This window comes from Pinus tabuliformis, chromosome 4_1 (assembly GCF_031772625.1).
Source record: "Pinus tabuliformis cultivar Carrire ecotype Pingquan chromosome 4_1, CPIR1, whole genome shotgun sequence".
NCBI classification, from domain to species: Eukaryota; Viridiplantae; Streptophyta; class Pinopsida; order Pinales; family Pinaceae; genus Pinus; species Pinus tabuliformis.
In genome coordinates, this window is record NC_142303.1 from 798756311 (window position 1) to 798828399 (window position 72089).

A 72089-nucleotide genomic window follows, 5' to 3' on the forward strand; every position below is an offset into this window, starting at 1 on the left:
ATGCCACAGCATGGTCTTCTTTCCAGAGACCACTAGATTTTCTGCTCCACTTTTAGGAACCATAGAACTGTTGCACCCATCAATAACAGTGCTACCTTGCAGCTTGTACAGAGTTCCAATCCGAACTCCCCTAATCAATACCAGTGCTCCTCGAACCATCTTGCAGGTATCCTTCTCGAACACTGTTTTGACACCTACATCATCCAACTTGCTAACATAAATCAGATTTCTAGCTAATGTAGAAATATGTAGAGCACCCAAAAGTGTTCTAACCCTTCCACCTTGCAGCTTCAACTTTACTTTTCCACGACCAATGATTCTAGCCTTCCTGTCTTTTCTGCTCCACTTTTAGGAACCATAGAATTGTTGCACCCATCAATAACAGTGCTACCTTGCAGCTTGTACAGAGTTCCAATCCAAACTCCCTGCATCAATACCAGTGCTCCCCGAACCATCTTGTAGGTGTCCTTCTCGAACACTATTTTTACACCTGCATCATCCAGCTTGCTAACATAAATCAGATTTCTGGCTAATGTAGGAATATGTAGAGCACTCAAAAGTGTTCTAACCCTTCCACCTTGCAGCTTCAACTTTACTTTTCCACGACCAATGATTCTAGCCTTCCTGTCATCCCCGAAGAAGACATCACCACCATCATATTTCTCATACTCGTAGAACCACTTTCTATTGGGAGTGAAGTGAAAGGATATACCTGAGTCAATCAACCATGCCTCATGATCTACATGTGTACTTGAAGAATCCAAGTACACATCCCCACCTTCATCTGAGGTGGTTTTTTCCTCTACAGAAGGAGCATCATCAGATCCCTTTCCTTTGTCAAGAGCTTTAGATTTATAGTCCCTTTTGTAGTTCCGTTCCTTTCTACATTTCCAGCACACCACCTTTATAGGTTTTTCTGGAGATTTAAATCTCCCTCTAGATTTAGATCTCCCACTCGATGACTTTTTTTTGTTTCTGTTCCGGGTCTGCCCTCATACAGACAAGGCATCAGCATTTTGGCTCTCCATATTTTTCCATCTCATCTCCTCCATCAACAAGGATGAGACTATTTCATCAAAATGCAAGGCAGTTGCATTGCTACCTATTGCAATAACCAGACTATCCCACGAATCTGGTAGAGAACACAACAAATTGATGCACTTATCTTCATCTGAAACTTTAATATCAACAGATGCTAACTGACTTACCACAATATTAAATGCATTCAGATGCTCTGTCATTGAGTCTCCATCTTTCATCCTTAGGTTATACAACTTTTTCCGTGGGAACATTTTATTCACTAGAGACTTAGATTGGTACAAAGTCCCTAACTTGTCCCACAAAGCCTTCGCCGTAGCCTCCCCTGATACATTCAACAATATCGAATATGAGACACACAATTGTATTGTGCTCTTTGCCTTCCGATCCAACTTCTTCCATTCTTCATCGGACACTCCGTTGGTTTAGTACCTGGATCTACCGCGATCCACTAATCTTTATCCACCAATAGATCCTCCATCTTGAGTTTCCACAACTCAAAACTTTGACCATTAAATTTCTCGATCTCAATCTTTCCACTACTCGCCATCTTCTTTCACCACCAGAATTGATCTCACAGATCTCCCACTGAACAAGGTCTACCATAGGCCCGAGCGAAACCCCTAAGCAACAAAGGCGTCCCCTTGAAGCTAAAACAGCTCTGATACCAAATGTAGGTTTTAATCCTGTACAGAAATTACCTGCATACGAATTCTAAAACACACAAAATAAACAATGCGAGAGCATAACACATAAAACATATACACAGAGATTTTCTCCTGGATCCCAAAACTAGGACTACCAGCTTGACTTTTCATTATGTTCCTTTCAATGTTATAATACATATTTATACATGCCGAAGCATCCAATACCATGGACTGAAAACCATCGCGTCCAAAACCATGGACCGAAAACCATCGCGTCCAAAAACATGCGAAAATCATGCACAAAACCATAGGTGGGTCCGCCCAACCTAAGATAGGGTCCAAAACCAAAATTTTCCGCGGCGCTGCCCTGGACCCCATAAAGTGGGGTTACGAGTACACCTCAAACCCCCTGTGACCCCCCCCCCCCCTCTACGCAATCGGTGCAATGAAGGGGGGCTCCGCCCCCCTCTAACCCCCTGGTTAACTACATGGGCTAGTCGTGGAAAGAATATAACACAACCCAACAGAATTATCTACTTACGTGCACCATATATTATCCTTAGATAAGAATCTATTCAGATCTACTTGAGTACTTAATGAACGTAACAAACTGTATTAGGTTCTTCATGTAAATACTTAACTTGTATTGCGTTCAGTTAATAAGACTTATCCAGTAGTTTCGTGCATCAATACATCATTATTTCATAAAGACATCATTTCATCACAACATACATTGTAAGCATGAATAACAGAAGTAAACATATAAAACACATGAATTTCTCCAACAATCTTCTTTATTGATCTTCAATATAAGTTTACAGACTCAAAAATTCCCTACGCACTCAGTTGCAGGGGTTCGCACACTCATATGCGGACACTACTCTAGGCCTCTGTGCACTCAACTGCAAAGCCTTTTCCCCCTCTAAGACTTACTTCTTTGCGCTAACTCCTTAAGACTCCTTTCGTCGTAGCCATAGACAAAGGAATTGATCATCCTTAGACTCTCTAAGACACACCTATTTATATAATCCCATGGTCCGCAGACCATGGTTAGATCTCAAAAACTGACTAATCTTTACATAAACGAAGGTAAGAAACCTTTTTTACTCCTAACTAACTATGTGCTCCGCATCCACAATTCGCGGAGACTTTACATATTTTCATCAAAATTTACAACAAAACTTGGGTTTTTAACCCAAAACTGACTCAGGGGACCCCATCCCAATAGCCCCCCAACACAAAGGTCATGACTCACCCTTGAGTCACTCAGCTGGCGTGGTGATATTGCTACAAATATCCCCCAGCTCCACCTGTGGTGGCCTAGGTGCAGGCGATATAGACAACCTCGCAAATATGGCTGCAATTTCTTCTATATCTGGCCAAATTCCTCCTTCTCCACTTCTTGGCGTATCAGTCATTTACTGTTAAAATGACAACCACATGGGTTTTCCTCTAGAACCCCAATCCTTGTTATTGCCACAATTTATTACACAAAGCCCTTATACTCTATCGGGATTGTAATTCCAAAGGAATTACACAAAAAGACTATCAGCGCTTTAAATGGCCCTTCCATCTCCCTTCCTCCGATGCGATTATATATATATATATATATATATATATATATATATATATATATATATATATATATTATCGAAGATTGTAATCGACGATCCCACTATTCCAAGGGCTGAACTCCTCCGCTCTGAACTTGCGATGCGATACACTTGCGAACTCGATAACTTATCCGCCTTGCTCTATATTATTTCGGTTCCGGACTGTCGAGGTTTCCGACTTCGACAGCTCCAAAGGACCTTCCCACTCCACTTGCGATTCTCCGATGTGATAAGGTTCGAACTTGATATGGGTATGAACCAGAATCAATAAAATTTCAAATCCGGAACTCTGTTTGGACTAAGTAATTTCATTATTTTCTATGGAAATCAGAGTTTTGGCCGCGAAACTCTATACAATGATTTAAGAAGCCTGCCCTTGCCGATATGAAGGAAAAACGATTTTAAAGGCTTCAACCTAAACATTAATGGGAAAATAAGGCTAATTCATCGATATTCAAACTCAGAAGAAAGAAATTGAACTGATACATGCATACAATTATCAATTAACAGAGGACCACCAATGTAGATACACAGAGAGAGATTTTCTCAAATGATAATACTTCCGGGCACTCTCTAACTCTGAGCATCCCGTTATTTCATTTTATATATAGTAGATAAGCCCTCTCAGTCCTTATCCATACAAAAGCATGCCTTTTACATAGAGTGCTTTAAAGAAATCATGCATAAAACTTATTATCGCTTATCCATGAGTGATTATTACAGAATGCTTTTATTCTTAATTCTATCTCTATCTTAAACTAGAAAAGCATGGAAATTGCTGGCTAAAGGACCCCACTCCTTTTCCTGTAGATTTTTTTGGATTTTTTGGAATTAAGTTTGAAGATTTTTCCTCCAAGTCGCATGCTCTTGCATCAGACTCCTGAGGAAAAAATTCTTCATGGGCTCCTGTCCATGAGTTCATCTACAGAACTGTTGAGTTTCTATAGCATGTCTTTTGTAACCCAAGTAGCTTCATCGGTTGGCTGATTCTTCCACTTTACCAAATACTGGAAGTACTCTTGTCCTCTTGTTTTTTTAAACACCTTCTTGTCCAGAATTCTTTCTGGCTGCAAATTCTTTGCTGTGGGTAACTGTTTTACCTAGTCAATCTCTTGGTTCTTTTGATCTTGCGCTGTATCATCTGTAGTTTCACCTTCATACTTGTATAGGTTTGCAACATTAAAAATTGGTGATATTCCAACATCAGGGGGTAACTCAATCTCATAGGCATTTGTAGAAAATTTCCTCAACACTCTGCACGGTCCAATTTTTTTGAACTTCAATTTGTTATACTCCCTCTTTGGAAACCTCTCCTTTCTGAGATGTGATAAAACTAGATCTCCAACTTCAAAGTTCACCTCTCTTTTCTCATGTTTGCTCTTGTTTTATACTTGATGTTGCTACCCTGTAGCTGCTATTTCACTTGTTCATGTATTGCTTGCATTTTTGAAGAAAAGTCTTCACCCTCTGCACTTCTCATTTCTTCTTTTCCAAAGTTTCTTAACTCAGTTACTCTTCTTGGATGCATTCCATAAACAATATGGAATGGACTCAGTCCTATACTCTTGTTAGGTGAGTCATTATATGCATATTCAGCTTGTGCCAACACTTGATCCCATTTCTTTGGTTGTTCTCCAGTAAGGATCCTTAAAAGATTGCCCAAACTCCTGTTCACAATTTCAGTTTGTCCATCAATTTGTGGATGAGAGGCAGAACTCGAACTTAATTTACTTCCCAATTTCTTCCATAGTGTCCTCCAGAAATTTCCAACAAATTTGGAATCCCTGTCTGAGACCATAATTTTAGGCAGTCCATGCAATCTTAAAACTTTTTTAAAAAACAATTTAGCAATGTGAGAAGCATCACTAGTCTTATAGCATGGAATAAAATGTGCCAATTTTGAAAATCTGTCCACTACAACAAAAATTGAATCATTACCTCTTTGAGTCTTTGGTAAGCCCAACATAAAATCCATACTTACCATATCCCAAGGCCTATCTAGAATTGGTAATGGGATATACAAACCTGTGTTTTGGCTCCTTCCCTTTGCATATTGACAGATTTTGCAAGTTCTTACATACTTCTCCACTTCAGATTTCATTTTTGGCCAGAAATAAAATCTGTTTAGTTGCTCATAAGTCTTCTCTACACCAAAATGTCCTGCAAATCCTCCACTATGTTTTTCTTTGATTAAATTCTCCCTCATTGAACAGTTTGGTATGCACAGCTGATTTTTTTAAAACAACAGTCCATCTTGTAAGAAGTAATCCAACCATTTACTCCTATCCATCAAAATAGGATTTTTACAAGCCTAAAATGCCTCTTTAAAATTTGGATATGTTGCATACAATTATTTAAGAAAATCAAAACCCAACACTTGGATTTGACTCTTTTGAAATAATACATTCCTCCTACTTAAGGCATCCACAACCTTGTTTGATTGGCCATTTATATGCTTCAAAACAAAATTGAAACCTTGAAGATATTCTACCCATTTAGCATGTTTCTGGATGGCTTTGGCTGTTGCATTATAAACTGTAGTGCATGGTTATCTGAATAAAGGATGAATTCCTTTGACATTAGATAATGCCTCCACTTCTTTAATGACTGCACAACTGCATAGAACTCCTTATCATAAGAAGAATATTTCCTTTTGGAATCATTTAGCTTTTCACTAAAATAGGCTATAGGTCTGTCTTCCTGACTTAAAACACCTCCAATTTCTTATCTGCTAGCATCACACTTCACTTGGAAAGGTTTACTAAAATAAGGTAGAACCACAATAGGCTTTTCAGTAATTTTCTTCTTTAACAGCTGAATTTTTTTTTTTCTGCTTCAGCAGTCCATCTAAATTGCTGTTTTTCCTTCTTTATGGTCTCAATAATAGGTGCATTGATCTTATTAAAATTCTTAGTGAGTTTTCTATAAAAGCTAGCAAGATCATGAAAACTTCTTACCTCAAAAACACTCTTGGGTGAAGGCCACTCCATGATTACCTTGATCTTCTCTGGATCCATCTTTAGCCTGTCAGCAAAAATAACAAAACGCAAGTACACTAGCTCTTCTTTCATGAATGAACACTTCTTCAAATTAAACAATAATTTCTCCTACTGTAGCCTTTGTAAAACATAATTCAAATGCCTCATATGCTCCTCCTTAGACCTGCTGTAAACTAATATATCGTCCAGATATACTATTACAAATTTACCAATAAAATCTTTAAAAACTTCATTCATGAGTCTCATAAACATACTTGGTGCATTTGACAACCCAAAAGGCATTACTCTCCATTCATACAATCCCTCATTTGTCTTAAAAGTGGTTTTCCACTCATCTCCTTCGCTTATCCTTATCTAATGATACCCACTTTTAAGATCTAGTTTTGAAAAATACTTTGCTCCACTCAAGAAATCCATTAAATATTCAATTCTAGGCAAAGGAAATCTATACTTGATTGTGATTTTATTAATGGCTATTGAATTTGTACACATTCTCCAGCCTCCATCTTTCTTTGGACCCAACACTGTTGGTACTGCGCAAGGACTCAAGCTTTCTCTTATCAACCCTTTGTTAAGCAATTCTTGCACCTGCTTCCTAACCTCTTCATTTTCTATAGGAGTCATTCTGTAAGCTGCTTTGTTAGGTAGACTTGCTCCAGGAATCAAATCTATATGATGGCTAATTGTTCTAATGAGTGGCAACTCATTTTGCAAATCATCAACAATAATATTACAATAGTTCTCCAACATTTCTTGAATTTCAATGGGTAAATAAAAAAATTTAGTAGAAGTCATTGTTACCTTGGGCTTGCAAATTATAGCAAAATTTACCTCATTCTCTTCAATCTGCTTCAAGTATTCCTTTCCTCCTAGTAATAGAGTTTTTGGATCAGTCTTCTTTCCTGATACATCTTCTTCTTGCAGAGGTAGAAACATATGATTGACACCATCCTTTCCAAACTTGTAGGTGTTTCTTTTCCCATCATGCATGGCTCCTCTGTCATATTTCCAAGGTCTTCCAAGCAATATGTGGCACACATCCATTGGCATCACATCACATGCAATTTTATCTTTATACTTTCCCACCTGAAATTCCACTTCACACTGTTCATTTACTAACAGTTGATGTCCCTTTTGTAGCCATGACACCTTGTAGGGTGTTGGATGTTTCATTGTCTTCAGCTTCAATTTCTCCACCACTTCTGTAGAGACCAAATTATCAGTGCTGCCACTATCAATGATCATCTAACAACATTTCCCTTGGACTTTACACACTGTCCTGAATAAGGTCTTTCTTTGTGATGGTTCAACTACCTCCTTTGCTGGCTTGAGCAAAACTTTATTAACTAACAAAGATTCTCCTCTCGCTAGTATATTTTCTTCTTCTGTCACTACTCTTGCTGTTGCTTCTCCCTCAGCTTGAGCAAGAATGGCATTCTCCACGGTTATCATGAATAGATCTGATTATGAGCATAAAATGGAAGATCACTTAAACAATAGTGGCTGTTATAGAGTTTTGAACAAAGACCCTAGCAGCAAAATTCTTCGCCAGGTAAGTGATAAAATTAAAAGCTCCTCTCTTGATGCCACCATTAAGAAAAGATTAATTCCTAACAGTGCCATTATCCCCAGAATCTATGGAGTTCCTAAAATCCATAAAACTGGTGTCCCTTTAAGACCTATAGTAAACACTATAGGATCTCCCACTTATTGGTTAGCTAAATATCTAGCGAGCAAACTCAGACCTTTATGTGGTAATACTCCCTCTTACATCAAAGATTCTGCTTCCTTCATAGAGTGGATTAAAAACCTAGAATTTAACGACAATGACCTCATGGTTAGCTTTGACGTGGTGTCTCTCTACACTATGATTCCTGTAGATGAAGCCCTAGAAGTTTTGAAGAAAATCACAGATCTTGAAACAGTGGAACTTATAAGTATTTGTCTTAAATCCTCATACTTCAGTTTTAAGGGAAAAATTTATGAGCAAACTCATGGTGTTGCAATGGGTTCACCATTATCGCCATTGATTGCCAATCTTTACATGGAACACTTTGAGCAAATGGCCCTTAAGTCTTTCCCCTTTACCCCTGAAGAATGGAAACGATATGTAGATGACATTTTTGCTAAATGGAGCCATGGTTTGGATAAGCTGAAGGAATTTCTATCTCATATAAATAGCCTCTCTAAACACATAAAATTCACCATTGAAATTGAAAAAGACAACCAGCTCCCCTTCTTAGATGTCCTTCTTACCAAGAAAAATGGTAAGCTCAGCCACCAGGTCTTCAGAAAGCAGACTCACACAGACAGGTATCTTCATGCAAACTCCCACCACCATCCTAAACAAAAAGTTGGTGTCATCAAAACCCTTACCACCAGAGCCTCTAGAATCTCTGACCCGGAACATTTAGAAGAAGAACTTGCCCATCTCCATGAAGTCTTTTTAAACAATGGCTATCAAAACCACACTATCCGTAAAATAATTAAAGACTCCATTACCAATAAACAAATAAGAAAAACTTGTGATAACCCTAGAATCTCCTTACCCTATATTACAGGTATCACTGATAAAATTGCCAGAGTTCTCTCCAAATATAACATTATGGTTACCTTCACGCCCCCCAACACCATAAAAAACATGCTTGAGTCTGCTAAAGACTCTATAGACCCAAAATATCATAAAGGTGTGTATTCAATTCCCTGTTCTTGTGGTAAAGTTTATATAGGTGAAACAGGAAGATCCTTTGGAATAAGATTAAAAGAACACATTAATGATATTTCTAGAAATAGGTCAGATAAATCAGGTCTTGCAGAACATGCTTGTTCCTCTTCTCACTATATATGTATGGAACAAGCTAAATTAATACATAAAGAAGACCACTACTTAAAAAGAAGAATTAAAGAGGCAATCGAAATTGAGAAATCCTCTAATAACATGAATAGGGATGATGGTCTTAAACTAAGTAGTACCTGGAAACCCCTATTAAATAAAATGAAAAAATAAAATCTTAAGCTAATCCATTCCAGCCTTAGGACTACATTTGTCAATTCATAATTTATTTAATCAATTATAGAAATTAATGCAGACAATATTCTTAAATCATTTCTAAGTAAAGTTCTCACTTAAACAACATATCACATAATTTTATAAAAAAAAAAAAAAAAAAAAAATAATAATAATAATAATAACATACAATATAATATATTGTAGTAATTAATTAATTTATTAATTTAAACCATTTTCATTAACGTAATTTTTCTCCAATTAAAATTAGTTCAAAACAAACATCTCATTTATATTATATCTCTCATAATATGAAAAAACAAAATCATTAATAAAAACCATTAAATAAAATGAGATATATATAAGTCTTTTAAATTAAAAATAAAAAATAAATAAATAAATAAATTATTTATTAACTGCAATTCAATAAAATAAAATAAACAATAATATTAAGATTAATAAAAAAATAATTAAATAAATGGAATATAATAAATAAAAGAAAGATTAATAAATTAACAATATAAATAAAAATGAAATTAAATTAATTCATTATTTTAATCCATATATATTGTTAGTTTAAATTTCTTTAGTTGCAATTATTTTAAAACAAATAACATTATTAGGTATAACATAATTCTTAAGCTAATCCATTTCAACCTTATGACTACATTAGACAATTCATAATTTCTTTTAATCAATTATATAAATTAATGCAGACAATATCTCTTCTTCTTAAATCATTTCTAAGTAAAGATCTCACTTATACAATATTTCACATAATTTTTAAAAAATAACATATAATAGAACATATTGATGAAATATATTAATTTATTAATTTATTCCAATTTTTATTAACGTAATTGTTCTCCAAGTAAAATTAGCTCAAAACAATCATCCCAGTTATATTTTAGCTCACATAATATGAATAAACAAAATAAATAATAAAAAACATTTAATTAAATTAGATATACATTGTCTTTTAAATTAAAAAAAAAAATTATATATTAACTACAATTTAATAAAATAAAATAAATAATAATATTAATAATAATAATAAATAAATAAATAAATGAAATATAATAAATAAAAGAAAAAGAAATAAATTTTAACAATATAAATAAAAAAATTTAAATTTAATTAATTTATTAACTTATTCCATATATTAGGTTAGTCTAATTTCTTCATTTGCAATCATTGCAAAGTAAATAACATTATTAGGTATTACATAAAAATATTGACATATAAGGCTTTTAAATAAAACTTAATTAGTAACTTTTCTCAATTTTGAAATTTAAAATAAAATAAATATATAAATATATGTAAACAAATAAAAATAAATTAATACATAAAGAAGACCACTACTTAATACATAAATAAATAAATAAATGAAATAAATAATAATAATCATAATAATAATAAATAAATGAAATATAATTAATAAAAGAAAAAGAAATAAAATTTTAAACAATATAAATAAAAATTTAAATTTAATTAATTTATTAACTTAATCCATATATTAGGTTAGTCTAATTTCTTAAAATAAAATAAATAATAATATTAATAATAATAAATAAATAATATTAATACATAAATAAATAAATAATATTAATACATAAATAAATAAATAAATAAAATAAATAATAATATTAATAATAATAATAAATAAATAAATAAAAGAAATATAATAAATAAAAGAAAAAGAAATAAATTTTAACAATATAAATAAAAATTAAATTTAATTAATTTATTAACTTAATCCATATATTAGGTTAGTCTAATTTCTTCATTTGCTATCATTGCAAAGTAAATAACATTATTAGGTATTACATAAAAATATTGACATATAAGGCTTTTAAATAAAACTTAATTAGTAACTTTTCTCAATTTTGAAATTTAAATAAAATAAATTTATAAATATATGTAAACAAATAAAAATAAATTAAGAAATGAATAATAAAAAAAAAAAAAAAAAAAAAAAAAAAAAAAAAAAAAATTATTTAAATTAAATTGAGTTAATTAATTTATAAATATAAATCTTCCAGCCGGCAGTACAAGCTAAGAGATATCTTTCGATTCCTCTATTAATAACTTAATTTCTTGACTCTCTCTTCTCATAATTCAGATCTCATTGCCCTGATGATGGACTCACCTAGCTAGTCCGAAACGTCGGTTTCCTAAATTGCTCACAGGTTTTCCATTAGCAATAAAAATTCCTCTAATTTGTTTCTGCATTCATTGGGCACTCAAAAGCTCTGTGTCCCAGTTTGTTACATCTGTAACATCTTATTTCTCTGCCTCTTCCTCTGCCTCCTCTTCCTTTAGAGAAACTCCCTATGCCTCTTGCATCCCCTCTTGTGGGTGCATGCATGGTTGAGTTGCCTCTAGCTCCATCTTTAGGTGCTGTAGATCTTCCTCTACCACCTTGAATTCCCCTTCCTTGGAAAGTACCTCTCCCTCTGGCAGACTGCTTCCTTATGAGTTTTTCTTCAGCTTTCAGTGCTACCTGATAAGCTTCCTCTACTGTTTTAGGAGACAATAGACTTATCTCATCTTGAATATCCATCCTAAGGCCATTCACATATCTAGCCACCTTCTCATCTGTATCCTAGGCTTCTCTAGCTCTTATGCTTACCTTGTAGAATTCCTCTATGTATTCTTTCACTGTCAAAGACCTCTGTCTAAGATTCTGCATCTGTCTGAACAAGGTTTGCTAATAATTACTTGGTAGAAACTTACCTCTTAGCTTTGCTACCATCCTACTCCAATTCTTGATTGGTTTCTTGCCAAGTCTCTTCCTTTTTGCCTGCACACCATCCCACCAAAGCGCTGCATGGCCTTTTAACTTGGTGACAACAAACTTTACTTTCTTCTCATCTTCTGTTTCTTCATAGTCGAAGAATTTCTCCATGCCATTAATCCAGTCTATCAATTCTTCTGGATTTAGTCCTCCTTCATATATTGACACCTCAGTCTTTGGCCTAGCTGTGGATCTCAATACTGATTGAAAGAACCTCATCTTAGGAGTAACTGCTACAGCTTCCTCCTCTGTAGCTTCAACCTCAGGTTCACTAACATCTCCATCATCTATGTTTCTGCCTGTTGTTAATGCATCCAATCTAGCTTGCATCTGTTGCACAACTTCCATTACTTCAGCGTTTACAACATGTCGTCCTCTTCCACCATGTCCTCATCCTCTTCCAAATTTGAAAGCCATAGTAACTTTCCTTCTCCTGCTTCTGAGATTCAATTCAGTGTTAATTGGTTGCTATGATACCACTAATGGTGGCCTGGGTGTAGGCGATATAGACAACCTCGCAAATCTGGCTACAATTTCTTCTATATCTGGCCAAATTCCTCCTTCTCCACTTCTTGGCGTATCAGTCATTTACTATTAAACTGACAACCTCATGGGTTTTCCTCTAGAACCCCAATCCTTGTTATTGCCACAATTTATTACATAGAGCCCTTATACTCTATCGGGACTGTAATTCCAAAGGAATTACACAAAAACACTATCGGCGCTTTAAAAATGAGGAAATTGCATTTTCAACGCAAAATACACAATTAGTGGGGATTTTGTTCCAAAGGAACAAAATACACTATTGGTGCTTTTAACCACTGTCGTGACTTTCAAACAGTATTTTTGTTAATTATGAAGAATTACACTTTCGACGCTTTAAATGGCCCTTCCATCTCCCTTCCTCCGATGCGATAATATATATATTATCGGAGATCACAATCGGCGATCCCACTATTCCAAGGGTTGAACTCCTCCGCTCTGAACTTGCGATGCGATACACTTGCGGACCCGATAACTTATCCGCCTTGCTCTATATTATTTCGGTTCCAGACTGTCGGGGTTTCGGACTTCGACGGCTCCAAAGGACCTTCCCACTCCACTTGCGATTCTTCGATGCGATAAGGTTTGGACACGATACAGGTATGAACCAGAATCAATAAAATTTCAAATCCGGAACTCTGTTTGGACTAAGTAATTTCATTATTTTATGTGGAAATCAGAGTTTTGGCCGCGAAACTCTATACAATGATTTAAGAAGCCTACCCTTGCCGATATGAAGGAAAAATGAGTTTAAAGGCTTCAGCCTAAACATTAATGGGAAAATAAGGCTAATTCATTGATATTCAAACTCAGAAGAAAGCAATTGAACTGATACATGCATACAATTATAAATTAACAGAGGTCCACCAATGTAGATACACAGAGAGAGATTTTCTCAATTGATAATACTTCTGGGCACTCTCTAACTCTGAGCATCCTGTTATTTCATTTTATATATAGTAGATAAGCCCTCTCAATCCGTATCCACACAAAAGCATGCCTTTTACATAGAGTGCTTTAAAGCAATCATGCATAAAACTTATCATCGCTTATCCATGAGCGATTATTACAGAATGCTTTTATTCTTAATTCTATCTCTATCTTAAACTAGAAAGCATGGAAATTGCTGGCTAAAGGACCCCACTCCTTTTCCTGTAGATTTTTTTGGATTTTTTGTAATTAAGTTTGAAGATTTTTCCTCCAAGTCGCATGCTCCTGCATCAAGGGACCCTGTTAGAGCCTAAATCTGCCTTAGGCTGAAGGAAGGCAAAATTCAGGATAACCACAAACCACGTTTAGCCTCGTAGCTAGCCCTACGAGGACAGGAGAGGGCTCTCTCCGGATCAAACTCAGTAAAAATATGCGATAGGGACCGAGATGACTTAAAATGGGAACTGATTTTAGGCTAGTAAATAAATATGAAAGAGGTAATTTAATGAATGACTGAATTTTCAGGGCTGTATGGGACAAAAGACAGCATGAGCTGGGAAATTGAATCAAAGACGCAGATTATTTCATGAGGCAAGATAGGTAGGAGGTTTAGCAATCAAATTGAAGTAATATGGAGTGGAAAGACCGTTGAGAGGTTGAAAAGGGCATAACTAATGAATCCTTTTCAAACAGAAGAAGACACACAGAGGATGAATGCTTTTCCAAGGCAAAGCAATAAACTGGATTCTACCTTTCTTACTTAAAAACATTCAACTGGAAATGATTATGAATGAACTGTAAAACATAACAAGATACGCATGAAACAAAAAGAAGAACATATGCTAAACTCATACCACATGAATCTCATGAATCAGAGCTGCATCATTTTATTAATTTCCTGGCCAAACTGTACAGTGAAGCGCTGAGTTTTTTTCCACACCTCTCCCCGAACTCAGACCCCTTTACAAATGATTTTCAATACAATAAATAAACTCCACTATGAGAAAATGGATCGACAAAAAATAGGGGATGTTTCATCATTATTAACAAAAGATGAAAAGCCAACCATCTGTAAAAGGAGCAGCGTTACATTTTCTACTCGAATATGTTGATGACCAATGAAGAGGTGAAATCTGTAGGTGTAAATCCCTTTGAATCGCAACTGAAGACAAAAATAGGCCTCGTAGCTTATTTCTCTACTATGGTTGATGTCTTCATTTTAAACTTAGGCATTTCGGTCTTTGACTGTTCGCTTTCCTTTTGCCGTTTGAATAAAAACCAATTTTTTAATAAAAATAGCTTTGAAGGAAAATTTCGCCTTTAATGAAGGGAAACAGAGTTCTGCCAATTCCAGTTGTAATTTGTCCTTTAATACCGGGGAATTAATCCAACATTAGGAATAATATTCCGTATTCTTTCTACAAGATTCAGATAAGCTTCTCGTGTATAACCTCGTCACATTCTTTCAAGAGTAGCTGTACTCCCACTCTGTGCTGGAAAATGAATGCTTTTACAGATGTTCCATCGATCTTGCATATGCTGGAAAAGCCTTGACTAAGAGCCCAATTGATCCCTGTAGGAAATGCACCATTCCCATCAAGGATAGAGATATCATTATAACTGTTCACATTCTGACCAAGAAGCATTACTTCTTTCACACCTTGCTCCCAAAGCTCTCCCACCTCTCTCACAATGGACTCTACTGGCCGTGACCTCTCTCTCCCTCGTGTAAAAGGTACAATGCAGAATGAACACATATTGTTACAGCCACGCATTATGGAGACAAATGTTGTAACTGAATCGCTAGCAATTCTTACTGGACTGATATCAGCATATGTTTCTTCAAGGGATAGAAGTGTATTAACTCCCTTTTGACCATAATCTACAACTTCTAGCAAGCGAGGCAAGTCCCTGTAAGCATCAGGCCCACAAACTACATCAACCATTTTGTCTGAATCAATTATTTTTTCTTTCAAGCGTTCTGCCATGCACCCCAGCACAACCACCTTCAGAGGCACAACTGACTTTGCTCGTCCCTTTTTAACATTGCTTTTCCACTCTCTCTTTAAAAACCAGAAATAGTTGAGCCTCTGCCACACCTTTTGTTCAGCATTTTCTCGAATCACACATGTGTTGATGAAGATGACTTCGACATTCTCTGGTGTATCTACAACCTCTGTATATCCAACACTTTTCATGACTGCCACGACAACTTCCATGTCATTGATATTCATTTGACATCCATATATTTCATGGTACATCCGTGCTTTTAGTGAATTTTTAGCAGCCAAAGACCTGTCAAATCCGCGCAAGTTCTAGGCGATTTGGAGCAAAGGTTAGCAGTTTCGAGCTTTTTAACTGTATGCGCTGCGTAGCATACCCAATGCGCCGCGCCTCACCAGTGCGCCGCGCCGGTGTAAAATAACACTGCGTGTTTGCTCCCAATGCACCGTTCTGGCGATTTACAGTGATTTTTGTCCAATATCCTCACTTGTTCACAAAAATCGATTGGTGTTGCTTCCTCTTTGCTCTTGGCATGCAAATGAGCTTTACACATTTGGAGAGATGATTTTTACATAAGCTTTTCAAATTAAATGTTGCCAAATAATGTTTTGCAAATGACCTTATTTCAAACTTTATTTTTGGACCTTTTCACTTCTTTTCAGCCTTACAATGCACTAAATGACTGGAGCTTTGCTTGTTTTGCAAGTGATGGATGGCATGGTGTTTGGAAAAGGATGACCAGAGTTTGCATTTGAAGTACTTCATGGCGGAGGACTTTAAGAATACATACTTATTACAGACAATTAATTTGACGATTTCCTCTTCAAAACAGAGTTTTGAAGAGGAATCAACCTTGAGCATTATTGATGATGAAAATCTCAAAATGAAAACTTATTGAACCTCCCTCTGGCCTGCTGGCATAATTGGGCACTTTGAGGACTAAATCAACTAAATCCTAGACCTAAAAAGACCTAAAAATCTTATAACAACTCTTTGCTGACAAGAGGCCAAAACAGGACTATAAATGACCTTAAAATTGATTTGATGAACAGACCTGAGCCAACAGGATAAGGCATGAGGGGTAATGAGTGACAAGGCCCTTCCGTCAGATTATGGCATGCCCCTAGCGGAATGCAACTGAGTGAATCAAGCGAGACACCTAAAAATGAAATGCAAAAAGAGAAATGATCTCTGACGGAGGGATGTAAAGACCGAATCTAACATTGGCTCCAATGGGGATGGTAGCTCCTTGGAGGTGTCAAGAACTATAGATTTCTGGGAGAGCAGACAGTGCCTTCGTCCATTGGGATATGGAGTCATTATTTCGACAAACAACACAAAACTCTTGACTCATTTATTAACTGAAAATTGACTCAAACTGACTCAAATTTGAACTTAAAATGACTCAAATACTGACTTGACAAACTCAAACCAAAACCGAAATCCTTCTTCAGAATTATAGCCTTCACTTCGGGCCCCAAACTGAAGAAAAGATCATAGCACACTCTTACAATGAACTGAAATAAAACGGTATATACAGTGACCATGTAAACAACAGAAAACTTTTCAGAAATGGTACCGCTTGAGCAGCCGACCATTGACCGGACCTCCTGGACAATCTTCCCCATTCATTTCCTTCAGAAGAAAGGCATTCTGACCACGATATGCCGAAATTTTGAAAGGACCTTTCCAGATATTTTCAAACTTACTGTGCTTACCTTTTTCCTCATTTCTTGCATCCCATTTCAGCACCACTTCCTCTAATTGGAATTTGTCCGCCTTTGCTTATCTGTCATAGATTTTCTTAATCTTCTCCTGCAACTTGGATGTGTTTCGGAAGACTTCTTCTCTTGTCTGCTGCAAATGGATCATTTGATTTAGTCTTCTCTGCATATGATCTTCTTCACTACCGGCTTCTTGAAGAAGTTTGACTATCAGAGCTGCGAGAGAGGTAGGAAATACTGTATCAACTCCATAAACAAGCTCAAAGGGGGACATACCAATGGATTTCTTCTGACTGACCTGATCTGCCCAAAGTGCATTGACCAACTTCTTATGCCAACTCTTCTTGTTGATTTCCAGCAGCTTCTTAATGATGTTGACTAAAGATTTGTTAGAAGACTCCGCCAACCCATTGCCTTGCGGATGATAGGCAGTTGAGTGACCCAAAATGATTTTATACTTGTTACAAAACTCAATCATCTTCTTTGATTTGAAAGCTACTGCGTTATCAGTGATCAACTTATTCGGGCAACCAAAACGAGACAAAATGTTATTCTCCAGGAATGAAATAATTACCGCATTTGTAGCTTGTCTGGTGGGAATTGCTTCGATCCATTTCATGAAATAATCTGTTGCCGTGAGAATCCACGATGCTGACTGGAAGAAGCAGGATGAATTTCACCAATGAAATCTAACCCCCACTACTGAAAAGGGGCACTCACCTCAATGGGCTTAAGCGGAAAAGGCTATAATTTCTGCCTTCCTTCAAAAATCTGACATTTATGACAGCTCTTGACAACCTTATATACATCAGCAAATAATGTCGGCCAATAGTACCCCGCTCTCAGAATTTTATTTGCTGTTGTTTTCCAAAAAAGGTGACCACCACAATCTCCTTTGTGGAAATCCTCCATGACCTGCTTTGCTTCTTCTTCCACCAAACAATTCAACAAAATGCCACCGGGATCTTTCCAATAAAGTGTAGAATTTAGAATGCAAAACTTAGCAGCCTTTAATTTGAGAGTTCTACTTTTGTTTCTAGTCATGTCGGGTGGTGGTGAAAAATTCTGAAGCACATATATGATATCTGAATACCACAGAGAAAGAAAAAACATTTTAGATACCTGAATTGACGAACCTTCCTCATTCTCATCGGACATAGCAGCGATCCGATTTATGTCTAATGCATGCAACTTTGATTCAGCCATTAACTTTGCCAATCCTTGTCCTTTAACAAGCTTTGTGGGCTTTATTTCCACATCATACTTCAACAAAGCTGCAATCCACTTGCCTCGTCTTCCTTCCGGATCTGTCTGCACTAAAACATCCTTGACAGCAGTGTTAGGAACATAAGCCAAAATATGAGAATGCAGAATGTATACTCGAAAATATTTCAATGCTTTCACAAGTGCAAGGGCTTGCTTTTCAATGATTTGGTACTTTAAGGCTGCATCTCTTATAGTTCGGCTGAAGAAAGCAATTGGTCTTTCGTGCTCATCTCTTTTCTACATCAACACAACCGCCATAGTATGCTCTGAAGTGTTATGCTCCTATAGCAATAGGTGTCATATTTCATGATTGACTGGTAAAATCTCAAATATGCTCATCCTTTTCATGCTGAAAAGGTTCCATATTTTAAAAAAATCAAAAAATTTAAAAAATGAAAAGAGGGTATGCCCTAAAAGAAAGATCAAAGGGCAAAAAGAATCAATTGGTAAAAAAGAAAGAAAATGAAACCCGAATCAAGAAGACCAGGAAAGTGTGCTAGTCCAAAATGCCACTACTATTCTATTTTTGCAAAGGACTTCATGGTGTGCAATCAGTTCACTCTTGCCACAGTGGATGGATGGCAAAACAGCTCAATCTTGGCAGATAAGTAGTTAGGTAGAGAAGCAAGGGTGCTCAACAGTTAAATTTGAGCCCCTGGAAGAAATAAGGGCAGACTTAGATAGGATGGCAGTTAAAAGAAAAGAAGAGAGTAAGGGTTTGCTAGTTTAAATGCACCCAAGTAAAAAGGAAGAAAAAATGTTAGGTGTAATAGGCTGGGCAGGCAGTTTTGATGTTGCAGAAATAGGTTTATAAGCAATTTTGTCTTTCAAAAATGATGCATCTCATGGATATCATAAGTATCATGGCAACTATGTGGTCACAAAATAGATGAAGCATGTCTAACTTCCCCTCATTCTTCTCCCTGAAACATTTACTAACATCCCCACAAGGGCATTGAGATCTGCTCAGTGTTCCTAGTTCACTTCATTTCATGAAAAAGATTAAGTAAAACTCTGTTCTTACTTAAGATATTAAAGCCACATTTCTTGTGTAAAAATGCTTTTCTTCCATTATGCCAAGCTTTCCAAATGTATAGCTTGGATCCACAAACCATGGAATTTAATTAACATTTGGTTAAATAAATAACCAAACCCACCAACCCTGACAACCAAAGGTTATAACCTGCAAATGCTTAAATTCGTTATTTAAATTGTGCGGGTCCCACGCCGTAGCCTCCGCCATATCCCAATCCCCGCCAATCGTCGGATCATAACCCACAAATCAGACGGCCCACATTAATATCGCGAGCCCTCCGTTGCGGACCGTTAGCGCCTGGGGATGGTGGTTTTGCCGCCGTACCCTGGGACAGGTGGCAGCCTCCCGCACTGCTCGCTGCCCTCCATTGCAAAACCACCTCTGTCTAAAAGTGGTGCTGGGGCCAAACCGCTTACCGCTCCTCCCTGACTCCTTGCTGACATCATCCTTACGTCATCACCTCCACGTCGTCGCTGCCACGTCAGGCTGTTGTCACGTCAATGCCACGTCATCCCACTACGCGACAGACCATTGCATCATGCTGACATCATCCGACAAAAGCGCGCCAAATCAATTTTTTGTTAAAAAAGGTGTAAAACATCATTTTCACTCAGTTTCGTTTATTTTCTCTGTGCGACCTGTGCATGCCATCTATGTCCAAAAGCAGTGATTCGACCACCTAGTCCGCCACTAGGCCAAATCAAGCCCGCAGTTTGCTCTTCCAGCTCGTCCCGCGACCTGCAAATCGCGTAGTCCACTATTAAAACAGGTATTTACTTCAATTTCACTTCCAAGCCTTGTTTTTCTCAGCTCTCCTCTGCAAATTATCCAAAAACGCCCAAATTTAAGTTTGATTCATCAAACTACTTTCGACAAGTTCACCAGAACCACTGTTTTTGCCTATTTTTACCAAATCAACCCCGCACACTTCGTTTTCCTCTGCAAAATTCACCCACCGAGCTGAATACAAGTCGGATTCGGCCTGCAATTCCCGGAGAAGAGCCCCAAAGTTGTCATTTTACCTATTTTGTTGTAGAAAACCAAATTCCAAGTTGAAAAATCACAGAAAATTGAGCAATGGCAACCCCTGTGGCCCTCAGTGTTACTCCCCTTAATGCTCCTCATAAGGACTTGGAGTGGTTGTCCTTAGCTGATAGGGATTTTCAAATATAGGACTTAACTGGTGACAAAAACCACCTTCAAGCATTCTGTGAAATTAGAAACAGTCACCTAAATAAAACTGATCTCTATGGGATATGGGAATCCAATCTGCCCAGGTACTACCTTCCCTCTGTAAATATGTTCCCAGATGTAATCTGCCTGTGTTGTGCCAATTATGAACCTGACAAAAGAGTAGTTATGACTCCATCTGGAACTGTCCTCTTTCATATAACTCCTGAGTCCATAAATCAAATGCTACACTTCAAACCCACTCAGCCTTTGGCTCCTCTTTCAATGGGATATTTGTTGGAGCAGGGCTCCAAACTGTCCACTGCAAAAATAGGCCGGATCGCCAAGTTATTCATGAGACCAGATTGCCAGCCCAGAGATCCACCTCCCTTTCTACATGTCTGGTTCAATGAAACTAGAAGATTCATCATTGATATGATATCCTATATCCTGGGATTTAAGACAAGTGAGTTTGTTGATGAAACCATTTTATCTTTGTTGTCCATGTTTATTCCAGGACATCCTCCTACTGTCAAATATGACTTTGCTGCCTTTATTGCCAATAAGATTCATGACCAATTCTTGAATCTAGACAGAGAAGGAGTCTTTAAGTATACATCTTATATATATCATCTGTTCTTATACTACCAAACAGACAGTTTTCAGGTTGCCATCAAAAAACTGGATTCTAAAGGAGAAAGGAGGTCTGTGATCTTTTGGACCTCAGCCTTCCATGAAGTCCACAACTCTCCTTACACTTACTGTGAATTCATTGATTTATTTATACATGCGGTCTCCTCTCTACTGATGAGAACTCCTCTTCCTAGACTCTCTGATGATATGCAGAAAATTTTACAGCTCTCCAAAAGCTACAAAATAGGTGACTGGTACTTTTACTAGAATTACACTGAGATCAAGATATATGGCTGTGAGTTGTGCCCCTATAAACTGCCAAAATATTGGCCTATGAGACTATTTTCTCTAGAATATTTTAGGAAATTTATCAATTCATATTTGACTCACTTTTACGGTGCAAGGAAAAAGGCTTAGCTGAAATTGAGAAACCAGTTAGGCCCTTTTGTTGTTAACAAAAAGGAAGCATGGCAAGATGCTGACAAGATATTGGGAGAAGAACTCAAATTAAAGAGAAGCTTTTGGTGGGTACCCTATGACCCAAATGGCTTTATTACTGAGAGAAAAGTAAAAAACAGGCTATCAGCCTATAATCATTGTAAGATCCCTGAAATAGAGCAATTTGCTAATAAAGATGAGTGGGTAGAGGGCACATGATAGAAGAGCTTACTGAGGAAGAAAAAATGGAACAAGATGATCAAATAGTTAAAATTCAAACTCACATTTCAGCTGAAACATCAAATCAAATATTACATCCAACAAAATTTACCAACAAAGAATTGCAAGAGCTTAAAGAAATAGACTTTGATGAAACTGCTGAAACAGAGTCTGAAGTAATTGATCTGAAGGACAATTTTTTACCTATAGGCTTGACTCCTGTAGAAGATATTTTTGACTCTAATGATATTCCAAGAAAACCCAAAATGCAGCCATTAAATTCCGAAATTGAGGACTGTAACATAGGCACTCACCAAAATCCTAAGATGATAAAACTGTCTAAAGCTTTGCTTCCTGACCAAAAACTGAAATATGTTGAACTGTTTAAATAATTTCAGGATGTTTTTGCATGGAGTTATGAAGATCTTAAGTCCTCCGATACTTCTGTGATTCAGCATACCATACCCCTCAAAGAAAATCAAAAGCCTTCCAAGCAAAAACTTAGAAGAGTCAACCCTGTACTCCTTCCTCTAATTGAAAAAGAAGTCAAGAGAATGTATGAAGCTGGAATAACTGAGCCATTAGATTTTCTGAATGGGTCTCAAATTTAGTGCCCACTAGGAAGAAAACATGAGAAATTAGGCTGTGCGTTGATTTGAGAAATCTAAACAAAGTCTCTTTAAAATACCACTATCCCTTACCCAAGATGGACCACATTTTACAAAGGGTAGTGGGAGCTTTTAGAATCTCACTGCTAGATGGATTTTCAGGCTTCAACCAGATTTTAGTCCACCCTGATGACCAAGATAAAACAACTTTTACAACACCCTGGGGAACTTTCAAATATGTAAAGATGCCATTCGGACTCAAGAATGCAGGAGCAACTTTTCAGTGGGCCATGGACATAGATTTTGCTAAAGAAATTCATGACTTCTTAGTCATATACCTAGATGATCTCATTGCCTTTTCCAAATGAGATCAGGAACACCTAGATCATCTCACACAAGTGTTTTTAATCTGCAGAAAATATGGTATATCACTTTACCCAAAGAAATCATTATTTGGCCTAGAAGAAGGTAAATTGTTAGGTCACATAATCTCAAAAGATGGCATTAGAATAGATCCAGACAGAATACAAGCCATTCTGCAAGTTCCTCACCCTATAAATATCAAAGAACTGCAAACGTTCCTAGGGAAAATCAATTTTCTAAGAAGATTCATACCCAACTTGGCTGAACTGATAAGATTGCTGAATATCAATGGAAGATATCTCTGTACCGACTCACCGAGCTTAAAAGTTAATATATTTCACTAACTAAAGCGGCCAACACAACAACATTCACTTCTGCGTTTATTTCTTCCCTATTTCCAAGATCATTTGTTTATCTTTTGAGTAGGTAGAAGAAGTTATTACTAGATATTATCTCATTGGGATATTTTGTAAACAGTTTTGTACAAATACCTCCCCAAGCGAAGTATTAGGGGTTGGTGATACATTTCTGGAACTGCGTTGTAACTCTAAAAACTCTTCTGAATAAAAGGTTGCTGGAATGCGTTGTTGCTGAACTCTCTGGTTATGAAATTCATGGCAGAGGACTATGTTGCAGAATTATCGAATTATTTCAAGGATCAATAAGTCTTTTTTAACTCATGTTTTGCAGTTTCTGTGTTTTTATATATCAACTATGTTCATGATATGAATAACAGGGAAAAAGAATAACCCATTATTTACTTAACTCTACTCTGTGTTCAATCTCTGTTATTATTTATGTTTTCTTCAGAATTAGCATAAGCAAGAATTCTTAACTGCTCCTGTTTCCCCTGGTTCTTTCATCTTGAATATAGCTAAGGAATTCTTAACTGCTCCCTGGCAATATTCATCCACTTTCCCTCTGTCAGCATGATGAAGGATTCTTAGTTTCCCTTCACCCCCTGACCCCATCTCACCTTATTCCAGTTTAGAATTTGTTTCATGGTTGATTACCTTGCTATGTAGTACCACCCTCTGTCAAAGAAATCGTATCCAGCAGTTCATCCTCATATACTCCATTAGCGCAATGGACTGAACTTCTCAGATTCAAACCCCTATTCTATTGGAAATGATCATCCAAATCAAACAAACCCTTGTTCTTCATAACTAGCCTAATATACTTTAAAACAAAGCTAAATTTTAAAGAGAGAGCCCTCTCTGGATGCAGATTGGCTAGAATTTGTGTTCGAAAGATTGGTCTGTGGTTACCTCGGCCGTATTCCCTTTTCCACAACTTTTGGGGAACAACCTGAGTGATAACATCATTGGCGACTCCACTGGGGATCTGAATGATTGTTTGTTATTGTTGTCTACTTTCTAAAGCTACAGATGGAGCCTGAAGTTAGCCAGATAGCCTTTGAAACTGTTTTTGCTATGCAATTACAGGAGTAAATAAAAGATGCTTCAGTCTATCTCTAGTCTAGTTTTAGGCTTTGAACAGCTGTCTCAATGACTTGATCAGTTTCCTTTTTGTTTTCAAAGAGATCTTTAGGAAAATTCAAGACTTTCACAAATTCAAAATTTTGTAGAAAGATATTGTCAAAAGCTGTGTTCTTCAAATATATCAAGAAAAATAAAAAAAATATAGTTAGAAGCTGGCTCCAAAGAAAAAAACCCGTTACACTAGATCAAATCAAGATCCAAGTCCACCGCCTATCCTTGAGAATCCTAACTTGATCCCTAAGAACCTTAGAAGCCAAAAAGTCCACAAACATACTGTTGATTCATACCTTGAACAGCACTTGCAGAACCCCATTCCAACTGAGCTAACTTCTGCAAAATCACAAATCCATTCTGCCATTACTGCACCTTCTTCAAATACTCCGTCAGCACTTCAACCCATCTTTTCCGCTTCCCCATCTGCAACACATATTGCCACTGTTATCCCCATTCTTCCAGCTGTTACACTTATCCCTACAATCATGGCAAACCGATATGCTCCACTACAATTACCTGCAAATCCAGGGGCCATGCCCCAAGATGATCAAAGAAAAATCACCTATTTCGATGGTACTAGCACTTACACCGCTCAACAACATACAAAGAAAATGACAGATTATTTTGAAAATTATGAGGTTGATGATGACGATGTGAGAATGAAAGTCTTTGTACAAAGTTTAATTGGAGATGTGAGAACATGGTTTATAGTACTCCCTACAAACACTATCGCTAACCCAGAAGCCCTTTACCAGACATTCCTGAACAGATGGGAAAAGAAAAAAGACCCTCTCCACATCCTATCAGAATATGAAAACTTGAAAAGAGGCCCACAAGAAGTTGTCCAAGACTATTGTGCCCGGTTTAATAATGTATACATTGCTATCCCTCAGAATCTCAGACCTCCACCAGATTTGGCATTGATCAAATTCCCTAATGGATTTGATGCTGACATGGCTTACCAGCTTAGGGAAAGAGCCCCTTCAAGCCTAGAGGAGATGCAAAGTAAAGCTGTCAGTGTTGAGGCAAATTTGATTTCCAAACGATCTCGAGCTAGAGCTGAAAGAAGAATACCGTTCAAAGAAGAACCCTCTGCATTTGAACAAAAATTAGATGCAATCATTAAAGGAATGGACAGGCTTGGGGATAGGGTAGAGACAATCGAGAGGAAATCCTCTTGTGATGGTCAACCAAGTAATGCTGCAAGAAATCCAAATTTTAGAAAAAATCAGAATATCAATACTGGAAAGGTTGGCCCTGACCAAAATATTAGACTCCCATTCCAATAAAACTATGTCGAAGCTTCAACTTATAGTGAGCCAACAGAAGACTCTCAAATTAACTTAATGGGTCTCAGTAGTGAACATCAAATCTTTTTGACCCAGGATGATCAAGAAGCTCACACTTTAAACCAATTCCAAACCCAATTAGGTGAATCTTTCGATTTTAGGCAGGAATATGACATAGTTGTCTATGAGGTTCACAAACAATATAAGCTGAGAAGCAGAACAATAGATGTCCCTGAACCTAATAAGCAGAAAGATGCCAAGCAGCCTAAGAAAGCAAAGATTGATAACTCCCCCATGCAACTTCTTTCTAGAGCAGACATCAACCCAAAAGAACCAATAGTTGAGGACATATCAGACTGTCAACCATCAAATAGTCAGCCTTCTACTTCCTTTCCTCCTAAACAAAATGCAAAGGAACCTCCTGAAACTGATTTTAAAACAGATGCAGTTCATGGCAGCACTTCTGAAAAGGAAAATAACATAGAAAACACAGCAGAAAAAGAAAATCTTGCTGCTCGAAATGCAAAAGTTCAGATAGAAAAACCTTTTAACCTTGAAACCGAAATAGGCAAATTAAAGATAGCCATTCCATTGTCCGAATTGGCTAAACATGAAATCTATAGAGAACAAATCAACAAATCACTTCAAATTTCAGAAAACAGAGATGCAGTAAATGTTCTAGATGACCAGCCAGAACTAATTTTTGGCCCTGAAGTAAACGGAAAATCAGTAGATGGAGGGGTTCCTCCTTTCTATGTAAGTCTGAATATTCATGACAATGTACTTCATAATGCAATGTTTGATTCTGGAGCTTCCCATAATTTAATGCCCAAATCGGTTATGGAAAAATTGGACCTAGATATCACCAGACCATACAAAGACTTGTTCTCTTTTGATTCAAGCCAGGTCAGATGTCTAGGACTAATTAAAGATTTATGTGTTTCACTAGTTCAATACCCTGCCAAGACAATTTTAATGGATGTAGTGGTAGCTGATATCCCACCAAAATATGGAATGTCGTTGTCTAGATCTTTGGGAGAAAAATTACAAGGATCATTACAGTTGGACATGTCGTATGCTACCATTTCAGTATTTCGTCAACCAAAGAGATTATATTGGGAAAATTTGATGAAATATGTGGTGGGTAGCCAAGAGAAACCCCAAAATTTTCCCATTTATTCCATGCATTCTGATATGGACTCCTTTATCCTATTCAATGCTGAAAATTTCCCCCCAATTAATGATAAGGTTTTAGTATCACCACAAGAAAGGGTCATAAATGAAAACTCTAGTGTTCAAATTCAAGAAATTTCTGTGACCAATGACACTACAGACACACAAGAGAAACCACATGAAATTGAAAATCTAGATCTGCCTATTAAGCAAATTTTTAAAAATCCTGATGCTAGCTATAATCATGAAATACTTTGGTATCTAGAGTTTGATGGATTTGTCAACAAACTAGGAGCAGGAGCAGGCATTTGGATACATAACACGCAAAATGATCATGCTAAAGGACATGCATACAGGCTGAATTTTAGATGCACAAATAACATGGCTGAATATGAAGCCCTCCTGCTAGGACTCAAATTGATCAAAAGTCTAGGAGCAGTTATGATATCAATTTTGGGAGACTCTGATTTGGTTATTCAAGAAATGAAAGGAAACTTCCTCACAAACGATCTAAAACTAAGGTCTTATAGAGGGGCAACAATCAAAATACTTAAAACCTTTCTTGAAATTCAGCTGGCCAAAATCCCAAGGAATCACAACTTGCATGCTCATAGTTTGGCAACATTTGCCAGCACTTGTAAATTTCCGTTTGAGCCTAATCATCATTTTACAGCTGAGATTAAACACAGGCCAACTGTACCTAATAATGTAAAAAATTGGCAGGTGTTTGACAATGACACTCAGATCAATAATTTCCTCACTTTAAAAGAAGAATTCTCTAGCACAAACATAGACACAAACACCGTTTGTGAAGATGATCAAATAGTTAAAATTCAAACTCACATTTCAGCTGAACTAGCAAATCAAATATTACATCCAACAAAATTTACCAACAAAGAATTGCAAGAGCTTAAAGAAATAGACTTTGATGAAACTGCTGAAGCAGAGTCTGAAGTAATTGATCTTAAGGACAATTTTTTACCTATAGGGTTGACTCTTCTGGAAGATATTTTTGACTCTAATGATGTTCCAAGAAAACCCAAAATGCAGCCATTAAATGCCCAAATTGAGGACTGTAACATAGGCACTCACAAAAATCCTAAGATGATAAAACTGTCTAAAGCTTTTCCTCCTGATCAAAAACTGAAATATGTTGAACTTTTTAAAGAATTTCAGGATGTTTTTGCATGGAGTTATGAAGATCTTAAGTCCTATGATACTTCTGTGATTCAGCATACTATACCCCTCAAAGAAAATCAAAAGCCTTTCAAGCAAAAACTTAGAAGGGTCAACCCTGTACTCCTTCCTCTAATTGAAAAAGAAGTCAAGAGAATGTATGAAGCTGGAATAATTGAAGCCATTAGATTTTATGAATGGGTCTCAAATTTAGTGCCCACTAGGAAGAAAATAGGAGAAATTAGACTGTGCGTTGATTTGAGAAATCTAAACAAAGTCTCTTTAAAAGACCACTATCCCTTACCCAAGATGGACCACATTTTACAAAGGGTAGTGGGAGCTTCTAGAATCTCACTGCTAGATCGATTTTCAGGCTTCAACCAGATTTTAGTTCACCCCGATGACCAAGATAAAACAGTTTTTACAACACCCTGGGGAACTTTCAAATATGTAAAGATGCCATTTGGACTCAAGAATGCAGGAGCAACTTTTCAGCAGGCCATGGACATAGCTTTTGCTAAAGAAATTCATGACTTCTTAGTCATATACCTAGATGATCTCACTGCCTTTTCCAAATCAGATCAGGAACACCTAGATCGTCTCAGACAAGTGTTTTTAATCTACAGAAAATATGGTATATCACTTAACCCAAAGAAATCATTATTTGGCCTAGAAGAAGGTAAACTGTTAGGTCACATAATCTCAAAAGATGGCATTAGAATAGATCCAGACATAATACAAGCCATTCTGCAAGTTCCTCACCCTATAAATATCAAAGAACTGCAAGCTTTTCTAGGGAAAATCAATTTTCTAAGAAGATTCATACCCAAATTGGCTGAACTGATAAGATTGCTGAACAACATGTTGAAGAAAGATTCCAAGGTAAAATGGACAGTAAAAGCTAAACAAGCCTTTGAAGAAATCAAAATAGCTTTAACTAAAACACCAGTCCTTACAAGCCCGAAATTTGACAGAGACTTTATAATCTTTTAATTCGCCTAAGAACATACTATTGCTGCTATCCTACTACAGAAAGATGATCAGGGATGTGAAAAACCCATTGCTTTCTTCAGCGAAGCACTTAGAGATGCACCACTGAAATATCAAATCATGGAAAAACAGGCCTATGCTCTTGTAAAAGCTATTAAAGACTTCAGAGTTTATATCTTATACTCTCATGTAATAGCTTTTGTGCCAAATACTGTTGTCAAAGATATTCTAACCCAAGAAGGAGTTGAAGGCAAAAGAGGAAAATGGATAGCCAATATTTTGGAATATGACATTGAAATTAAACCAACAAAGCTAATAAAGGGACAAGGATTAGCTAAACTTATGACTGAAACCAATTTTCAAGCCCTTGATATCAATGAACTGGATAATGAACAGGAGATGGTGACTCCACAGATCAATCAAGCCTTTTTACAATCACCTTGGTATGCTGATATAATTTATGTATTGTTAAACCTACAGGCTCCTCCAGGGTTATCCAGAACTAAAAAGAGATTTCTGAAAATGAAAGCTTCAAAATTTTGTATTTTAGATGATGCTTTATTTTGGAAAAATCATGAAGGCATTTTACTGAATTGCTTAACAAAGGATGAAACTGACAAAGTGTTGAAAGAATTCCATGCAGGGGACTGTGGTGGACATTTATACTGGAAGTCAACTGCTGATAAGATTCTGAGGGCTGGATTTTATTGGCCCACCCTGTTTGCTGATGTCAAAAAGTTTGTTACTTCTTGCCATAAATGTCAAATCTTTGAAGGCAAAAGGAAGCTTCTACCTCTACCCCTCAAACCAATTTCCACTGAAAGACCATTTCAACAATGGGGTTTAGATTTCATTGGGGAAATTCACCCTCCCTCTTCTGGCCAGAATAAATGGATTTTGACTGCCACAGACTACTTCACCAAGTGGATAGAAGCCATCCCTTGCAGACAAGCCAATGATTCAGGAATCATGCAATTCCTAGAAACCAATATCCTGTCTAGATTTGGATGTCCGGAAAAGATTATAACTGACAATGCTGCTGCTTTTAAATCCAAAAGAATGATCATTTTTTGTCACAAATACCACATTATTTTAGGCCATTCCACAACCTATTACCCTCAAGGCAATGGTCTAGCTGAATCATCTAATAAAAGCTTGATCAATATCATAAAGAAAATATTGGAGGAAAACAAGAAAAACTGGAATAAAAAGCTCATCAATGCACTTTGGGCAGACAGATTGACTACAAAGAGATCCATTGGAACAAGCCCCTATGAATTGGTTTATGGCATGGAGGTTATATTCCCCTCATCTTTAGGAGTCCCAGTGATAAAGTTGCTGCAAGAAGTACAGGCAGAACCCAATGACATTCAGAGAAGAATCAATCAGACTATTCATTTACAACAGACTAGAGAAGAGGTGTATCAAAGATCTCGGGTTCTACAAGAAAAACTCAAGAAGATTTTTGATAAGAGAACTAAGGCAGAAGATTTCTTTATAGGAGACAAAGTTCTGAAATGGGATTCCAGAAGGGAATACAAAGGAAAACATTGGAAGTTTGACTTCCTATGGAAAGGACCTTTTATTATTCAGGCTTCATAAGGAAACAACACCTATTTTTTGAAAAGCCTGGATGCTACAGAAGCACAAGATGGACCAGTTAATGGTCGGATGCTGAAGCATTATTTTGATCCAGTTTGTTGAGATGATAGCACTTTAACTTGTACATAAGAGTGTTTACTTTCTGCAGTTTATTACAGAAATAAAATAGGAAGGGATATATAGCAAATTTTGAGAAAAAGTCAAGGAACTGTGCCACCTCTTTATGTTACTTGTTGCTTCAAACAAAGGCTGAAAAGGAAGACTTGGGAGCTGTAAATATGATAACAAGCACCCAAACAAACCATTCAAAACAGGGCTGCAATTGGTTGAATGAGCTAATGAGAAATGTATATATATTGCAGAGGTATAGTTTTGTTGACTTGCAGCAAAGAGGAACTTTCAGAATGCATCAAGAATTGATTATAAGGCCATCTGACCTGTTGTTCTTGACTTTTCACCAGGAAAATCCATCCCAAAGTGGAGCCAGTGTTATGCTCCTATACAATAGGTGTCATATTTCATGATTGACTGGTAAAATCCCAAATATGTTCATCCTTTCCATGCTGCAAAGGTTCCATATTTTGAAAAAATAAAAAAAAATTAAAAAAATGAAAAGAGGGTATGCCCTAAAAGAAAGATCAAAGGGAAAAAAGAATCAATTGGTAAAAAAGAAAGAAAATGAACCCCAAATCAAGAATACCAGGAAAGTGTGCTAGTCCAAAATGCCACTACTATTCTATTTTTGCAAAGAACTTCATGGTGTGCAATCAGTTCACTCTTGCCACAGTGGATGGATGGCCAAACATCTCAATATTGGCAGATAAGTAGTTAGGTAGAGAAGCAAGGGTGCTCAACAGTTAAATCTGAGCCCCTGGAAGAAATAAGGGCAGACTTAGATAGGATGGCAGTTACAAGAAAAGAATAGAGTAAGGGTTTGCTAGTTTAAATGCACCCAAGTAAAAAGGAAGAAAAAATGTTAGGTGTAATATGCTGGGCAGACAGTTTTGATGTTGCAGAAGCAGGTTTATAAGCAATTTTGTCTTTCAAAGATGATGCATCTCATGGATATCATAAGTCTCATGGAAACTATGTGGTCACAAAACAGATGAAGCATGTCTAACTTCCCCTCATTCTTCTCCCTGAAACATTTACTAACCTCCCCACAAGGACATTGAAATCTGCTCAGTGTTCCTAGTTCACTTCATTTCATGAAAAAAATTAAGGAAAACTCTGTTTTTACTTAAGATAATAAAGCCACATTTCTTGTGTAAAATTTTTTTTTTTTCCATTATGCCAAGCTTTCCAAATGTATAGCTTAGATCCCTTTCATTCTCTAAGCCTAAGTTTTTCACTTTCCAACTTAGTGCTTTTGTTTGAACATATCTCCCATATTAACCTTTAACTTTAGTATGTAAATCCTTATGTTTTCCCCATCCCCATATTATATAATTATACAAAAAACCCCAAAAACATTGTAAATATCCCGACCCCTGGCTAATTATAGCCATATATTATTGATTTTTGGGATTAATGACTCATCCGGGGCCATTAAAATCCCTCCCCATACACAAACCATGGAATTTATTTAACATTTGGTTAAATAAATAACCGAACCCACCAACCCCGATAACCAAAGGTTATACCCCGCAAATGTTTAAATTCATTATTTAAATTGCACGGGTCCCACGCCGTAGCCTCCGCCATATCCCAATCCCCGCCAGCCATCGGATCATAACCCACACATCGGACGGCCCACATTAATATCGCGAGCCCTCCATTGCCGACTGTTAGCGCTCGGGGGATGGTGGTTTTGCCGTCGTACCCTGGGACAGGTGGCAACCTCCCGCACTGCTCGCTGCCCTCCACTCCAAAACCACCTCTGTCCAAAAGCGGTGCAGGGGCCAAACCGCTTACCGCTCCTCCCTGCCTCCTTGCTGACATCATCCTTACGTCATCACCTCCACATCGCCGTTGCCACGTCAGGCTGCCATCACGTCAGTGCCATGTCATCCCACTATGCGAAAAACCATTGCATCATGCTGACGTCATCCGACAAAAGCGCGCCAAATCAATTTTTTGTTAAAAAAGGCATAAAACATCATTTTCACTCAGTTTCGTTTATTTTATCTGTGTGACTTGTGCATGTCGTCTACGTCCGAAAGCAGTGATTCAACCACCTAGTCCGCCACTAGGCCAAATCAAGCCTGCAGTTCGGTCTTCCAGCTCGTCTCGCGACCTGCAAATTGCGCAGTCCACTATTAAAACAGGTATTTACTTCAATTTCACTTCCAAGCCCTATTTTTCTCAGCTCTCCTCTGCAAATTATCTAAAAACGCCCAAATTTAAGTTCGATTCATCAAACTACTTTCGACAAGTTCACCAGAACCACTGTTTTTGCCTATTTTTACCAAAACAACCCCGCACACTTCGTTTTCCTCTCCAAAATTCACCCACCGAGCTGAATACAAGTCGGCTTTGGCCTGCAATTCCCGGAAAAGAGCCCCAAAGTTGTCATTTTACCTATTTTTCTATAGAAAACCAAATTCCAAGTTGAAAAATCACAGAAAATTGAGCAATGGCAGCCCCTGTGGCCCTCAGTGTTACTCCCCTTAATGCTACTCATAAGGACTTGGAGTGGTTGTCCTTAGCTGATAGGGATTTTCAAATACAGGACTTAACTGGTGACAAAAACCACCTTCAAGCATTCTGTGAAATTAGAAACAGTCACCTAAATAAAACTGATCTCTATGGGATATGGGAATCCAATCTGCCCAGGTACTACCTTCCCTCTGTAAATATGTTCCCAGATGTAATCCGCCTGTGCTGTGCCAATTATGAACCTGAAAAAAGACTAGTTATGACTCCATCTAGAACTGTCCTCTTTCATATAACTCCTGAGTCCATAAATCAAATGCTACACTTCAAACCCACTCAGCCTCTGGCTCCTCTTTCCATGGGATATTTGCTGGAGCAGGGCTCCAAACTGTCCACTGCAGAAATAGGCCGGATCACCAAGTTATTCATAAGACCAAATTTCCAGCCCAGAGAGCCACCTCCCTTTCTACATGTCTGGTTCAATGAAACTGGAAGATTCATCATTGATATGATATCCTATATCATATGATTTAAGACAAGTGAGTTTGTTGATGAAACCATTTTATCTTTGTTTTCCATTTTTATTCCAGGACATCCTCCTTCTGTCAAATATGACTTTGCTGCCTTTATTGCCAATAATATTCATGACCAATTCTTGAATCTAGACAGAGAAGGAGTCTTTAAGTATACATCTTATATATATCATCTATTCTTATACTATCAAACAGACAGTTTTCAGGTTGCCATCAAAAAACTAGATTCTAAAGGAGAAAGGCGGTATGTGATCTTTTGGACCTCAGTGTTCCATGAAGTCCATAACTCTCCTTACACTTACTGTGAATTCATTGATTTATTTATACATCCGGTCTCCTCTCTACTGATGAGCACTCCTCTTCCTAGACTCTCTGATGATATGCAGAAAATTTTACAGCTCTCCAAAAGCTACAAAATAGGTGATTGGTACTTTTACCAGAATCACACTGAGATCAGGATATATGGTTGTGAGTTGTGCCCCTATAAACTGCCAAAATATGTGCCTATGAGACTGTTTGCTCTAGAATATTTTAGGCAATTTATCAATTCAGATTTGACTCACTTTTACGGTGCAAGGAAAAAGGCTCATCTGAAATTGAGAAACCAGTTAGGCCCTTTTGTTGTTAACAAAAAGGAAGCATGGCAAGATGCTGACAAGATATTGGGAGAAGAACTCAAATTAAAGAGAAGCTTTTGGTGGGTACCCTATGACCCAAATGGCTTTATTACTGAGAGAAAAGTAAAAAATAGGCTATTAGCCTATAATCATTGTAAGATCCCTGAAATAGAGAAATTTGCTAATAAAGATGAGTGGGTAGAGGGCACATTGATAGAAGAGCTTACTAAGGAAGAAAGAATGGAACAAGTTATGAAAAATCTAGAAAAGTCTCTTGACCTGGACTCTTTTGGACAGGTCTCCTTCAAACTGCCTCAGCATGCCGGACTGGGTACATTATCTGCTGGGACTTCACGACAACCTACCCAAGAAAGCATTACACCAGCTACAGGGACAACTAAAGGAAAAGAAGTGCTAGATATAGAGCAGCACATAATGACAGATCAGCCAGCATCATCAAAGGAACAGGGCCAGGGGCAAACTCCTCCTATCCAGACCAAAGCACCAAAGATACCGGCATTACAGACTCCTCTTAATGAGGAAAAGGGAAGGAAAAGGGATAGAGAAGAGGCCACACCTGTAAGTGGACTAGCAGAGTAGCCAGAAGCAAAAAGGCCAAGAGTGGATCCTCTAGCTGAAGAAGAAATTATTGAGGAAACCATAGAAAGCCTAGGAGGCGAAAGAGAAACCACCCCACAGACATCCCCGGTGATAGAGACATCTACTAGCTCTCATAGGTAGTGATTGGAGAAGCAGCATAGCATGGAAGTTTCCTCTACAAGGCCGCAAAGCAAACAAGGTTCTGATATCAAAAGAACATTCACGGACATCAAGGCCTAGAATGAGCCAGTAAGACTACAACTTTATGATCAGTTTCTCAAGATGACTCCCACCAAACATCAAAGACTAATGTCTACATATGACATTAAAGAAGGAAAGATGATCTTTAGTCACTTTAAGCCTAAACTGCAACAACCACAGTTAGCTGCTAATTATATTAGAACAAATCTGGAGGTCCTTGCCAAAGACATTCATCCTATGGACCAAATAGAGCTGCACAAGCAAACTGGTGAGATGGTTTACTCTACATTGGCAGACAAGGAAATGTTGGCTCACAAATTGCAGAACTCATTGAACAACACTTCGGCCCAATTAGATTTCGAGAAGGCATCTTCTTTAGCCAAGGAAAACAGGATAAAGTCATTGGAAGAAATTATCATTGAGTTGGGACATGATCCCAAAGATGCCAAGGGAATAAAATCATTGATAAAGAAAAAGGAGGAGGACATTGCTGCCCTCAGGAAACAACTGAAGCTGCCTATTACTATGCATCCACAAACTTCAGAGATTGTGCAGCAAAAAGAAGAGGAGGACTTGATGGACTTGGTGATGAGAATGAATCAAAAACTAAACGAGACAGAGCTGGCCTTGGAGAAAGAACTACAAGAAAAGCTGGGAGAACTGGCCTCTCAGCCACCTGAAATAGCTCCAACAGTCACAACTGCCCCTCCTAAAGTTACAACAGCAGTCCCTCCCACTGTTCCAGCATCAACAACAAGTACTTCTTCAGCAACAACATCAGCAGGCAACAATACTGCCATGACCACTGAGGAATTGATAAAGGCTATGGAGGATTTAAAACTCCAAGTATCAGAATTAAAAGAGGCTAAAGAGAAATTGGCCAAGTTGTAAATAAGTTATGTCAAATCTAAAATGATTGTGGTAGAAAATACAAGAGAGGTAAAGGCATTAGAGAATAAATTAAAGGCATTGGAAAAGGACATCTTTTTAGACAAGCCTCTGGGAGAAATCAGGGGAATTTTGTGGGCTAATGTCAGTGAATCAATTAGTAATGTATGGAGATATATTGAAATTATATATGAACAGATTGACTTGATAGCAGCAGCCCATATGGAAATTCAAAAGGCCAGAAATTTATTGGGACACAAGCCCGAACAGGCCAACAAGCTAATCCATTTTTTGAACAATAAAACAAAGGAAGAACTGGAAGCATTGGACATCAGAGATAGGACAAGCACCATCCTAAGAATCAAAAGAGTTCTGACCATGAGAACCCTGATGCAGAATTTGGAGAGAAAGAGCCAAGATATGCAAGTGGAGGTAAATTCTTTTTCAGAAAAAATTGCAGTCTTACAAGAAAGGGGCTTGCCAAGTCTGGTGGGAAACAATCAACGCCTGTTGAGACAAGCTGAGTACCAGCTCAGGTTGAATAGACATGCTGCTGATCAACAAAATGCATCATCATCAAGTACTCCAGCAGAGAAGACCCTTCCATCTGGCCAAACTCTTTACAGCAACTTGGAAAATTTGTTTTATATTGAGCATGCAGTACAACATCTTCTTACAGTCCAGCCTGACTTCTACAGGTACACAAATGCTGATGAGACCTTGATAAAGCTGCAAAGACATCAGTTGCCAAAAGTGTCATGGTGGCAACACATGTTGGAAATCTTGTAGGCGGGTTTCAAATTTTTGTTTTTCCCAGAAAACGACAGATATCATAAAGCAGATAAAAGGAATGGGTGAGCGTCTCGCGGGGCTGCGGTCTATTAAATCAAAGTTAAATGCCCCGAAAAAGCTAAGCCAACCTCGCAGAATATCAGCGCAAGATAGTTGCGTACCGGCTCACCGAGCTTAAAAGTTAATATATTTCACCAACTAGAGCGGCCATCACAACAACATTCACTTCTGCATTTATTTCTTCCCTGTTTCCAAGATCATTTATTTCTCTTTTGAGTAGGTAGAAGAAGTTATTACTAGATATTATCTCATTGGGATATTTTGTAAACATTTTTGTACAAATACCTCCCTAAGCGAAGTATTAGGGGTTGGTGATACATTTCTAGAACTGCGCTGTAACTCTGAAAACTCTTCTGAATAAAAGGTTGCTGGAATGCGTTGTTGCTGAACTCTCTGGTTATGAAATTCATGGCAGAGGACTATGTTGCAAAATTCTTGAATTATTTCATGGATCAATAAGTCTTTTTTAACTCATGTTTTATAGTTTCTGTGTTTTTATATATCATCTATGTTCATGATCTGAATAATAGGGAAAAAGAATAACCCATAACTTACTTAACTGTGCTTTGTGTTCAATCTCTATTATTATTTATGTTTTCTTCAGAATTAGCATAAGCAGGAATTCTTAACTGCTCTTGTTTCCCCTGGTTCTTACATCTTGAATATAGCTAAGGAATTCTTAACTGCTCCCTGGCAATATTCATCCACTTTCCCTCTGTCAGCATGATGAAGGATTCTTAGTTGCCCTTCACCCCCTGACCCCATCTCACCTTATTCCAGTTTAGAATTTGTTTCATGGTTGATTACCTTGCTCTGTAGTACCACCCTTTGCCAAAGAAATCGTATCCAACAATTCATCCTCATAGACTCCATTAGCCCAATGGACTGAACTTCTCAGATTCACACCCCTGTTCTATTGGAAATCATCATCCAAATCAAACAAACCCTTGTTCTTCATAACTAGCCTAATATACTTTAAAACAAAGCTAAATTTTAAAGAGAGAGCCCTCTCTGGATGCAGATTGGCTAGAATCCATGTTCGAAAGATTGGTCTGTGGTTACCTCGGTCGTATTCCCTTTTCGACAACTTTTGGGGAACAACCTGAGTCATAAGACGAAGCAAATGAAAACAATATAAAATCCCGAGTGTAATCCGGGCTGATTAGAACTGGAGCTGAAGAAAGAGCCAATTTGACTAAATTGAAATATTTTACAGCCTCTTCCGTCCACTTCACTTGGCTATCCTTCTTAAGCATGTTTGTAATCTCTCTTAGGTGTTCAGCAAGATTAGGTACAAAGCGGCGTAAAAAATTCATCTTACCATTAAAAGATTGAATCTCCTTCTTATTCCGGGGCAGATCAATTTGCTGAATCGCTTGTACACGTGCTGGATCAATACGAATGCCATCCTTTGAGATAATGTGCCCAAGTAGTTTGCCCTCATCCATGGAAAACAAGCTCTTCTTCGGATTCAGTGACACACCATATTTTTTGCACTTTTGAAAGACAATTTTCAGATGATACATGTGTTCTTCATCTGATTTGGAAAACACCGTCAGATCATCAAGGTACACAACCAAAAAGACATCCTTCTCATTTGCAAAAGCCAAGTCCATTTCCCGCTGAAATGTGGCACCCGCGTTCTTCAAACCAAAAGGCATTTTAGCGTAATGAAAAGTTCCCCATGGAGTGGTGAACGTTGTCTTGTCTCGGTCATCTTCATGGACAAAAATTTGGTTATATCTAGAATAACCATCGAGTAGTGACATACGAGATTCTCCAACTACTCGCTGAAGTATATGATCCATTTTGGGCAATGGATAGTTATCCTTCAATGACGCTTTATTGAGATTCCTAAAATCAATGCACAAGCGAATCTCACCTATTTTCTTTCGTACGGGCACCAAATTAGAGATCCAGTAAGAAACTCTGATGGGAACAATGATTCCTGATTTGTACAACCTGTTTATCTCCTTCTCAATTGATGGCAACAGTTTTGGATTTAGCCTTCTCAACTTCTATCTGAAAGGTTTCTGATTAGGCTTAATGGGTATAGTGTGCTGAATTATATTGGTATCATATGTCTTCAAGTCAGAATAATCCCAAGCAAACAAATCAGCAAAAGATGACAACAAATTGATATATTTGGCTTTCACGCTTGGTGGCAATGCTTTAGACAGTTTTACCATTTTTGGATTTGCAGCTGTTCCAATATTGACCTCTTCAACACCCTTCTTTGTTGGCTGCAACGTTGGTTTACGGGCTACATCATCTTGATCAAAGAGTTCTTCTAAAGGTATCAAGCCTTTAGGAATAATATTATCCTTAAGCTGCAACACTTCCATTTGATTGATCTGCACATCATCTTTACCATCATCATTTTCTACATCAATTGAGGTATCTTTGAACTTACCTTTGTTTTGCAGAAAATCATCAATCTCCTCATCATCTTGGAAAACTTGCCAATGTCTCTGATTGTTCAGGACAGTCGGACGATGCTTGACATGGATTTCGAATTTATTACTGGAGTTCATTGGAATCTTCAAACTACTTGTTGCCTTAGCAAGTGCATCAGCAATTCCATTTTGAATACGAGGCACACATGTCAAGGTATAATCTGAAAATAATTCCAGGATGTCTAGAACTGCATTCCGGTAAGCCCGCATCTGAGGATGTTTTGCTTGATATTCGCCCTTTACTTGCTTAATCACCAGCTCGGAGTCACCATATACTGCAATCCTCTTAGCATTCAGCTTTCTTAGAATTTTTAGGCCAGCAATCAAAGCCTTGTACTCAGCCTCATTGTTCGAACAATCAAATGCTAGCTTGTAAGAACATACCCGCACATTACTAGGGACTTTGTTCGGAGTAGACGAAGGACTGCGTACCCAAATACCAATTCCAGCACCATCATTTCCCACTGCACCATCGAAATCCATGGTCCAGAGACCATCTTCCTCTTCTTCTAAGTGCTGAAATTCTATCGGCTCTGTTTTTCCTGCTTGCTATCCATTTTCTTTAGCTGATTGCTCAACGGTAGTTTGCTGTTCTTGTCCTTCTTTCTTCAAAACTTCTCTGAAATTCTCTGTTATTTCTGGAATATTTTCTGCTTCAACTAACTGACTATCTATCTCATTGAAACTATCTAAATATAAACAAAAGACTCTAGATTGGTATGTACATAATTAATTGGATGATTAATCGGTTTCTCCTTGCTTGTAATCATGTATTTCATTTTTTGTTCCCGGTACAATTTTCTCATTTGGCCAAGCACAGGAATCGTTGCATAGGAGAAATTTAGTTGTAATCTCCCTTTTAATTTCGCTCCCCAAGACCTGGAAATAAGCATACCGAATCTGGGAGGAATATCTGCCACAACAATATCCATCAAAACATTCTTCGTTGGGATTTGCTCCAGACTTACAACCAAGTCTTTGATGAGCCCGATACATCTTAATTTGCTGGAATCAAATGAATAGAGATCATGGTATTTCCTAGTGATGTCCAAACCCAGCTTCTCCATGATAGCCTTTAGCATAAGATTGTGGGAAGCTCCGGAATCTAACATGGCATTATGTAACACAAAATCATGCAATCTAAAACTGATATAAAAAGGTGTCACATCATTATCTGGAGACTCACCATTCAATGCTGGCCCAAAAATCAATTCGGGTTGATCATCTTCGACATTCACCATATCAGACATTGGATCAAAATTCAAAATTTTAGAAACTTACCCTCTATAACTGTTGTTCCTCATTATTTCAGTCAAGGTAATGGATACCTTCAATTTAGAAATTTCATTCTCTAAACTAAAAGCTAAATTCTTTTCTGCCTCTTTGACTAGGACATCTTTCTTTTCCTTTTCTTTTGATACAATTGGTTGATTTGATTTTTCTGCTGATGGTGATTCGCTGATATTAAGATCAACTGCCTCTTCCTTTATTTTGTACAACAGGTGAATCATTATTTGATGCTGAAACTTCCTTCCTCTTTTGAATTGGGTTAACAAGCACATCTCTGTTTCTAAGTGAATATTTCGGCTGCTGAGCGGACAAAACATTCATATAACCTCTTTGATACTCATCTGATTCTTCTTCCAAAACTGTGTCATTTGCTAGAATGAAATCTGCATCTTTGTGTGCAGCTGAACTTTCTGCATACTCCTCATCTTCAGTAATATAAATAGGAAAATCATCAGGAGTAAAGAAGTGGTTTTCTTCCCCTATCACATTCCCTTCCTCATCTGACTCCGGTCCATGCACAAAATTTTGCTGTAGAGGTGGTTGTACTGGCTGCTGTGTTGTCTGATCTTGGGCTCGCTGCTCTCTCTGTTTTATTCTATATTGTGGCTGCTGCTGGCCACGGAAGTTAGGATTTCTAACTTGTGGCTCAGGTTTGTCAAGTTTCACCCTTTCAAACATCTGCTCTACCTTCCGGAGTAATTGATCTATCGAGGAAGACTCTTCTTTTATTGTGACCTTCTTTTCTGCTCTTGCTCTAGCCCTCTTGGTCAGATGATTTGCTTCAATGCTAACCGCGATCTTCTACATGTATTCCATTGTGGCCGACTCTCTCTCTCTTAGTTGATAAGCCATGTCAGCATCAAAACCATCCGAAAACTTCATCATTGCTAGCCCCACAGGTGGCCTTAGAGGATCAGGATTTGCATTATAAACGGAATTGAATCTAATACAATATTCTTGGACTGACTCACCAACGTTTCGCTTGATCTGATCATATTCAGCAAGAATTTGAAGAGGATTCTTTTCACTTCCCAGTAGTCTAAAAATTGTCTTTGTAGGTCGGCCAAGGTAGTGATAATTGCAGCCGACAAAGCTCTGAACCATTTCCTAACTTCACCCGCAAATGTTTGTACAAAGAGTCTCATTGTCACATTTTCTGCATCGATCTCATGAAGGTCACAGAAATCTGCCATTCTGTCCACATGTTGCTGAGCGGTAATGCTGTGAGGAGTGCCATCAAACAAAGGAATTTTTCTTTGATAATCTGCGGGCATATCATCCAAAACTTGAGGCAGCACAAGAGGTGCAAAATGAGCAGCCATCACTCTTGGTGGATTTGGTCTTGGGGATGTTGGAGGAGTGGGTGCGGCTGATGTGTGAGGCGTATGAGGAGGGGTGTGCGGAGGAGAAGCAATTTTGGATGTAGAAGGAGTAGATGGAGGTGAATTTGCAGCAGACTTTTGATATGTGACAATAGGCTGCACAGGGATTGTAGGAATGAAAGGCAGTTCAGTGGGAATCCTTGATCTAGATGGAGTTGCGGAAGCTGCAAGAGTTGCAGATGCAGTTTCTAGGAAATCAACGAGGTTTGAAGCCACAATTGAAGTTTGAAGCTGTGTCAAAATATAATCATCAATTGACCAGTTAGCCCTTTCAGTTTCTAGGTCTACAAGAAAATGTGGATTGGGGACAGTAGAGTCAACAACACTTTCGGATTTGGTCTCAAACAATGATATTTCAAACTGCTCATCAAAATCAAGCTCTTCAAGATACTCAAAAATCGCAGGACATGAATAGGATTTAAACACGGGAGTCACAAAGCTCTCTTGACGAAGAAGTCTTGGAATCAAATTGGGATTTTCGTAGACAGGAGGAGGATCTGGATCTGGATTAGCTCTGGTATATCTTCTTGAAGCCAGCGTGCTATTTTCAAAAGATCAAAAGGACATAAACAACTTACTCAGCCTATCAAATCCTAAACTTATCATCCGAAAGCTTAGAATTATCAGAAGTATTGGGGTGTTTGTAGGTTAAGCCTGTCGTTCATGAGACTAGACCGGACATTGACTGAAGTAGCTTTTATCTACTTGCGCTCATGCAAAGCAAAAGCGTTTCGAAGGCTACCTGGCTAATCTTCAGACTCTGTCTGTAGTTTATGCAACGAAGAAGACTAACAAACAAAGAATTTCTCCCCCAGTATGGTCGCCACTATGTTAGAGCCTAAATCTGCCTTAGGCTTAAGGAAGGCAAAATTCAGGATAAACACAAACCACGCTCAGCCTCGTAGCTAGCCCTACGAGGACAAGAGAGGGCTCTCTCCGGGTCAAAATCAGTAAAAATATGTGATAGGGACTGAGATGACTTAAAATGGGAACTGATTTTAGGCGAGTAAATAAATATGAAAGAGGTAATTTAATGAATGACTAAATTTTTAGGGCTGTATGGGACAAAAGACAACATGAGCTGGGAAATTGAATCAAAGACGCAGAGTATTTCATGAGGCAAGATAGGCAAGAGGTTTAGAAATCAAATTGAATTAACATGGAGTCGAAAGACTGTTGAGAGGTTGAAAAGGGCATAACCAATGAATCCTTTTCAAACAGAAGAAGACACACAGAGGATGAATGCTTTTCCAAGGCAGAGCAATAAACTGGATTCTACCTTTCTTACTTAAAAATATTCAACTGGGAATTATTATGAATGAACTGTAAAACATAACAAGATACACATGAAACAGAAAGAAGAACATATGCTAAACTCATGCCACATGAAACTCATGAATCAGAGTTGCATCATTTTATTAATTTCCTGGCCAAACTGTACAGCGAAGCACTGAGTTTTCTTCCACACCTCTCCTCGAACTCAGACCCCTTTACAAATGATTTTCAATACAATAAATAAACTCCACTATGAGAAAATGGATCGACCAAAAATAGGGGATGTTTCATCATTATTAACAAAAGATGAAAAGCCAACCATCTGTAAAAGGAGCAGTGTTACATTTTCTACTCGAATCTGTTGATGACCAATGAAGAGGTGAAATCTGTAGGTGTAAATCCCTTTGAATCACAATTGAAGACAAAAATAGGCCTCGTAGCTTATTTCTCTGCTATGGTTGATGTCTTCGTTTTAAACTTAGGCGTTTCGGTCTTTGACTGTTCGCTTTCCTTTTGCCGTTTGAATAAAAACCAAATATTTTTTTTAATAAAAATAGCTTTGAAGTAAAATTTCGCCTTTAATGAAGGGAAACAGAGTTTCACCAATTCCAGTTGTAATTTGTCCTTTAATACCGGGGAATTAAGCCAATATCAGGAATAATATTCCGTATTCTTTCTACAAGATTCAGATAAGCTTCTCGTGTATAACCTCGTCGCATTCTTTCAAGAACATCTGTACTCCCACTTTGTGCTGGTAAATGAATGCTTTTACAAATGTTCCATCGATATTGCATATGTTGGAAAAGCCTTGACTAAGAGCCCAACTGATCCCTGTAGGAAATGCACCATTCCCATCAAGGATAGAGATATCATTATAATTGTTCACATTCTAACCAAGAAGCATTACTTCTTTCACACCTTGCTCCCAAAGCTCTCCCACCTCTCTCACAATGGACTCTACTGGCCGTGACCTCTCTCTCCCTCGTGTAAAAGGTAAAATGTAGAATGAACACATATTGTTACAGCCACGCATTATGGAGACAAATGCTATAACAGAATCGCTAACAATTCTTACTGGACTGATATCAACATATGTTTCTTCAAGGGACAGAAGTGTATTAACTTCCTTTTGACCATAATTACAGCTTCTAGCAAGCGAGGCAAGTCCCTGTAAGCATCAGGCCCACAAACTACATCAACCATTTTGTCTAAATCAATTATTTTTTCTTTCAAGCGTTCTGCCATGCACCCCAGCACAACCACCTTCAGAGGCACAACTGACTTTGCTCGTCCCTTTTTAACATTGCTTTTCCACTCTCTCTTTAAAAACCATAAATAGTTGAGCCTCTGCCACACCTTTTGTTCAGCATTTTCTCGAATTGCACATGTGTTGATGAAGATGACTTCGACATTCTTTGGTGTATCTACAACCTCTGTATATCCAGCACTTTTCATGACTGCCAGGACAACTTCCATGTCATTGATATTCATTTTACATCCATATGTTTCATGGTAGATCCATGCTTTTAGTTAATTTTCAGCAGCCAAAGACCTATCAAATCCGTGCAAGTTCTGGGTGATTTGGAGCAAAGGTTAGCAGTTTCGGGCCTTTTAATTGTATGCACCGCACATCATACCCAATGCGCCGTGCCTCACCAGTGCGCCGCGCCCGTGTAAAATAACACTGCGTGTTTGCTCCCAATGCGCCGCACCTCCTACTCAGTGCGCCGCGCCGATGATTTACAACGATTTTTGTCCAATATCCTCACTTGTTCACAAAAATCGATTGGTGTTGCTTCCTCTTTGCTCTTGGCATGCAAATGAGCTTTACACATTTGGAGACATGATTTTTACATAAGCTTTTCAAATTAAATGTTGCCAAATAATGTTTTGCAAATGACCTTATTTCAAACTTTGCTTTTGGACCTTTTCACTTCTTTTCAGCCTTACAATGCACTAAATGACCGGAGCTTTTCTTGTTTTACAGGTGATGGATGGCATGGTGTTTGGCAAAGGATGACCAGAGTCTACATTTGAAGTACTTCATGGCGGAGGACTTTAAGAATACGTACTTATTACAAACAATTAATTTGGCAATTTCCTCTTCAAAACAAAGTTTTGAAGAGGAATCAACCTTGAGCATTATTGATGATGAAAATCTCGAAATGGAAACTTATTGAACCTTCCTTTGGCCTGCTGGCATAATTGGGCACTTTGAGGACTAAATCAACTAAATCCTAGACCTAAAAATCTTATAAAAACTCTTTGCTGACAAGAGGCCAAAACAGGACTATAAATGACCTTAAAATTGATTTGATGAACAGACCTGAGCCAACAGGATAAGGCATGAGGGGTAATGAGTGACAAGTCCCTTCCGTCAGATTATGGCATGCTCCTAGCGGAATGCAACTGAGTGAATCGAGCAAGACACCTAAAAATGAAATGCAAAAAGAGAAATGATCTCTGACGGAGGGATGTAAAGACCGACTCTAACAGACCCCATCCCAGTAGGCCCCCAACACAAAGGTCATGACTCACCCTTGAGTCACTCAGCTGGTGCAGTGATATTGCTACAAATATCCCCCAAATCCACTTGCACAAATGCTACCTCAGCGATGATTTGCGTAGTGGCCTACTTTACTTGTTTGACGAGTTGCTTCGTAGTTGGTCCTTCGTTGGACAGCTTGATCTTTTGCTGTGTGAGCTACAAGTTCGTCAACTTCTCTTGGATGTTGGTTGAGACTTGGTAGGATTCTTCCAACCAAGGACCCAACCTGGCCTTAATCAAGGCCTCTTTTCTCTAATTTGCTTCCACCTATGCGAGGAGATGCTTTCCCTCTTGTAACTTGGTGAGGTGCTGCGCTGTAGAAATTGAGTGCACCGTCGCACTAACCTCGTCATACTGTTGTTGGAGCTTGCGGATCTCTGTATTCAATTTTTGCAGGTTGGGGTCTTCCTACAGGATCGTCACAAACTCCATCACTTGTTCAAACAAGGTTGTGTAGTCAGCGACTGTGACATCCACATTAGCCCTCCCTTCCTTGATGGTGGCTCCGCGTTGTTCCCTGACCTCGGGCAGATTCAAAGGCTATGACTTGAGCTGTAGCTCTGTGATTTTCATGTTGAGTTCAAATTGAACTCTCGCAACTTCTACCTTCGCATCATGTACACCTGTAGCTAGTTTCCGGATCTTGGCCTTTGGTTGTGCGTCCTCAAGTATATGCAACTCCGACACTATTCTACACGCCTCTGCAACCGCGATCACTATTTGGGAGCTCAGTGCTTGGATAATATTCCTATATTTTAGGGCCTATGTCTTCTAGATGAACATTTGTTCATTTTTCACTCGGTACTCTCTTATTAAACTGAGAGCGCGCTACTCCCGAGCTCTCAGTTCCACTGTCACTCCTGCCTGCAGCGCATGAAGAGATTCGTTGGGGAGCGTTGCAATATTTAAGCCAATGTTCTTAAGGGTACTGATGATGATCTTGTCATCAACCGATTATGCGCTCAGGGGCCCCTCTGGCAGAGAAACTATTCTAAGGTCCACTATCCGTACCAGTTTGGCAGCATGACTTGTCCCCGGTGCCAGGCTCATCTGTGTGGTGCTCACTTGACCTGCGCCCACCTGTATTTTGTTAGTTTGGATCTACAGTTCGCCCAGATCCTTCTAGAAATTTCCTAGCGATTGCATGTACTGTTGCTCGATTTGCTGCAACAGTTTGGTTGTAGTGTCGCGCACTTTGTCATCGATCTCAGAGATATCACCCTCTGTCAGGGTGACAAGATTTGCTTGCGATTTCGCCGACTTCGTCTTCTTGTGGGAACCCTCCTGCTATTGTTCTCTGTGCTTCCTTAGCTGAAATGGGGTGCTCTGCCCCTCATTGCCGCCATTGACCTGCACAGACTGCTCCTCCTCCTCGGTTTCGAGTGAAGGAGATTTGTCGCTTTTCTCGGAGTCGCATTTTTCTTGTTCAACATATTCCTTTGTTGTGCGCTTCTTTTCCATTCGAGCCTTCTCTTTAGCTTCCTTCTTCCGCTACATAGCCAACTTTTGTGTCGCCAGTTTGGCTGTGTCCTTCCATTTCTTCTCAGCTGATTTCCTCGCGCCTTTGTTGGTACCTGCATCTAAGTCGGATGGGGAGTGCCAATTTGCCGGACAACACTTGATCACTTCATCTATGGCATCATCAGTGACCAAATACAAAAAATTGAACCACTTCTACTGTGGGTCCTTCCGCGCCTGAATGTAGATGCGGTGGAAATCTACCTTGAATGCAACATACGTGGACAACTACTCATACAAGGTTGGGGACAAACTTGGGCGTTGGTTGATGCCCATGCGAAAGCTCACTTCCATCAACACCCATAAAAGATTTGTTTCTGTGACCCGTGTGGGGTCCTTCGTTGCCCAGAGGGAGGCGAACTGCGCGGCCTCCACAATCCTTCCTTAAATACTTGTTAAACTACATGCCCTCCATGTAGTGTACAGCTAACGAGACCATAGGTGCTAGAACCTTTTCCACGCGACACTTCCTCATAACCTTTCCGGCCAATATTCACTGCGGGATCGTTGATGGAATAGTCGTGTGGCTTCTTGACAAGCTCAAACTTATTTTTCATCTTCTCTGCCAAGTCTCTTTCGCCTGCCTTTCCACCAAAATCCTTAGCCAGATTCAAACCCTCATGTGACAGGTGCGTGATCCCATGGATGAGCATATCCGTGATGGGTATAGGTGCGCCAAGCCATAAGCACCCATTGTGCACTAGAGTAAGTAGTTGCTGCACATAGATGGTGTTAATATTACTGCGGTGGTAGTGGGGCACCCATAACAGGTTTAACAACACAGAGTTCTCCACTTCGTAGATCCATTCAATTGCATCCGACTCAGTGACACCAGAATCTAGGTAATACATGCATTGCATATAATTTTCTATTGCGAGGCGAAGGATCCTCTAATGGTCAGCTAGGTCCTAATCTTCCATTTTTAACAGAGGGATCTACGCCAAACACGAACCTTCGAAGGTTATCTTCTTTAGCAATAGGGGTGTGTGAATGAGGAACTTGTTCGAGTCTGGGTCTTTGGGAACCTTTGCCTTCCCCATGCGCGAAGGGATATATTTAGGCAACTTGGTGATGGGCTCCGCTCCCTTAGCATCTATATCCTCAGTGCCATGCTCAACTTCCAAATCTACTACCTTCTCAGGCTGCTTGTCCTTCTTCTGCGTCTGGGCGGCAGTATGCTTCCTAGGCGACTCGCGCACTGGAACCGACCTCTTCTGCTTGTCTTTATTCCTCTTTTGGGTCTCTCACACAGGTGTAGGCTTTGGCCTAGGCGACCTTGGTGCCATAGGCACAAGAGCCAGGGCTTCCATGCTCACTACCTTTGGAACAATGCCTTCAGAGGTGACAATTCCTCCAGTGCTTGTAGTCTCGGTGGCACTGGGTCCTAACATGGTATCACAAATGAATTTTTGGGTTAACTAAGGAAAATTATTGAATGTAGGGCTTGCGACCAAATCTTCGAAGAACACACGACTCATAAGTGATAGACAACACAATTCAAAAACTCGAAGGATACAAAGTGTTGTCTGCTAGAATGACACGTGTAATTTATAGGAAAGTTTGAATTCAAATCTGACCGCTCCCCTCAAAATTCATCCATTATAGCTGATTTGGTGGCATATCTTCAAAGATTTTAGTGTTAAATACCGCCCGCCTGCTCCTCTTAACTGTCTCCTAGCTGTCAAATCATGAACAACGACTCTAACGGTCACTTTTTGGTTGTGCTGTGCGGTATCTCCCTTCATAGTGCAACTCCCTTCATGTAGCTTCTTATACTGTGACCTCACCCTTTTGCGTGCAGATCCCCTGCCGCGTAGTCCCCGAAACTGGGCAATGTATTTTATAGTCTTGTGCTCCCTTGCAGCTGCCTGGAGCACTAAGACTGTCCTGCCGTCATATAGTCATTGAACCAGATCTCCTGCATATGGCTTCAATCGGCTTCCATTCACCTTTCCCGAAAGGCTCTCTGTTCAGTTTTGCGAGTTGAAATGCACCCCCATCTGTGATCTTTTTGATGAAATATGGCCCCAACCAGTGCATCTAAGACTTTCCTGGAAACTTAACGAATTTACTATCATATAAAAATACCAAATCATTTACCTTGAAGGTGCGCAACTTAATGTGCCGATCCTGCCAAGCCTGTTCATGTTCCTTCTAAACTTGCTGATGGAATCCAACCAAGAATATGTCTTCTTCGAGGTCCATTAGCTGTGTGAGTCGATCTTCCAAGGCTCCACGGTCTTTCATCCTTGTGAAAGCTACTATGCGAAGACTAGGCATGATATATTCCATACGCATCACAACTTCTACGCCATAGACTAATCGAAAATGTGTATGACATGTTATCTTTTTGCAAGTAGTCATGTATGCTCACAGTACTGTCGGTATGCGCACGTCCCAATCATTCCACTACTCATTGCAAATCTTTGTCAGCATGTTTTCTAGGACCTTGTTAAAGGCTTCAACTATTCCATTAGCTTGAGGATGATACAGTGTGCTCTTCTGATGATAAACCTAAAATTCCTTAGTCAACACGTTGATGGTCTCATTCAGAAAATGCGTACCTCGATCTCTCATCAACACCTTAGGGCAGCCAAACCTAGTTAACACAAATTCAAACAAAAACTTCGATATCGCAACCCATGTACAATCCTTCATCGGCTATGCCTCTGCCCATTTGGTTAAATACTCTGTCGCGGTGATGATATAGCCTGCACCTATCTTCTTTCTAGGGGGCTGAATTGGTCCAACGAAGTCAATTGCCCATTTTTTAAATGGCTGCAATGATACTTGAGGATTCAATGCCATCTCATCCCTCTGCGATGGTTTGCCCGTTCGTTGACATGCATCGCATGCCCCGCAATATGCTTTTGAGTCTTTATGCAGCGTAGGCCTCCACAACCCTGCGCGAAAAATTTTCTGCGCTCTTGCCTTTCCTGCATAATGTCCTCCTGCAGATCCTCCATGAGCTTCAACGAGGATGCTATTTCATTCAAAATCAGGCACATACCGTTGGAGTATCTCATCTGCACCCATCTTATATAAATTTCTTGCAATTACTGAGAAATATGTCACACGTATTACTAACTATTTCTTTTTCTAACTGGTGTATCCTTCTGGAGCTATCCATGTAGTCAGAAAATGGATAATATCTACAAAATTATTATTCGCTACGCGCACCGCGAAGAGCTGCGCATCAGGCAACCCTTCCTCCAAATTAGTGGGCTCCTCTCCTGTTTCGATCCGTGATAGATGGTTAGGTCCTACATTCAACCTTCCTGGCTTCACAATTACTTCAAAGTCATATTCTTGAAATAACAACAACCATCTGAATATCTCCCCCCCCAACATAGGCTTATTGACTAGGTATTTCAAGGTGGAATGATCTGTGTAAATCTTGAAATGTCCGCCCAACAGATAATGCCTGAATTTTTGAAGCCTGTATAGCATAGCCAATCCTTCGCGCTATGTCATTGAGTAATTATTCTCAACCTTTGATAATTTCTTGCTCGCAAATTCTATAGGGTGATCCATCTCTCCTTCACCAGCCTATGTTAGCACTTCTCCCAATGCAATACATGAGGCATCAACGTGCACATGGGATTCCTTCTTCCAATCCAGGAAGACCAAGATTGGCGTGGTGACCATCTTTTCTTTCAATACATCTAGACTGTGCTGACATTCTTCATCCCAACAGAATGTAGCGTCCTTCTTCAGCAGTCTCTCCATGGGCGCGGTAATCTGAGCATAAGCCTTGATGAACTTTCTGTAATATCATGTATGTCTGAGCGTTGCGCGCAACTGTTTGAAAATTCTCGGGGCCTGCAAATTTACGATCACTGCGATCTTGGCAGGGTCCACCATCAACCCTTGCTTGCACACCACATGCCCCAACAAGATCCCAAAGGGGACGCAGAATAGACACTTCATCAGGTTCAACGCAATCTGGTATCTGCAACATGTATCCAGCATTAGGCGCAGACTCGTGACATGGCACTTTACTAAACTGAACACCGTCCAATCATCAAAATATACCTCCAAAAACTTGTGAATAATCTCCTTGAACACTGCAACGACTACGAGCGAGAATATCTCCGGTGCATTCTTGAGTCCAAACGACATTACAATATACTGAAAACAACCCCATTCTGTTGTGAAGGTTGTTTTGTTGCTGTCTTCTGGCATGATCTTAATCTGATGGTAACCCAAGAACTCATCAATGAACGAGTAGGCCTCCTTCCCTCCAACATTGTCCAATACCTCATCTGTAAATGGTGTTGGAAAAGGATCATGGACATAGGCATCGTTAAGCTTTCTTAGATCTACACAAATCCTTATTTCATCCTTCTGTTTCTTTTCTTGGACCACCATTGGGATCACCCAATTAGAATCCTCTACTGGATCTATGATGCCTACTTCCAGCATCTTATCCAACTCCAAGTGAACCTTTTCCTTATACTTAGGATTCAAGTGATACGACCTCTGCTTAACAAGCTTCGCGTCTGTTTTAAAGTGATTTTCATCATTCCCAAGTCTCCTATGATGCCCTTCAGGTCTGAATACTTTGTAGGAAAAAGATCATGGTACTCGCAGAGTAACTCAACAACTTTATCCACTATGGCATCATCCCAGTAATCTCCAATCTTCACAAATTTTGGCTCTGCTTCAATACCAATGTTTACTTGCTTAGTTTTCAATGGCGCGGTGATGTACAGATTCTCTATTTGTGGACCTTCCACTTCGCAATGGCCTTCTGCCTCTGGAATATTGATATTTCTTGGATCTTAATCCTCCCCCTCAGCGGTCATATTATAGCATTCCAACGCATGGTGCAGCTGGGTGCTCCAATATGGTTGAACCAACTCTAAAGGATCCTGCGGTATTCTGAAGATCACTGCCTTAACCTCCTGTAGAGCTTCATCAATGCTTTCGAACCCATCTTCAAAACTGAAGGTCATTAGGAATCCTTCCCTTAATATATCCCACTCCGCGGTGCCATGGTGGAGCTCCATTTCCAGGTACCAATTCATAGGGATTATATCCAAAGTGTGATAGAATAAATGCACCCACTTCGGCTGCGGCTCCATTCCATACACTTTAGTCCACTTTGCTAAATGATCACACGGATCATTCCTCCCATTATATTTCTCAGTTAATCTCACTTTAGGCTGACCAAATTACAACCTCATCATCCTCCTGTAATCTCGCCATTCATCAAAGCTGTCCTTGTGCATACCCCACCATCGTGCAAGCGTAGCGCCAAATCCAATGCTTGGAAGCGATGATCCTTAGGGAATTCTTGTTCAAAAGCATCCAAAAATTTATCTACACTAATTAAACCATCATAGTAGGGTAAATTTCTTACCTTCGATGACACACAATGCAACGATTTAGTCATCATGTTGTAGCATAGCATAGATACTTCATGCAACCTATTCTGCTAGTGCTCCAACTCTTCATCTGAATCCGAGGTATAGGAGCTTTCGCAGTCCCATGCAATCTGTCCATCAACTGTTGGATTAATCCAGTCTTGGTCTCACGCTGTAATGTTGTAGGTTTGATCCAAATCATCATCACTCTATTCATAGTCACGGACTAGTTCCGTATAGCACGGTCCCTCTGTAGGGTCTAATGGTACTACTACCCAGAGCGATTTCTTCTCAAACGACATTGTCCTCTTCTTCAAGTTGATCACTCCATTCATATCGATGACCCAGTAAATTACAAGGAGCGTGAGGTATGGATTGTTGTCGTCCAAATTTCTATTACTTCAAAATCAGCCAGCGTGCTCGCACCCGCTATATCTACGGTGACTCCATGTAGTCGTCCTATAGGGATGATCTTCTACTGGTTTTCCATTCTCAACTAGATCGGATACCACTATAGTGCAGGTCTTCTCATTCTCTCCCATGTCTATTTAGGCAAAACGTTCGTGTCAGACCCTAGGTCCAGAATGACCTGGTCCATCTCATACTCTCTTATCTACGTGGTGATCCTCATCTTGCGCGCTGTTCTGGCCTTATGATCACCAATATTTCAGACTACGCAATGCCCATCAAGAGAATTTTCCTTACCAACACACTTGTTTATCAATTCCTGTAGCCCTTTCACAGCCTTTCTATTCCGTAGTAGTTTCATACAAGTTTCCAAGAAGGTGGTAAGCACAAAGGGGTCAATGTCTGTGGGCGCATTGGTTTATGGTAGTTTGTCCTGACTCCCTAAGGTATAGGCCTCAACAAAGCTTTTCTTTGCCTCCATGAACGTTTCCTTCACGCGCTCTAGGTCAAATCCAACCTCCTTTTCTAGGGCCTCGTGGACCCATCCGTCCTCTTCAATATGTTTTCCTTTATCGTCACCAGTCGTGATTCCACTTCTCAGCACAATATTTACATTTGGATCCTCCTCACAGGGATCAACCTACGTCATATGTAAGTTCTGGGTAGGGTGCTGAGGCTGCGCCTTATTCTCATGCATCTTATTTATCAACACAGGGAATTATTGTATGGTGTGCTCAAACTGATTGTAGTATTGACATGATGAGCATGTTTGATTCTGACACTCCTGCACGTAGTGCCTTCGTGTCCCACAATTGTAACAAATGACCTGTCCATGACCTCTACCAGGTCCTCCTCCTCCGCGGCCTCGTCCTTTTCCTTGATACCCTCCATGCGATCCTCCCATGCCCCCATTTGGAGGCTGAGTTTATGCCTGCATTTAGTAGGTAGGTGTTCTTTCCATCATCAACTCATAGCTACGACAGATGCACTCATCGTGGCCCACCGATTTGCAGAAATTACAGAACAACTGTTGTGGTGTTTGGACGATTTTTTGCAGTAAGTGACAATTATCTGTTACATGTTTTCCAGCCACCTGACAAATAGCGCACCATAGTGCGGGCCTTGTACTTGGTCTTGCTGGAGCTTCTGGCCTCAGGGGAATTGGCCCTCCTTTGGTAATATAGTTCACAAATATGGGGCAATGATCCTCATCATGCCCTTGGTTCTTACACTTCAGGCACCAGACCTCCTCGTGCATCACTGGCTTAGTTTCCTTTTCCTTCTTTAAGCTCTGCAATTCCAAGCAGAGGTTCTGCAACTGTGAGTGAATTTGTTGGACTCCCAAAGTCGCATCTTGAATAGGTGTCTCATGCAACCTCATTGTGATTTCTAGGGCTTCTGCCTGAGTTCCTATCTTCTATTGTGACAAAGCGGTCCTTAGGTGAGGTAGAAGTAAGGCTATAAACCATTCACTGTGCTGACCATATATGAGCTGCATATTAGCTTCACAAATCTGACACTTCAACCTTTGATCTAATTCACAAGGTGTCTCATCGACCCTCATCATGATTTCTGTAAACCCAATTACTGACTATGAATCAAATTTAGGCTTACTGAATTCTTTGTTCAAAGCGGCCTTAGTTTTTGCGAGTGCTGCTACAAGATGTTCGACGCAGTATTTAATATACCATGTCAGGGCACGGTCTTGCAAGGCAGTGACTAAATGCACCTTATTTATGTTATCAATAGTAATCTACTGCGTGGTCCATACAACATTTGCGAAAAACCAGAACTGATCTGTATCTTCACTCCCTATACCCTTGAAAATTCGCAGCTTTATCGAGTTCGACATGTTGAAATACGATGGTGGTGGTGGTGGTGTGGGTGAAGGTGTATGCTGTGGAGGTGAATGTCGAGGTGGAGTGGATGGATGAGGTATTCACAGAAAACCCTTGTCTTATCAACTGGACAACACTCCATGGTGAAGCCTGTAATGCTACCTTGTCATCACTCGAAGGAGGTCCAATCAACAAGCTATATTCAGGACCTGTTCTTCCCCAATCTCTGAAGAGCTTTGCACTTTGCGTAGCTCCTAACATCAAGGCAATGGCATAACTTGTTTTTCATAGAACACCATCTTAATCCAGGTATTCAAATATCTTAGATACTTACCTTGCGGTCCCTTGAAGAAGCATCACTCTGCTTCACTGTAGCTGACTGAGGTATCAACCATGAACTCTGATACGAATCCTCCTATGACTCGATCAAGCCAGTGATCAACAATGCACACTTTATTATCTTTAGAATCTTCTAGCCTCTGCACTAATTCTGGAGTCCACACTATCAGACCGCCAAGCTTCCACCTTCCTTGGCCATCTTCCAATTTAGTTTTCCACTCATATAGCTCGATCAGGAAGGTGCAGAAGAAAATCTCATGCATTTTTCGTGTATCTATCCAACCACTATTCTTTTGATAGGCGCGGATTCCTATTTTCCTGTGCCACAAATTAGTGGACTTTTCTATCCAACCACTTCTAGATTTCCTTTTTGGTCGAATTTCAGTGATGCGACATCACACATCTCCTTAAGCAGATCTCGGTCCCAACAACAAAACCATTTGTTGGCTTAATGGGTCCTGACCCAGGTTTAGAGTTAGTTGCGCAAAACAAAACCCTACACTACTGGGCCTTTCGACATCAACCCGCGTAGCGCGAGCTGAAGTCTCACCCGAAGCAATATGGGGGGATGCTAGAACCAAGTTTCCACATCCAGAGATCAGTGTGATGTCCTTTTTATGCCCTAGATCTCCCTCCATGCAGATATATAAGCCCTTCAGGCTTAGTACTGTAACTCCCTTCAAATGGCTCCTAGACCTTCGCGAAGGTCTATGATCGGCTTTTGTGGACCCTGAACATGTGAATTATCTACTTACGCACACCATATATTATCCTTAGATAAGAATCTATTCAGATCTACTTGAGTGCTTAATGAACGTAACAGACTGTATTATATTCTTCGCGTAAATACTTAACTTGTATTGCGTTTAGTTAATAAGACTTATCCAGTAGTTTCGTGCATCAATACATCATTATTTCATAAAGACATCATTTCATCACAACATACATTGTAAGCATGAATAACAAAAGTAAATAGATAAAACACATGAACTTCTCCAACAGTCTTCTTTATCGATCTTCAGTATAAGTTTATGGACTCAAAAATTCTCGTCGCACTCAGTTGCAGAGGTCCACACACTCAGCTGTAGACACTACTCTAGGCCTTTGCGCACTCAGCTGCATATCCTTTTCCCCCTCTAAGACTTACTTCTCCATGCTAACTCCTTAACACTCCTTCCGTCATACCCATAGACAAAGACATGGATCTCCCTTAGACTCTTTAAGACACACCTATTTATACAATCCATGGTTCGTGGACCATGGGTAGATCTCAAAAACCGACTCATCTTTACATAAACAAGGGTAAGAACCATTTTTGACTCCTAACTAACTACGCACTCTGCATCCACAATTCATAGAGACTTTACATCTCTTCATCAAAATTTACAACGAAGCTTTGGTTTTTAACCCAAAATTGACCCACGAGACCCCATCCCAACACTTGAAAACTAAAACTTAATTCAAGATAAACTTTAAAATTTATTGAATGAATCTTAAGGATCATTTGAAACATTAACGCAAACATCTAGAGGTCTAGGCTAGAGATGAGTTCCAACCTCTATAAAGATAGGAGCTGTCATTTTTTGCCAACGTTGCATTCTAGGGGTGATATCCCTTTCCACGTACATAAGTACATAAGACTATTCTCCATGTGTCTTCGGGTATATTGGATGGTGCTCCACACACTGCAATTATATGTGAACGCTCTCATCATATAGTTACGCATTAGACAACGCTAACATAGACTGCACTTCCACATACCTTCGAGTATATTTTGGAAGTCCACACTAGGTTGCTATCCTCACCTTAGGTAACTGAGTTAGCTGCCTTGTACAATGTTATACACCAAACACAACATTCAAGGAGATTTCCTGCCCGCAAGTAAATCCTTGGTTCTCCAAGGTGGTATATTGTAGTTCACAGTTGCTTGGTAAACCCTTTTTCCTAGTTACCCCTTTTTGATTTATATTTGTTGTTAATTTTTTTAATTTATAAAACCAATATGGAAGAAAAACCCCCTCAACCTTGTTTTTCATGTACGATGAAAATATTCTCTCCTCTTCCACCTAAGGCAACTCTTGGATGTCAAAAGAACAAAAACACGAAAACTACTAAATCTAGTACTTCGGGAGCTACCCCTTCTAGACCTCCATCTGAAATTAATCCACCTGAATCATCTCTTCCTATGAGTACTGAACCCGAGATCACTTTTTTATTAGTTGGTGAGTCTAACACAGTCAAAACATAATCACTTAAGACTTTATTACCTAAGGTCATTGAACCCAAGTTTATGTTGGAAATAATACTGAGAGGGGGGGGTGAATCAGTATTATCAGATCAATCAAACTTTTCAATTTCATACTCAGAAACATATACGCTACTTCAATTAAGTGAACCCGCGTGTACACGCTACTGTGTCTAATGAAACTCGCGTATATCCAGAGATCTTATAATTCAGTTAGCTTAATCTTCAGTAAATGCATCAGATCATTATTAAGCATATTAACAGTAAACAGGTGCAGAATAACAGAACAGAACATCACACAAGAGCCACACACATGAACACAAAGATATAAGGTGGAAACCCAATGTGGGTGAAAACCACCTGCTGCAAGTCATCTCAATCTTCTTCTTAATAAGAAAATCCTTTTACAATATTTGTACTGGTGCAGTCTTATACCAGTACGGGAGCTACAACCCCCTTTGCTCTTGTACTAGCCGATCCATTTACTAGTACGCAGGCTGCTACCTGCTACAATGCTCCAAAGATCTCCTTTAGCTTTTGTACTAGCTTAGATACTAGTACGTAGGTGCTTGCCTACAATCTTCTTTCCTCCAGGTACCACGTTTCATCAATTTTCAGACTGGATACACTGAAGCACAACACATAATCTGTAAGGCCACTTTTCATCCAATTTTCATATTGGATCCATAACTATCATTGAAGCTCAAAACAATCATCAAACTCTGAATCACTGAAACCCTGTTAACAATAGTCACCAGAACACAGAGCAGACACAGAACTCTGTAATAACCATCAGATCCATCTGCAACTTCAGATATTAAGATTTACAATGTATACGCTACTTCGATGAATCAAACCCGCGTGTATACGCTCTTTTATCAAAGCCAACCCGCGTACAGATCTAAAAATAATTTCTCATAACTTGCAGCTGTACCAGACATCAGTCATACTCATAACACTTATAGAACAATACATGCGTCAGTATGTAGATCTAGAATAAGCATCATAAAGATAGTTCATTTCAAACCATTTGATCCCGATCTCTCCTTAGATCTAGTTCTCCATCAACCGGTGAGATCTCTCCTTAGCTCAGATCAAGCAATGCATCATCAACCCATAACCCTGCATACTGGATCTAATGCTTCATCAGATATTCAAGACATTTCAGATACACTTGCCTAATGATTTCCTTCTCCTTATATAGCCTTAGGCCTTGTTCAATACCAAGAGCCAAAACCATAGTAACACAATACCATCAACTTCAATACTAGGGATCGACACGCCCGTCGAGACACAATGGTCCGAAACCATAGGTACAACTTCCAAGGACTAACCGCCATGGACCAAAGGTACGTTTCCACATACACGCGCTTTTGCTGAAGCCAACCTGCGTGTACACGCGACTTGGGCTTAATGAACCTGCGTGTATGAACTTTTCTCTTCTTCTTATAGTCTGATCATCAATTCCTTGCTGCTGACCTTCTGTACTATGATTTGTCATTAGTGAGGTTTGCCATCAAGGACAACACTTATCTCATAATGCCAACAATCTCCCCCTTTGGACTTGATGGCAAAGCTAACTTGTCACACTTAGAATTAGCATTTGATTCCTTTGAGCTATCTTCCAACAGTCACATCTGATATCTCTTCTGAAGATTCATCATCTGATTCCTTTGAGCTATCCTCCATCAGTCACATCTGATATCTCGTCTGAAGATTCATCCAGTTATACATAAGTGAGATATTCTTCCATCAGTCACATCTGATATCTATTCTGAAGATTCATCCAGTTATACATAAGTGAGATATTCTTCTATGAGAGGGTTGCCATCAAGTACAACATATGCATCATAATGCCAACAATCTCCCCCTTTGGACTTGATGGCAACAACACCAAATCACTCTCCCCCTTTGACATCAAGGGCAAAGGGTGGACCAAGATATTCTCTTCCTTTGCTGAATCATTCCACTGTCCATACTCCCCCTAAGTACCTGCTGAAATCTCTGAATAATCTCCCCCTTTGTATATGCCAAGGTGTACCAATCTGTCAATGCTCCCCCTGAGTACATGCCAAGTCTCTGTACTGCTGAAGTGTGTTGTTCATGCTCTTCCTGACTGTAAGCAAGGTCTACAAAAGATGTTCTTCAAGAAGAACATGATTCTATACATCATAAAGGACCTTCCTATCATTTAGGACTCATACATACATCCATCTCTCAACTAAGTGAGGATATACAAAAATTGACTCATCCACCCAACCAAGTGGGAATACATCAAAATTTTACATATGACAACCAATCATATTGCATCAATCATCCCAGGCATAGTGGGGAAACCAAAATAGGCCGTTACATGACCTTGACACCATGAAAATGATACCATAAAAGAGATATATGTCATAGAGACGAAAGAACTAGACCAAGACTTATAAAAGTCACCAGTAGCATCTGATAATCACCATTCAGATCAGCAACCAAGAGATCCTTCTGTTCTCCTTTCGCCTTTGTTCCTCCTGAAATCAACAACAAATGTGAACTAGGACCAAAAGCTTTAAGATAATGCCAACAATGCATCATTGGAAGATTAGCTGCTTCCTCTGAACCTGTGCCAGATGATCTCTGTCAGATCCATATCAGACTTTCTGCAACCAACATCTGTCCCTGCTGATTTCTTTCAAATCTCCATATACGCGTCTGTATACACATAAACATGCGTATATACGCAGATATCCCTTACGCAACACGCGTACACCATATACGCGACTATCCCCTTGTAAAACTGCGTATGCACGCGGATATCCTTTAAACAACATGCGTACACAAATTTCCATATCAGCAACCTGTAAATGTCCTGTAGAGAATAGGTCATCAACCTATAACAAGGTATGTTTGCATCAATTCATCCCTTTGAACAGAATTCAGAGTCATTCACATTGTATCATGTGTGAAACCACCATAGCCATTTCATCAAGCTCTACATGATCCAAGTATCATTACTTGGGAACATCTGCATAAGTATAAACTTATCATCATATAGATAAGAACTCATCACCATGTCTCCAATAAAGCAACTTTGAGTAGTCATCCATGTATCAGCATTATGTATCTTGAGCTCAAGCTCATTTGACAAAAACTTCTTGATATCATCAACAACAACAATCCTTATCCACAAGAGTGCCTGCATCATAACTGTATGATTTTTCATATGACAATAGCAGTATATGAGTGATCCATCATCAAGTGAGGAAGATGTATATTCAAGCTTTGTACTTCTCCTTGTCCTTATGAAGATCACCATGTAAGCACCATATATGCATCATCAAGGAATCAACCATAAATCTGATCTGATCATCAACTATGTAATTTCAAGAATCATATGAGAGGTTATCATAGACAACTCACAACATCATATCATAGCAAGATATATCATTTAGCCATATAAGAATCATCACCAAGGATTATTAACCATAATGCCAACAATGAGTTACTAAAGGCATATGCTCTCCCACAACCAGTGCCATCTGTTAGATCTGATCATGCATATATCAGCAATAAGCATCAAGACATCATCATCCTCAAGTTAGGATCAAAAACACTTCTAGACATCAAAACATTTCCACACATCCTCAGCAGTCTGTAGCTATTAACCAATAGAGCAAATAATGGACTGAATCATATCAGATCCCTTTTCTGAGCCTGTCCCCACTGCTTTTCCTCAGACTGACATATACGCGACTTTGCAGTGTCGAACTCGCGTATATACGCTACTTCCCTTTAAGGAACTTGCGTATGAGATTCAGGACACTGAAGGTTTACACTTTCAGCTCCCCCTGAGTCTGATATGTCTGTGCTGTGATGTGCCTCAGTACATTGTGCTGACTGTACTTCCTTCTTCCTCCATATCTTCAAGTGTGATGAGGTTTTCTCCTTTTGGTGTGATGTACATCCTTTGTTCCTACATTCCTTTGCTATATGTCCAAGCTTGTTACATGCATAACATCTTACATGTTTCATATTCCTCCTATAGCAATCAACAGCTTTGTGACCATACATATTGCAAGCAAAGCAATATCCATTAAAGTACCTTGATTGAGATGACCTGTCCGCATAATAGTCTTGAACTCTTCTTCTTCTACATCTAGCTGCAACATGTCCAAGATTATGACATACATAACATTCAACATTATTCATAGGAGGAGTAAAAGATTTTCTTTGAAGACTTTCTTTCCTTGGTTGATGATGAGATTGACCTTTCATCTCCTTGTTGATCATTTTGGATTTCTCTTTAGAGTTCCTTGCCTCACCTTGTGAACTAGATTCACCTTCAACAGATTCATGGAAACCAAGACCAGTCTTGATAGCAGGAGACCTTTGACTACTAAGAATATCATCCAAGACTTTAGAACTATCTTGAAATCGTAAAAGCTTATCCTTTTCTTCTAGTTTACCTTTCAAGATATTTACCTCAACCTGAAGTTGTTCTTCTTTTTCAAGAGATTGCTTTTTCAAATCTTCTTCATCTTTCCTTCCTTCTTCCATTTGTTCCCTTAGTTTGAGAATCTCCTTTTCTTGTTCTTCATTCAGATCCTGCTGTATTTGACGAACTCGGAAGGCACATTCTAGTTGAGATTTTAAGCTGGTGGCTTCATTTTCATGTTTTGCAATAGCTTGGAGTAGATCTGTATTCTGCTTCTTTGATTCTTCAAGATCTCCTTTTAGTGAGAGAATTGTAGCTTCAAGATTTTCATAGTAGCTGGATCTATCTTTGAGTTTCTTGATGGTTGTGCTTCTTTTGTTGGTTTCTTTTCTTAATGATGTCACTTCATGCTGCAATTTTTGACATTGGTCTTCCTTGTCCTTGAGTAGCTTTCTTACCTTGTTTCCTTCTTCTAGTTGGGCCTTTAGTTCGGTAACTTATTCTTTGAAAGCACATTCCCTTTTGTTCAATAGATCTTGTTGATCTTTAACTTTGTCTGTAAGCCTTCTAAATAATGCCTCTATTTGATACTTTTCTTGTTCACCCATAAAAGCATGTTCAGTAGTTTCACTATCACTTCCATCACTTTCACAAGGAAATATAGCAGGAACATCAGAGGATAACACATTCATACTTGATAATGATTCTGAATCTGATTCTGAATCTGAAGAGCTTCTTATACCTAATCCCCAATCGACTCTCCCACTGTCATAGTCCTTCTGAGATGTCTTCTTCTGCTTATGAGCTTTCTTTTTAAGCTTCTTTCCCATTGTTCCACGGATCTCCTTCAAGCGATCAAGCTTCTACCAAAGGACCTGCTCTGATACCAATTGTTGGAAATAATACTGAGAGGGGGGGCTGAATCAGTATTATCAGATCAATCAAACTTTTCAATTTCATACTCAGAAACATATACGCTACTTCAATTAAGTGAACCCGCGTGTACACGCTACTGTGTCTAATGAAACTCGCGTATATCCAGAGATCTTATAATTCAGTTAGCTTAATCTTCAGTAAATGCATCAGATCATTATTAAGCATATTAATAGTAAACAGGTGCAGAATAACAGAACAGAACATCACACAAGAGCCACACACATGAACACAAAGATATAAGGTGGAAACCCAATGTGGGTGAAAACCACCTGCTGCAAGTCATCTCAATCTTCTTCTTAATAAGAAAATCCTTTTACAATATTTGTACTGGTGCAGTCTTATACCAGTACGGGAGCTACAACCCCCTTTGCTCTTGTACTAGCCGATCCATTTACTAGTACGCAGGCTACTACCTGCTACAATGCTCCAAAGATCTCCTTTAGCTTTTGTTCTAGCTTAGATACTAGTACGTAGGTGCTTGCCTACAATCTTCTTTCCTCCAGGTACCACGTTTCATCAATTTTCAGACTGGATACACTGAAGCACAACACATAATCTGTAAGGCCACTTTTCATCCAATTTTCATACTGGATCCATAACTATCATTGAAGCTCAAAACAATCATCAAACTCTGAATCACTGAAACCCTGTTAACAATAGTCACCAGAACACAGAGCAGACACAGAACTCTGTAATAACCATCAGATCCATCTGCAACTTCAGATATTAAGATTTACAATGTATACGCTACTTCGATGAATCAAACCCGCGTGTATACGCTCTTTTATCAAAGCCAACCCGCGTACAGATCTAAAAATAATTTCTCATAACTTGCTGCTGTACCAGACATCAGTCATACTCATAACACTTATAGAAAAATACATGCGTCAGTATGTAGATCTAGAATAAGCATCATAAAGATAGTTCATTTCAAACCATTTGATCCCGATCTCTCCTTAGATCTAGTTCTCCATCAACGGGTGAGATCTCTCCTTAGCTCAGATCAAGCAATGCATCATCAACCCATAACCCTGCATACTGGATCTAATGCTTCATCAGATATTCAAGACATTTCAGATACACTTGCCTAATGATTTCCTTCTCCTTATATAGCCTTAGGCCTTGTTCAATACCAAGAGCCAAAACCATAGTAACACAATACCATCAACTTCAATACTAGGGATCGACACGCCCGTCGAGACACAATGGTCCGAAACCATAGGTACAACTTCCAAGGACTAACCGCCATGGACCAAAGGTACGTTTCCACATACACGCGCTTTTGTTGAAGCCAACCTGCGTGTACACGCGACTTGGGCTTAATGAACCTGCGTGTATGAACTTTTCTCTTCTTCTTATAGTCTGATCATCAATTCCTTGCTGCTGACCTTCTGTACTATGATTTGTCATTAGTGAGGTTTGCCATCAAGGACAACACTTATCTCATAATGCCAACAATCTCCCCCTTTGGACTTGATGGCAAAGCTAACTTGTCACACTTAGAATTAGCATTTGATTCCTTTGAGCTATCTTCCAACAGTCACATCTGATATCTCTTCTGAAGATTCATCATCTGATTCCTTTGAGCTATCCTCCATCAGTCACATCTGATATCTCGTCTGAAGATTCATCCAGTTATACATAAGTGAGATATTCTTCCATCAGTCACATCTGATATCTATTCTGAAGATTCATCCAGTTATACATAAGTGAGATATTCTTCTATGAGAGGGTTGCCATCAAGTACAACATATGCATCATAATGCCAACAGTTTATCGACTCAAACATATTACAACCTGAGATTATACAATATGAGGAACCTCAATTAACTACACCTATTACTTCAGGCCCTTCTTCTTCTCTTCCTCTGTCTTTGGCTCAACTTTAATTCGTATATCTTGGACTAGAAGGAGAAGATCTTCCACTTTGTCTTTTGAGTATCGAGGAAATCCCTCATGAAGATTCTCAACCTTATTATCATGTTCATTTGGGAGGGCTTCATCTCTATCAAGTCCCTCCTCCTCATACTTTGACACAATCACTTTTGACTGATTCACCTCTTTACAGCTCACCCTTGAGTTCCCCTCGACAATCCTCTTTGGGAAATTTAACCATGATCAAGTCTGCTATGGTTTCTCAGCCTACATCTGCCACTATGACCGAGGCAACCAATTTTGCAACTTATTATATGTTTGCAACGTCACCAGAAACACATTTGTATGGTGGCCCATCCATCCCACCTGATTACCAATCATTGTCTGGTACCTTTTTTGGTGCAACATCGAGTCCATGGACTTCTCCCATGTCATCCTCTTTTGGAATCCCATATGGGACTTCTTTGATGAGCGCTACACAATCTTCTCTTCCTCATCCATCCTAACCTTCAATAGAGAAACAATATAGTCCATATGTTAGCAGCTATAGACACCTATAGTAGCCAAATCCTTGGAAACCTACATTTCCCGTACAACCTAGCTCAGTTGTGAATCAAGCATAAACCTCTCAACTTGTTCCACCTACACCTCATATTCCTACTTGTCAACCTGTATCTCAACTTGTTCAAGCTCAAGCTCATGTAAGTCAACCTTTACAGGCCACACCTCTAACTCAACCTATCCCACTAGTATCTGGGGCCTCCCAAGTCCCACTTACTTGGCCTCTTCAAGGTGCCTTACAACCTCCACCGCTTGGTCAGGTCATTCCTCAAATCCAAGAGGGTCAACCTATATATGGAATGGAATAAGCACAAGCTATCCAACCTTACGTAGGGTTGATGCAAAATCCCATGGGGAAACCATATAAAGGTATTCCTAAAATGCCTTACCAAGATCAACAAATGAAAACCCAACCATTTCAACCTTTTCAAGGTTATCCTGGAATTGGGAAGCAAAGTTATCCTGGAACAGGGCAACAAGGTTATGTTTATCTAGGTTATTAGAATCCTCCTTATCTAGGATCACAAATACCTGTTGCTCAAGCCATCCCATCTTACTCGGGATATCCTCAAGCGAAATTTAATCGGTAGTTGCCATTTGTGGCAACCCTTGAATTTCCATATTTGACCTAGCTTACAAATTATCACATTTGTCACTTTCCATGGTGGATGGTTATTATTAGAAAATTGTTGAGCGATATCCCCAAGTTCAATGGAAATCCTGGAGAAGATCCGTCTACGCACGTCGTGACATATCATTTATGGTATTCTTCAAACTCTTTAAATGATGACTTTTTCCATGTACGTGTTTTCGAATGCACACTTACTAGTACAACCACACAGTAGTATATTGAATTACCACGAGCTTCATTCAACAATTTTAGTGCCTTATCAACCACATTCTTAACTCATTTTTAGGTTCCCATCTGCTATGAGACTAGAACTAAAATTTTGACCAATTTCAAAAAATCTGATTCCACTCATATTTTTGATCATATTCATGAGTGGCGATGTCACTGTCATTTTTTCAAAACCTTCATTCCTGACCAATTATTAGTTGAATGGTTTATTAAGTCTCTGTTACCATCCTTAACAAAACATGTTGCTAAAGGCAGAGCTGTGATCGAAGAGAAAGTAATTGCTCATGCCCAATATCTTGATATCATTTATACCCAATCCGACATGCTTTATGATAAAATACCAAATGTTCTTCGACCTTAAAATATTGTTCCACAAACTCCCGGTAAAGAATCACATGCCACTGATGGCATGATTGGTTCTACTAGCCAACAGTTAGTTGGCAAACTATTTGGTTCAACTCCTGCTGCGACTACCCAAAACCCCTCCTCCACTTCTCCTGCGAATTCTACTTCCAAGATCAATACCGTCCAATCCACAAAGGGAAAAGCCAAGCAACCAAGAAGTAAGAAGAAAGGAAAAGGAAAAAGAAGAAAGATAATCCTTTGCATGATAAAAAAAATAACCAATATTCTGAAGAAAAGTAGAAACCTAGTTATCCTTGCTTAATTTGTAATGAGGAGCATTTCAATTGGGACTATCCACATTGGGTAGAATTAAATCAATTCCTTAAGTCACCTACTATGCCCATTGTGTTAAAAAACCCCTTCCTTAATACATAGATAAACATGGTTGCATGAGATCCTACTTCCTCTTCCTCGGTTATGATGCTTTCCTCCACCAAACCAAAAAATGATGTTGTGGTAGTGACAAGAAATAAGGACTATGGTAATTTGAGTCCCTTGGATGGTAAGGCTACTGATCAACCTACTAGTTCTACCTCATCCACTTTGGATCCTATTCCAAATGTGATTCCAAATAAGTTAACAATTAAACCTCCCAAGGGTGTTATTCAAAAATTTGCATTCAAAATCGTCCCGCCTAGAAGAAGGCTTTACTCATCACTATTGGAGGCATTGATCCTTCATATTCTAACCTTGTAGTCTTTAACTATGAGAATCATACACCCAAGATTCCACTGCAATTAGATTTTATGATTCAGGTTTTTTTTTGAAGTAAGACCATCCATCAGACGATTGTGGATGAAGGAGATTCAACTTACATCATGACACTTTCTTGCTGGAATGCCATTGTTTCTCCTCATCTCAACCAGTCACCAACTACTCTCAAAGCCTTTGATGGAAGAGGCTTCAACCCTTATGGAATTTCGAGTTCATTACAAGTTGAATTAGCTGGCAAGATGGTGCCAGTAGAATTTGAAGTTATCAATGAACCTTTAGATTACAATATTTTACTAGGATGTACATGGGTTTATGCCATGGGCGCTGTCGTTTACACTTATTTTAGGATGATTACTTTCCCTCACTAGGGGGCATCGTGGAAATTGATTGACTCACCTTCTTCTCAAATAATTCTCAAGTTACTGGAAGCATCCCTCTTGTGGGAGAAGCCCCACATCCCTCTCAGTGTGTCAGGGTGGGATTGCTTAAGGATTATTCCCTTATGGAAACATTTTCTGTTCCTCCTCCCCTTCATTTTACACTTCCAACTCTCGACGACTCGAATCTGGTTGCCTTTATCAACATGATATCTTCTTGTACTACTCCATATAATCCTTGGATAATACCAGATGCATATGATATTGATACCTTTGGTGACAACATGCCGCTTAGCCCTGTTGAGCTCAAATATGAAGCCATCTATTTAGCCTGTTTGACACACTCTGATTTTTTATCTTCAATTAGTTGGGTGGATCATTCCTTAGATTATGGCTTATCTTTTGATCTTTTATCGAGTACATTTTCTACTGCTGAGAGCATCATGGAGGTCATGATGCTAGATGATGCACCTTGGGATGATCATCATCATCGTTCCTCCTTGATTGATACCTCTGGGGATAATCTTAGTGATCTTTATTCACCCAATGTCATTGAGGTATCTACAAATTTTGTATCTATCCATGATATCGATTCTGAGAAGAATTTGTTGAATATTGAAGCGACTATTCCTCTTGATATTTAGATCAAGCTTGGAATTGTCGAGAATGTACACATTGGTGCATATTTGTCTCCCGATGAGATCATGATATATAAAACCTTTTTTCAAGAATTTCGAGATGTTTTTTCTTGGTCTTATGAAGAGATGCTAGGTATAGAACCAAATATTTTTGTACATGAAATCAAAACATATCCCGATGCTAAGGAAGGTCAACATGCTTACGTCTGGTCCATCCTAAGAAGGCTTTTGTTATTAAGTCAGAAGTTGAAAAACTTCTCTGTGCTAGTTTCATTTACCTAGTACCTCTAACTGATTAGGTTTCCAACATTGTTCCTGTCATGAAGAAACATGAAATAATTCACGTGTCTGTTGATTACCAGGACATCAATCGTTCTTGTCCTACTGACAACTATCCTACCCCATTTATCGACCATATTTTTGAAGATTGTGCTAGGAGTGAAGCATTTTCGTTAATGGATGACTTTTCCAGCTACAATCAGATTAACATTCTCCCATTAGACCAACATAAAACCACATTGATTTGTCTATGGGGCACATTTTCTTATCGAAAGCTCCCTTTCGGTCTGAAAAATGTTGGGAGAACTTTTCAGAGGATGATGACTTACACCTTCCATGACATTAAACACATCATACAACCATATTTGGATAACCTACCTTCCCACTCGAAACATCTTGCGGATCATCTCGTGCATCTCAAGGATATATTTTTACATTGTCGGCATTATAATACCAGGATCAATCCACACAAGTGTTTTTTTTATGTAATATTTGATCCAATTCATGGCTTTGTCGTGTCAAAGCAAGGAATTCGTAATGATCCACTTAAATTCCAGGTGATCCTAGATTTGCCTGCTCTTTCTTCTCTTGTTCAACTTCAATGACTCTAAGGGAAGGCTAAATTTCTACAAATATTTATTCACAGTTATGTCGATTTGACCCCAAGATTTACTCGACTATTGAAGAAAGGGGTTCCCTTCCATTGGGATGACACTTCCTAAAAGGAATTTGATGCTTTGAAATATGTTCTAGTTCTGGAGTCATTATTGTATCCCCCATATTATCAACGTGATTACTTCTTGTATCTCACCGCTGTAGTTACTACCATCATTATGGTATTGGTCCAAGAGGATGACATAGGGGACAAACATCCTATTTATTATTTCAGTCGGAACTTAAATGATACTGAGATCAAATATAATCACGTTGAAAAATTAGCTTTGGCAGCAGTCCAAGTTGTTCAATGACTTCGCCACTATATCCTACTTCGCAAGACTATGGTTGTTTCTGATTGCAACCCCATGACATACATCTTATTAAGACAATTGCTTGGGGGGGAACTAATCTAAATGGGTTGTCATCCTCTATGAGTTAGATTTGGAGTTCATCAAGTCCAAATCCATGAAATCCTTAGTCTTTGTTGAGATGATCTACAACCTTCCCTCATCAGACACTGAGTCTACTTCTGATGATTCTGTCCCAGATGAGTTGTTGTTTTTGATAAGTTCCTCTGATATGTGGTATGGGGATATAATCATCTATCTCCAGACCCATACTTTCCAACTTGATACATCTTGATATGACCAATGACGTATTAGATACTAGGCTAAGAATTATATTATAATTGGTGACATCCTTTATTGTCGTGGTATTGATACTATTTTTAGATGGTGCCTCACTGAAGAGGAGGCCGAGAAAGATCTCAATGAATTCCATGTTGGGGCATGTGGTGGACATATGTTTGGTTATGCCACCGCACAAAATATTTTTGGTTCTATCTACTTTTGGCCTACTATGTTTTATGATTGTATCCTCACAGTCCAAAAGTGTCATGCTTGCCAGATCTATGATCGTAAAATCCTTGCTCCACCAACTCCTTTACAACCTGTTATTGCCATTGGACCTTTCATGAAATGAGGCATTGAATTTATGACATATAACCCTCACTCGACTAGGGGGTATGGCTACATCATTGTGGCGGTAGCTTATTTTACCAAGTGGGTCGAGGCGATGCCCACATATAATAACACTAATGAAAAAACTCCTCTCTTTCTCTTCAATCATGTCATTGCAAGGTTTGGTGTACCACAAACTATAGTTACAGACCATGGGAAGAATTTTCGCATTAACATGATGTCTAAGATTACTACCAAGTTGGGCCTTCACCATGAAATCTCAACTCCCTACTACCCACAGTGAACGGGAAAGTCAAAGCAATCAACAAAGTCTTGAAAACAATGCTTCAACGTATGATAGGGATCCAAAAATCAGATTGACATCTTATCCTTTATGCAACCTTGTGGGCATATCAAACCTCTGTCCAGACTGCTACTAGATTCACACCATTTCAATTAGTGTATGGTATGGAAGCAATCCTTCCTATAGAGTGAAAAATTCCACCTCTAAAACTTTCTATCGAACTAATCCCCACCACTTCCATAGAAGAAGAGCGTCTCTTGCATCTTACATGATTAGATGAAACCCAACGCGATGTTGTGATGGCCACTGAGGCCCACAATAAACACATTAAGGCATAATATGATAATAACGTTAAGCCTCGTGCCTTCTTGGAAGGTGACCTTGTCCTGTTGTATGATCAAGGGTCTGATAAGTTAGGGCTTGGGAAGTTTGAGCCAATGTGGATAGGCTCGTACATTGTTAAATGTGTCCTTGCTAAAGGGGCCTATGAACTTATTGATTTCAATGTAGTTCCTTTGGTGCAATCCAGAAATGGGTTGTAAAAAATACTATTCTTAAGTCATTTTTGCGTATTTCACTGTGTACATTGTTATAGACATTTTTGTGCCTCGCGACATGGAGCATGAAATATCAATAATTACAGGGATCCTCAGTCCCTAAACATGTTGTTATTACCCCTAGAAGAACAAGGTCAGCAAACCACAGCACTTCCCATCAGTTCTCCACCTGAAAACACTCAAAAAAAGGCTATTTTTGGATCATGTTAGTCGCTCCACTGAGCAACTGCGCTGAATGTCAACTGCTCCTCCTTGTACCTGCGCTGAAAGTCAACTCCAATGAAGGCTACCTGCATTGGGCGAGATTGGCCAAGTGGCACAGTCATTCTGCAAGGTGTCAATTGCCCAGGAAGCTTCCAAACTGACACTTGGTTCAAGAGATTCGCCCTGTGATGAGTAAGGGGTACTTGATCTCCATGTGTAAGCAAGGATCTCCAAGTGGACTCAAGAACTGAAGATTAACTGAAGAGGGAGAGGACACAAGGCAGCTTTATGTCAGTCTCAAGCTGACTCATCCTCTCTTCTTCTCTCCTATATATAGAGCTCTTCTATGAGGTCTCAGGAGGCTGGAATTTTGTGCAAGCAAGGAAGTGCTGTTGGTTTACAGTTAGAGCTATTGGGTGATTTCTTTTATAGAGGTGAAGAGGAGATTTCTTGCTGCTGGGGAGGTGCTGCTGGATTGGAGCCATTGATGGTTGTAACCTTCTCAAAACCCTTTTACTTCTATCAATAAAGCTTTGAATGTTCTCCTATATACTTGTATTGCATTGATGTATTGTATTTACTTGTATATCTGATTCACTCTAATCCATGCATCAGTTATGAGTACATGTTTC

At 39.0% G+C, this 72089-nt stretch overlaps 2 pseudogenes; both read right to left on the reverse strand.

Annotated features, from left to right (window-relative positions):
• Positions 1 to 14942: 14942 nt before the first annotated feature.
• On the reverse strand, positions 14943 to 32705 carry LOC149178615 (CDK5RAP1-like protein pseudogene; annotated as a pseudogene).
• An 11371-nt stretch (positions 32706 to 44076) lies between these two features.
• Positions 44077 to 51638, reverse strand: LOC149178616 (CDK5RAP1-like protein pseudogene; annotated as a pseudogene).
• Between the last annotated feature and the right edge of the window lie 20451 nt (positions 51639 to 72089).